Consider the following 72,089-nt stretch of genomic DNA (forward strand, 5'->3'; position numbering starts at 1 on the left):
AACAAGTCTTGACATGTTTTTGAATCATTTTACAAGAGTACACGAAAACCCTTCAATGGCTTTTTGAATCTAGTATTCTTGACTTATTCCAATGGAAATATGCTCATTCACTCATTGTGAACTTTTCTATTATAATCTTGGTTTCATGTTTCATTCTTTAGAAAGATTTGATCTTTTTGTTGCTAACATAAAAGTACGTTAGGTTGGACTTGGCCTGGTGGTACTACAACAATTTGGAGGAGTCAATGGAATTACATTTTATGCAAGTGCTATATTCATATCAACTAGTAAAAAAAAGAATTTTCTTTTTTCTTTTTATTATTTTTCCCTTTATTTAATGCTACCTATAGTTAACAAGTAATGGAAGTTGAATAGAGGAATACTTTGTCAATGACAGGGTTTTCAGGTAATATTGGGACCATAGCAATGGTCATTGATGATGCCGAAAATCTCACCAGTGAGTTGCGCGATATTTGTACGCTCAAAACGACACCTACACAACAAAAAAAGAAAAGACCTAACAGAGGGCACCGGTGTGGTGCCGGCCAAATACCCTCCGAAGGTCAAGTTAGAACTTCTTTCAACTCTAGAGTGCTAGAGAGGGGTTAATTATGCGTACCTCGGCCTATGAGGGTATTGGGGTTTTTATAGTAGTAAAGGGTGGACCTTTCTTCCTTGGAGTAGAAGTCTTTTCCTTATAAGAATCCTTATGCGCGTAGATTGCGGAATCCTTTCCTTATAGGACTCTGATACTGGGCGTGGAATACAAGCAATTTCCCTAAAACCCAATTAATTATGCGTACCTCGGCCTATGAGGGTATTGGGGTTTTTATAGTAGTAAAGGGTGGACCTTTCTTCCTTGGAGTAGAAGTCTTTTCCTTATAGGAATCCTTATGCGCGTAGATTGCGGAATCCTTTCCTTATAGGACTCTGATACTGGGCGTGGAATACAAGCAATTTCCCTAAAACCCATGCGTGATGACCAAGTCATGGTCTTCATAGAACCGTCAGCCTTTAAGCCGTCAGCCTGCACTTCCCTTCAGCTAAGTTAGTGTCAGCTTCACGCTTCGTTCAATAGCCTAGGGGCTTCAAATTACCGTCAGTTAGACTTGGGGACTTCAGCCCGTCGGTTTTGTCTTGATCTAGTCAACATGCATTTCATTACGTTTAGCTTACAACATGTCACAACTTGACCCGTCAGCCAGAACAGAAGCTGACGGGTTAAGCTCATGGTACCTGCTATAATTCTTCCATATCAGTCATTGTTCAGGTTCTTGACTCTCTTCGTGTAATTCAACATTTGCTTTTGCTTCATTCTTTTTAAGTGATGAAGATGATTTTTTACAGATTCCATTGACGGCATTGGGGTAATTTTGATAGATAAATCTGGACAACGACCACTTCTATTGGTAAGAAGGCTGAGACATCTCTACTGTGTGACGGAGTTGAATGAAAATAAGTTTGAATCCCACTATCTTCACAGGTTTTTGTAGTAGGAACATGCTTAGGTTGCTTGCTTATGGGATTGTCATTCTTCTTGTAGGTCTTTTCTTGAGAAAAATCTATTTCTCTTGAAATCTAGTTTCATCCGTTTATTGGATATTTCTTAAAAGAATAAAGTTTCAATTGCGCAGGATCTTCAATCATGGACAGAGACCACGCCAATTTTAGCACTTGCTGGTGTACTGGTATTGGAATTTTCACAAGGACAGATTTTTGTTCTTATAATATATAGGAAATTATACTTTACTACCCTAAACTATACATTATATTATACTTTGCACCCTAAACTATTTAAATGCACACTTTAAACCCTAAACTATGACCTTTATTATACTTTGCACCATAATGTTAATTTTAGGGTTAAATTAAACAGAAATTAAACAAAGTTTTTTTTTTCAACTCTTCATCTCTCTTGCATGTGTACAGGTTCAGATTTCTCAATTTCCCTAAATCAAAACCCTTAGTCTGTAACCCTAAATCCCCAAATTAAAAATATTTTCGGCTCCACCACGACACCACTGCTCCACCACCTCGACGAAAGCCCCAAATTGCAACTTCTTAAATCACTAGTCACTCTCTTACTCTCTCACTTTTCACAAAAGAAACCGTAAATTCCAAATTGAAACTCCAACTCAATCTTTGTGTCTTTTGAGCAAGAAAAAGTTTTTTATCAAGTCTCACTCAGTCGAAACCCCAACTCCGTTGAAACAAATTTGACTTGACACAAGTAATAAACCTACAACAGCAAAAGATTTTGAAGAAAACTAGTAGATGCCAAGTAAGAAAAGCCTTGTAAATGCCATTGTAGAAATTCAAATAGGAAACTTGAGCAGAATCTTAAATTATTTGTTTTGACAAAGTAAGAGCTATGAATCTCAAGAATTCTATTCTTGAAGTATGAATTTAGTCCTCAAAACTTTGCCCATACTAGCTTAGACATGAGAATGGTTGGGAAAAAGCCATTCAAAGGGTGCAGTCCAAAAAGAGGAAAAAACCTTGGGAAAGAGAGAGAGCTGTGTACCTACACGCACTAGGAAGAGATAAAAAAACTAGAAAAAAAAATTGTTTTTAATTGTTTATGAAAAGGGTGATTTGGTCTTTAAACATTGTGTCACCTAAGCAAAAGTGATGTACAAGTCATGTGCTATTAATTTCTGTCTAATTTAACAGTAAAACTAATGACAGGATGCAAAGTGTAACAATGGTTATAGTTTAGGGTACAAAGCATGCATTCGAATAGTTTAGGGTGCAAAGTGTAATCTAGTGTATAGTTTAGGATGGTAAGGTGTAATTTTCCATATAATATAACCAAAGGCAGAACAGTCCATGAAAAGTTTTCATTTTGCTTTTTTCTCCAACTTTTGTCATTTTATCCATGGTCTTCGAATACTAAGTGTGGTAGTCCTATTAAGTTTAAAGATAATTAAACTGAAGCCATTTACTACCATTACCTTTGGTTGTATTTAACCAGTTAGTAGCAATTTGGAAATACTTCTTGCTACTTTGGAAGCATGAGTATTTGCAGAAGGTCTTGCATAAAGTTGTGCATTTTTATGATTTGATTTTAGTTATCTATTACAGTTCTCAATCTATATTAATGGTGCAATTGGCTTGAGGGCCACAATTCCAACCTCATACCCCAGTTGATGTTAACTGTTGGTTTAAGCCAAATTCTTGGTGTTTAAAGATTGGTTAAGTTGAATTTATTTGTTTGGTTCTGCAATTAGGTGTACACAGGATCTTTCTCAATAGGCATGGGAGGAATTCCTTGGGTTATATAATTTCAGAGGTAGATTTACCTTATCAGACTTGAAACTTCATCTTTTATTGTTAAATAATTTCCATGAAGGTCTATGGTTGACTAAATGGAGTGATTTCTGTCTTAGATATGTCCCATAGACATGAAGGGCTCAGCAGGTAGCCTTGTGACATTGGTTAGCTGGTTAGATTCTTGGATTATATCATATGCTTTTAACTTTCTAATGGATTGGAGCTTAGCAAGTAATGCCAAACCGGTCTCGTCTCTTCATAGAGTTGTTATATTAGGTACAAACTGCAATATGATCACTTTAGTTTTAAATTTATGTCTACTGTTTATCAGGAACGTTCCTCATATTCTAAAGCATATGTGGCTTAACTGTTCTGTTCATAGCAAAGTTGGTATTTAAGACCAAGGGGCGAACACTAGAAGAAATTCAAGCATCATTGAATCCATTTTCAACAAAAAGATGAATCTCCTATCCCCGTATGATAGTTACAATCTGTGTTTGAATAAGCAAATTAACTTTCAAAACAATCTGTTTGAATAAGCAAATTAACTTTCAAAATGTTGACACCATAAAATTGTGGCACTGAGTGTTAGAGACTAATTGATAACTGTTTGTCACATGAAGCAAAGTTCTTAACCCCATCCAAGAATTATTTAGCATTTATTTTCTATAACTGTTATGGGATTGATAGCCATAGCTTGAATATTTATCTTTAACCCATTAATCCTCCTTTTGTTAAAATCTATTTTCTTAGTCCTTAGTGCTTTTTGTCTCCCTTTTTTTTTTCTTCTATTTTCCTCTTGTTGTCTTAACCTTGACTGAAACTCTCTTTCATCCTTTTCTTTATTTTCTTTATAGTTTTTCCTTTTTTTTGTTTAATCTAAATCATTCTCTTATTGTTGGCATTAGCTTCAAATTAAAACACGTTGTTTTAGATTTGGTGAGGATGTTCTGATTGAGTTTAAGGGTAATTTGGTGATTTAAACTAATTTTAGTTTTCATATTTTTTTTTTTACCCCGAAAATATCTTCTTACGCTCATTTACACTATTTAAAACAAAAAAAATGGGAATAAAATGTTCACATTTAAAAACTAGAGAATATGAAAAGGTGGAAATAAAAAAGTGGATGTAATAGTCTCATTGCTTTTATGCATCACTTTGAGTTATGAATTGTGTTCTTGTGTGTTTGAATCAACATAAAAGCAGTTTAATATTCATAGGAGACAAGTTACGGCTTTGGGTTATTAGTTTTGTGGTGGGTTTAGGTCATATGTATGGATTTGGATTTTGGACTTTGGACCATGTGTGCTGGTTTTTGTTGAACAACTTTAACGGCCTTTAAGTAATTGTTTGGATTTGAAATTTTGAAGGGATTAGGTGTGGGTTGGGCCAACTATGGCTTTGGGTCTTAGACTTTGAAGCAAAAGTGTTCATTCTTGATGATCATTCTTTTTTTTTTTTTTAATTTAATTTAATTTAATTTTTTATGTAAACATGTAGAGCAATGGATTGGGACACATGAAAGATAACTTTAGGATAATCGCTTTTTCAATAAGAAAATATATTTTCTTAAATTCACTTGACTTCTTAATGTAATTTACTATTTTCTTAAAAATCAATAAATAATCACACACAAAAATAATCTCTTCATTGAAGGGAAATTAATCCAATAAGATATAGAAAGAGAAATGTAACGAATGAGAGAAGGAAAAGCATATGATAGTTTATTTAACAAGTTAGAGTATGTTACTTTATCTTTTCTTTCTCTTTATTCCAATGCGTCTGAATTTTCACATAATAGTGTTAACAGTTGGTTCCTTTTCTTTATCCAATGCATCTGAATTTTCACATAATAGTGTTAACAGACAGTGGAAATGGGAATGGTGATGGCAGTGGCAAAAGCATTAACGGTGATGATGGCAGTAGTGGTGGTGACAACGGCAACATAAATAGTAGTTAGCAGTGAAACTAGAATGTCAAAATTAGGGGCTCAAAGTAATAACAACTATATAAATAAATTTAGAAGATTCATATAAAATTAAGAAAGTTTGTGAGATACTGATATACTTGTTGCGGAATTAAATCTGAAACTTTTCCTTTTTTTTTTTTAGGGAAATCTGAAACATAAATGTAAAGTTTGACAATTTAAAGTTTTTGGATTTCCAAGCATATATGTATTTTTTGTCCAAGAGTGTAGTCATGGTGGATGGGTTAATACTTAATAGTATGACAATTGTAATGTTGGTAGAATTTATAAATGATGCATTTCTTCATAGAGATTGAACTTCGAATTTGGTTTCTTCAAAATCTAAATCATAAAACAACTCAAATTTTTTGAATTACCTTTATTGTTAACATAAACAAAGGAAATCAATAATAGAAAAAACTGAATTACAATTTTGAGTACCTTCTACCTTAAAATTCATAATCCAAATATAACAAATGAGATAAAATAATATGTGTATATAATCTAAATAGAGATGTGTAAAGAAATCTCATTAATTAATGAATTAGAGAATAAAACATTAGTATGGACAAGTTTAGGAAAACAAAGGGGGGCAGGGAAAGAAAGATAAAAAGTTAGCATAAAGTCTAAACATGAGGAAAAAAAGATAAAATTAAAGAGAAAAAAAGGTATATAAATCTAATAAAGCAACATAAATGCCTTAGGTATATAAATTTAAGCAAGCAAGAATCAATGACTTGTCTACGTGTTTGCTCCTTATGTTTTTTCTTTGTTTCACTTTCTTTTGCATTGGAGAAGATATTTTTGGTACAATGGCATAACAATCATATGTATAGTAGAAGTTATAGATTACTTACACATGAACTTAGCTTAACAAAATTGAAATTGAGGCTAGCTTGGAAGCTTCCGTAGGTGTGTTTTAAAGGCAAATAAAAGAGAAAGAAAGGTGTATAAATCTAATCTAGTAAGCATAGATGCCTTAGGTATATAAATCTATGCAAGCAAGAATCAATAACATCTTCATTGATTATTTTCAATGAAGGGAGACATTTAAACTAATAAGATATAGAAAGAGAAAATGTAACAATGAAAGATTTTTATTTTTATTTTTATAGGAATTAAATGTGCAGGTTTTGCATCATAAATAGCACCATAATTGGTATTAAAAAAAACCCCTAAATTAAAGTTTCGAGAAAATTAATAAAGCCTATTTTTCATTGCCATAAATGATAAATTAAAGTTTTTTAAAAAATAATAATAATATAAAATTGGAAAGGATGTAAAAACATATTTAGTACTTTTTATTTTTTAGTACTTAACTATTTGGTTAATTGGTTACCAAACAGCACTAAACAATTCAAAAACTCCATGCCATGTTGCCATCTATTTAAGCCTCACAACCCTTCTTCACAAACCAGGAAATCCTTACAAACCTGCCTAAGCTAGTGGGCAAGATTTCCTATACTTTTCATTCATAAGGGGACCTAGCACCCCAAAAATCCACAGGATCAAGGTCGTTGGTCTTAAGCTGGTCAAACCGGATGAAGAATGTAGCAGCCTCACTGACTGGATCAGGAACTATGGCAGAACTGCTGCCAACCTCAAACCGAGAAAACGAAGGCATCTCAATAGGAGTCAGACCGATAGAGAAACATGAAATATAGCGTGAGTAATGGACAAAACGAAGGAATAGATCCGTAATGGAGATTGAGGAAGATATGGGAGAAAGAAAAAGAAAGTGGGGGTTGCAAGTGTGGTTGAAGTGGGAGCTGTAGGTGTGATAGAAGTGGGGGCTGTAGGCATTGTAGTGTCTGCTGCAGTCTTAGGCTCCTCGAGAATATCTGTGGCTAAAGGAATGAACATCTAGAAAAATCAAAGAATTGCATTGGGAAATTATAAAAAAAAAAAATGATGAGAGAGAAGAGAAGGTCCAACAAGGGCAAGAGACACATACCCATGGTCTCAGTCTCGTGCTCACCACCATTATCCCCATCAGAATCAAAGACCCTTTTCTTCGTGACGAGGTCATCCTCAAAGTCCTCAAGAACCTCCTCGAACTCCTCATCAGAAGATAAATCCTTATCAAGCCCATGAGTGGTAAAATTGGGAATAGACGAAGAAGTGACCACCAAGGAAGAGCCATCCTTCACGGCCTGGGATAAAGCTACAAAAGGATGACTGGCCGAAATGATAGGAGTAGTAGCAGGAAAAGTGCTCCCAGTCTAAGATACAGCCACAGGAGTAACTCCTTTTTAAGGAGCAAGGATCTTGGTAGGAATAGAAGCAGACTCACCAACCCTTTCAATCTGGGCACTCTCCTCAATAGGGCCAAGCTTAGGTGAAGGAATAGGGGTCTCGGCAAGAGCTCCCTGCCCAACAGCAAAAGCAGAGGCCATGGCCTCAGCCACAATGTCCGCCCCATCAAAGAAATCCTCCATAGGTGTGCCTATGGCAGCGGAGACCTCCTTAGTTGTAGGGTGATAAACAAAAAGGGGCTCGAGGTCAACCTAGAAAAAAAAAAAAGAATAGAGGAGCATAGGGTAAGTGGTGTTATATATATATAGGAGAAAAAGGGGACATGGTAACACATGGCAACGGGAATGCATGCAAAAGAGAGCATATACCTCCAACTCAGGCTTGTCAAGCAAGATGGGGTGGGTGGCAGAAGTATCCTCCTTATGCTTAGACTGCCAAGAAGTAATAAAAAGGGGGAGGGGGGGGGGAGAGGACAAAGAGAAGGGAGATAAATGAGTATGCATGTGGAGTTGGCCGTAGGAAGGCTTTATGAATAAGAAAAAAATGAAAAAGAAGCAAGGTTAGAGATAACATACTCTACTCTTAGTGGTGGCAGACGGAGGTGGTGGAGATGTCTTCCTCTTGCTACCTCGGGTCCTGCTAGAAGGGGGAGCATCTGTGGATGGTTGTGGAGCAACAGGCTTGGGCTTCCCTGTAGTAAGGCGCTTGCTGGAATGAATACGAGCAGAAGGGGGAGGAGAACCCTCAAAGATTATATTACCTATGGAAGGAAGGTTGCCCTCATAGGGAACGATGTCGGAACAAGCCTCAGAAGAGTCATCACTTTTCTTGGCAGACTTAGGCTTGATGAATCGGGACATTGAGCCCTTTTTCGCAAGTGCAGGAAGGTTAACAACCTTCACCTTCTTCTCCCAACCCGTGGGGTACTCCCTAACATACAACTATCATCCCTTTTCCTTTGCCTGCCACTCAAATATAGTAAACTGACTCTGCTTCCTAGCATACACCACCACAAATTTGGTGGGAAGAAGTAACCGAGGGTTGGTAGAGATGATAGCATGGAGACCATCAGGAGGAACGAGAGAAAACCCATGGTTGCCTAATAACTCTTGCCCAAATGAAGTCATCACAGCCTGCCAATACCCATGCATCGCGGTTATACAAATACCCTTCCTCTGTGAACTTGGAAAGGTGACTGTTGTAAAATGCTTGCTCCGAAACTTTAAGGCACTAGGTTGCAGGAATGGTTAGACATAAGTAGCAGACTCTAAAATGGCAAAGAAATCATCGGGAATGTCCTGATCCAGCCCAAACTACCTTCTCACTCTATTGGCAGAATAATGCACAAATCGGACCCCCTCATTAGCAAGGTAAGGCAACCATCCAGCATTACTAGCTGCCAAGTATGTAATCCCCCTCTTATCAAAAGCAGTCAACAGGGTGGTGGTCCCAATAGTGTCAGTAAAGGAGCCCATGACTGAGTCAGCACATGTATAACCGACGCTCAAATTCTTGTATGCTCTCCAACAAAAACCAACTCCTTTATCAAAAAACTCCACAGCAAGATGCCCAAATGGCTTTAACCCAACCCAGTGGTAAGCTGATGAAAAATCAGATAAAAAGCGATCACAAAAGTTAGTAATAACCTTTGGACACGAACGGTACTTCTCCTTAGCAAAACGGACAGACTTGCACTTTGCCAAGTGCCTAGCACAATGCTTCCATAATAGATACTGCAAGATGGTATTGTGAGCGGAAGTGGTGACTATATGGCAGAAACCCACTTGCTTCTCATCACTCTACAAAATATCTAATAGCACATATAGATGACCCAGAAACATAGGGGCCAATGGCAGACTCACCTCGGCAAATATCGTTATGGGTAATTGGAAATAAAGGAGTTTTACAGCATAATAAGGCTAAGAGTCAAAGATGAACTTACTAAGCCAGAACGTAACAAAGGTCGGGCGGCAAACTACATCGGAAGCCTTGGAGAAAGCCCCAATCCAATGCGACAAATTCGTGTTACCGCTCATCCCTTTCTTCAACTCGGCCTATATGGCCACCTTCTTAGGAAAGAGTTCTATAGTACTTAGGTCCACATCGTCGAGAATGGGCAGCAACAGTTGATTTGCCACATCCTCCAAGGTCATGGTGATCTTGTTGCAAGAAAGGAAGAAAGTATAGGTAACGGCACACCAATGACGGACCAAATGGCGAAGATTGAACAAGTCCCTATAGTTAGACAAGTAGTGTGACAAAACAACGGCCTTCAACACACCGGCTTGCTACAACACCACCATGAAACCCGTGTCGGACAACTGTTTATCTATCCACCCCGTCCAACCTAAAGAGTTACCTGACCTAAATTCAAAGAGAATGGGCATGGGGAGTGAAATGCCTTGGGATATGTCGAGATCGGGGATTGAGAAAGCCAAAGGGGCATAAGATACCTCCGTATTGCGGTGGCAAATAGAGAGCCACATGTGACTCGACGACGGAGGTAAGTAATCACCAGGCACCACCAGAAAATGGGCATGGGTATCGTACCACGAGTCAATGAGAAGAGCCTAGAGAAGAAAGTAGTAACAAAAAGGCCCAATAACAAGAAGAAGCCCAACAATATAGAAGGGAATAAGGAAGTAGAATTAGCAAAGTGAGAAAAAGTCATTAAGCCCAAATGGCAAGAATAATGGTTCACGAGCCTATAAAATAGTAAAAAGACCCCGAAGAAAGCAAACGGGCCCAAGGGAGCCCAAAGAAGGAAGTAATAAGCTCATGAGAATTATAAGAAATGGAAAGCAAACAAAAATGGGTCGAAGGAGCCCAAAGAAAGGAATTAGTAAATGAGATTGGTACAAAGTCCAACAAACCCCAAAAGCAAAGAAAATGGTAATTGGGCCAGGAAAGCCCAAAAGATGTAACAAAAGCCCAAGGGAATGTAAGATTGGAATGGGCCAAGGATGCCCAACAGAATAAAGTGGGCCAAGGATGCCTAAAGGAAATGAAATAGGCCAAGGAAGCCCAAGATGGTATGAAAATTAACCCAGCAGAAACACTGGGCAACGTGAATTGAATAAGAGAAAAAATATGTGGCAGGCCTAAAAGAGGCCCAACAAGCACAAGTCAAGTGGTAACATGGCAGAAGCAACGAAATGACATGGCAGGAATGCTAGTCGACCCACAAACCAGAAGTAAAGAGAGATAAGGGTCGAAATAAAGGAAGAAGGGCCTATACCCAAGCAAGACCTAGTCCAAAGGTGCAAAGAATGAAGACCCGGTGACTCATCCATGCCACAAAAGGTTAAGAATGAGTAGCAAAACATGCAGCAAAGACCAGACAAACCCCTAGACAATGGCAAAGGCATAAACAGCAGATAGGCCATGGACTCACATGAAAGTAAAGCACACACAAAGCTCAGACACCACCCACTTGTACCCAGCCAATATAGGGGTGGTAGGTCATGGGTCAGATGTAAAAGAGGGTATGGTTTGGCAGTGGGGAGAAGACTGAAGTCTATTCTAGGATTCCTGCTCAAGCTCTTTTGGGAAAAATGTCCTGCTGGGATGACATACCACCCAAAAAAGGGAAAGATGAGCTAGAATCAGTAGGTACATACCATAGGAGTTAGTAAGAAAGAATACCCAACCCTTATCAGATAGGAATGCCACGGAGAGCAAGAAAACAAAACAAAACTCTTTTGTCTATGAATGGAGTGTGGCATGGCCATTACAGGGTAGTGGNTTAAACTTGCTCACGTGCTTAACAACACTTCCCTTCCTGCCATCATATTATGCAAAGGCCCGCGGCTCATACCTTTCGGGGTATGGTTTTCTGAGTACCCTTAGTGGGTATGGGGGTCTTTATGCATAGAATCTTTCCTTAGGTGCTCTGGCCCTCTCTTGCTCCAGGAGGGCCACTACTTCGGCCATAGTGATGAAACGTTGTTCCGCATTCTTTGGGACACCTCCTGCTGGTGTCTCCTTTTTGTTTACCGCATGCTTCGGGTTATGCTAGCTTTTTTTCTCCTTTGTTTTGTCTGTTTTTAGCTGATTGATTTCTTCCATCATTTTTTTGAGTGCTATAGGGACTGCAACACCTCAATGAAGATGTTGGCATTGTCAGTAGGGATTATTGGCTGTGGTTAGGGTTTAGCCCCCATTCTATTGGCACCTTTCGTTTGGTTAGATTGCTGTTGGTGAGGCGTTGTTTGCCTGGACTCTGCTTGTGAAGGTACGACGCTCATGTTTCGTGTCGTCCTAGATTTTGGAGGCATTTGTTTACGAGGGCTTCTGTCCCTATCTGCTTCTCAACTCCCCAGTGAAGTCGCCAATTTAATGTAGTGGGCCTTTTTTTTACAATGTTGCGCTGGGCTACCTTCTGTGATACTGGGCCCAAGTGTTTTGAGTGAAGGAGTTGAGACTGGCCTAACTGCAACTCACTTTGGTCCAGCTTGTGCACAAACTATGCCCATCTTGCCAGGTTTTAATCATATACTCGTGGCAAGCAGAGCTGTTACGAGAAAATTATGGCAGACAGATATAATAAAGATAACACAAGAAATACTAGACAGAATAAATAAAAGGGAGTGGCAAGAAGCACCCTCGTACACAAGAGTAACAGAAATAAATGGGGAAATAATAATAATGGGCTTCCTGGATCAAGGAAGGAAAGACCAGTCTGCCACGCCAAGTAAGGCTACGGAGCTTGAAACCGAGAAGGGAAACCACTTCCTCAATGCGAATAATCTTCCCAAGAAAAGAAATTAACTGTTTTGAGGGAATGGGCCTAAATGGTTTATTCTCAATAAGGATCATGTTTCTTTGATAGAGACCATGGTTTTAAAGGGAGAGAGGAGATCAACCTATTGGTGCATGCCTGCCATTCTAAGTTCTCTCTTTTTCCTTTGTTTTTTTTTTTTTTTTTGTTTTTTGTTTTTTTTTTGTTTTTGTTTGTTTGTTTGTTTGTTTGTTTATTTATTTATTTATTTTTTATCTTCCTTTCTCAGTCCTGATTCCTACGTTATGATTTTCTCCTAGAGATTCCTATTACCGTGATTATGATCCCCTTGCTGTGCGCGGCAAGGGCCCCTTTTATAGTGTCTATCGTGACTGGTATTTACTATTTTAGCCTTTAACTACCTTTGTCTGGTGTGGGCTATTGTGTCCCATTTTTTCTCTCGGGCATCCTTAGCCCATTTCCTAACTCTGTGCTCCCATGGACTTTTACTAACTTCACTAGGCTTCCCTAGCCCAATTACCTTGTCCTCATCTTTGGGGTTCATGGGCTTCCCATCAGTCCCTTACTTTATTTGCTTGCATTACTTTGGGCCTACCGTGACCCATTTTCACTTTTCTACATCATATGCTGCCCATGAGTTTGCTATTTCTCTCTTTTTGGGCTCTTTTGAGCCCGCTTGCTTCCTCAAGACCCATTTGTTTATTTTATGGACTTGTGACCCATTATTCCTACCGCTTGGGCTTAATGTTTTTTTTTTTTTTTTTTTTTTCCAACTCCTTTTTTGCCCGTGTTATTGGGCTCCTTTCTCATTTGACTTCCAAAATGACCATCAACATTTAGCCCTCTGAACATATGAAGCGTTCCTGCAATTCATATGTGAATAAAAAAAAAAAACTTTCCTGCCCTTTCTACCTTTCTTCCTTCTTTTCTTTGTGGGCTTTTTGAACAGTGGACCCCTCCTCATACATACATATATATATATATATTTTGTTTTTCCTTTTCTCCCATAAACAGTGTTGTCTCTTCGAGTTTCCCAGATTAGTAGTTATTCTGAAACATAGCCGTTCTTTCATTAATTTCATCCCCTTTTTGATGGCTGACCCGTAGCCTCTTTTCATGTCAGCATTAATGACCCTGGTATTTAAAAGAGAGTCCTTTCGTACTCCAAACACAAACTCCTTCTTCTTTTCCAAAAAACTTTCTCCGTTCCCCTTTCTTCACTGTTTCCTCTTCCTTAAACACTTCCTCCAATCACTCCCACCCATTTACTTCGATCAAATCTCGGTAGCATGACGCCAGTGAAAAGTCAAGGCTCTTCTCGTTGTAAAGGAAAAAGGGCCATTTTCGATCCTCTTGCCGCACAGGAAATAGGCGAGGAGGCCGTGTATTTCAAGTTAGACCATTCTGATGAGTAAAAACATAGCGTGCTTTGGACAGTGAGTGCGCCCCTCTCATCGATCCATGGTACGCTGTCCACCCCTATTTCCTAAAGATTCCGGGCGACTATGCGCCGCCGCCACCACTGTCGGGCTGTGTGTGGCTCGCTCTTTGCCGATGAAACACAAAGGTTTCTTAGGCCTCATTGGCCTCCTTAATCCCCAATCTTGTCATTCGACAAGGCATCTCACTCCCCGTGCCTATTCATTTTGAATTTAGGTCTGGTATTGCCTTGGGTTGGAGGGAATGGGTAGATAATGAGTTATCCGACACGAGCTTCATAGGGTTGTTACAGCGGGTTGGTGTTTTGAAGGCCATCGTTTCATTTCGCTGCTTGTCCAACTTTCGAGACCTCTACAACCTTCGTCACTTGGTTCGCCGGTGGTGTACCACCACCCATACCTTCTTCTTCTCCTGCGTTGAACTCACCGTGACCCTTGAAGACATGGCCAACCAATTACTCTTGCCCATCCTCGATGATGTTGATCATACCACTTTAGAACTTTCTCCGGAGGAAGAGGCTGTGGAGGTAGAGTTGAAGAAGAGGATGAGCAGGAATGCCAAGTTGTCATATTGGGTTAGTTTTTCCTCTAAGTTCTCCGTGACTACCCGTTGCCCGACTTTTGTTTTATTTTGGCTTTGTAAATTTGTTTTTGGCTCTCACCCCCATTATGCCTTGAAGCCTTTATACTTCTATTTAGCTATCAAAATTTTTGCTGGGGTGAGTCTACCGTTGGCTTTTATGTTTTTAGGGCATTTGTATGTCCAATTGGATATCCTGTAGAGCGATGAAAGTCAGGCAGGCTCTTGTCACATAGTCACCTCCTCTATTCATAGTACTATCTTGCAGCAGTTGTTATTTGAGCGTTGTGCCTAGCACTTGGCGAAGTGTAGGCCTGTTCGTTTTGCTAAAGAGAAATATCAATCATGTCCAAGAGTAATTACTGACTTTTGCAATAAATTTGAGTATGATTTTCCGTTGGCTTTTCGTTGGTCTGATTTGAAGCCGATTGATTATTCTGTTGTTGAGTCTTTTGATGAGGGCATTGGATTTTCTTGGAGAGCTTACAGAAATTCGGGCTTGGGTTATACATGTGTAGATTTTGCTATGGGTTTGTTTGTTGATACTGTCGGGACTACCACCCCTTTAACCGGTTTTGATGAGACAGGGATCACTTATTTGGCAGCCACCAATGCTGGGTGGTTGCCTTACTTAGCCGACAAAGGCATCAAGTTTGTTCATTATCCTGCCAACCAAGTGAGGAGACAGTTTGGATTAGATCAGGACATTTCTGATGACCTATCTTTTCTTATGGAGTCCCCTACTTCCGTCTGACCCTTCCTACGACATACTACCTTTGAATTCTGGAGCCAGCGCTTCACTGTTGTTACTGTTTCAAGCTCTTTGAGGGAGGGTCTTTGTACTCTTGCCATGCATGGATATTAGCAGGTAGTGATGACTTTGTTTGAGCAAGAGTTAGTGGGTAGTTATGGTTTCTCCCTCATTCCTCTTGATGGGCTTAGTGCAATTATTTCGACTAATCCTCGGTTGCTCTTGCCTTCCAAGTCCGTGTTAGCATACGCCAGGAAGCAAAGTTAGTCTGCCATCCTTGAGTGGGATGAGGAGAAGAGAGGGTGGTATTAGCACGCAGGTGATTATTTAAAGTGACAAACGTTCCTGCGCCAGTCAAGAAGGGTCTTGCCAAGCTTAAGTCTGCAAGCAAGCCCAAACCCGCCACTAGGGGTGTCCATGTGACTCGGTCACCTGCCTAAACCGAAAATCCCGCCTGGACCGACCCGCTCATCGCCCAATCCGACGACTCTGGCGGTTGGCGGCGGGTCTCAACCCTCCAAACCCGATTCTAGCGGGTCGAGTAGCGAGTTTTCTCCTCTAAAACTGCAGCCACCCGACCCGCCCGACCACCACTTCAGATGAAAGCCTCCATTATTCAATCCGACGACAATTACCCATCTTTCGCTTAGATCTGGCGACGATATTTCTCAGATCCACTTAGATCCGCCGACGATATATCTCAGATTCACTTAGATCCGATGATTTTTGCTCAGATCCGGCAATATTTTTCAAAAAATCGCTTAGATCGATGACGTTTAAGCTCAGATTGGTGACGTGTAAGCTCAGATCGATAACTTTGGCTCAGATCCGGCGATGTTTAAGCTCAAATCGGTGACCTTTTGCTCTCCTCCAACTAGATCTGACGCGATTTCGTTCCCACGCTCGTCGCTGCCGTTCGTCAGTTTCAACCGAACCGACCGATCGTTTTTTAGAATCCGACCGACTTGACTTGTGGTGATCAGCGGTCGGTTGTGGGTCTGATTCTTTCTCACCCGACCTGAGCGGGTCAAGTCTGGGTTAGGCACAAACCCGACCCGGCCCGACCCTTGGACAACCTTACCCGCCACTCCACAGCCACCTAAAGATGCTCCCTTTTCCACTAGGACACGAGGCAGTAAGAGAAAGACAACCTCTCACCCTGCGTTTGCTGCTGAGCGGAGAGTACGTCAACGTTAATTTTGCTTTGTCCTTTACATATATATTTTTTTGACTTTCCCTGTTGCTAACTCTAACATGCTTGCTGAGTTCTTTCTTTGAATTTGTCTCTTGTTTTTCCCTTTTTTGCAGTCTAAGCATAAGGAGGATACATCTGTCACCCATCCCATACTACTTGACGAGCCTGAATTTAAGGTACATCAACCCCCTCCTTTTTTTTTTTTTTTCATGTGTTTTGTTTGCCGTATGCTTTTGTTTACCTCATCCACCCAAAAGTTCCTTTGATCTTCATATCCCTTTTTTTTAGGATGAGCCCAAGCCTCTCTCTGTATACCACCCCACAGTCGATGAGCTTTTTGCCTCTATGGGTGTACCTATGGGAGGCTTTTTTGATGGGCTGACGTAGCATCTACAACACTTGGCTCTTCTGCTGTTGTACAAGGAGTTCCTGTTGAGGCTCCTATCCCTCCCACTAGGCCGGTACCCATAGATGAGGGTACTCATACTAGGAAGGTTAGTGAGGCCACTCACATTCCTGCCGAGACACTTGTTCCCCAAGAGGGGGCCACTCCTTCTGCTGCTGTTCAGACTGAGATTGCTTCTCCTATCACACCCTTTGTCATTTCCACTAGTGACCCATTCACAGCTCTATCTCAGGCTGTGAAGGATGGTTCTTCTTTGGTAGATACCCCTTCCTCCATTCCTAGCTCTGCTACACGTAGGCCTGATGCAGACTTGTCCTCTGAGGGTTTTGAGGACATTCTTGAGGATCTTGAAGATGAGCCCATCCTGAAGAAGAGGATTTTTGACTCTGACGAAGAGGAGCATGCTACCCCAGAGACTGAATCCATGGGTATATGCCCCTTTGTTTTTTCATCTTGCTAAGTTCACTCTTCCTCATGCATATGTATTTGCATCACTCCTTTTGCTACAGTCTCCCTTCATTTGTATACCCATTTCCAAACAGAGACCTTTGAGGGGCCAGGAGTTGCAGCAAACGTAGGTGTGTCCTCAGTCGCTCCTCCTGCCACACCTATAGCACCCATTTCTGCTGTTCCCACAACACCCATTTTTGCCGTTTCCACAGCCCTTATTCTCACAGTTCCTAGTGAGTTTTCCTTTCCTTTATCTCCTTCTTCATTTCTTCCTTGTGAATTTGTCCCTTTTTTTTTTTAGATCATGGCTTCTCATTTCATGATCTGTGCTTTTTTGATAGGTCTACTTCCCACTGCCCTTTCTCAGTTTGAGGTGAGCAGCAGTTCTACCACCATTTCAAATCTTGTGAACAAGGCTGCAGCCTTCTTTTTACGCTTTGATCAATCTGAGGTCAATGAACTTGATCTTGCAAATTTTAGGGGTTCTGGGCCTCCCTATGTAGACTTCCACGGTTTCAGGGTTCCCGAGGATTGTGCTTCTCATTTGGTGGTAGTCTATAGTAGCCGTGGTGACTTTATGTAGGGGTTTCGTCTTGGCCGTTCTGCTAGAGAGCACTTCTTGAAGATGCTAGGGAGTGTGCTGAATGATATTGAGCATAACTTTGTTGATATTGTTTCTGCCGAGAGGATCTTGTAGTGGAGAGTTGCGATTTTGTTGTGGATTTTGTTTTGGATCACCTTTGTGAGGTTGCCCGAGCCTTTTTTATGAAGAAGGTTCAGCCTGTCATTGATGCCATTGATTCACGCCTTGAGGATCTGAGTAAAGAAGTGGCAGACTTGGAGGGTCGTCGCGAGCGCCTTTTTTCTAGCATTGGTTGGCCTTCTAGCCGTTTTGGAGATCAGCCTCTCATTTCCGGACTTCGTTGATAATGATGTAGTTTCCCCTTTTTTTTGTGTTGTTTTTCTTTCCTTGTTACTCTGTATAGCACACTTTATGTTTCCTATAGCACTCATTTGGCTAGTTTGCCATAGTTTGGGTTTGTAACTATGATGCTACACTTTGCTACTACCTTTGCTATTGCTATGACATAGAATGCTAATACTTCATAATTTTTCATTACACACTCATGAAAGCATGTTACAATCTCGTTTTGTAACAGAGTCACTTGAAGGAAAGAAGGAAAAGGGAAAGCAAACATAAAATTCTCTAACAAAAAGGGGATAACAACGTAACTTTTTTTTTTAGGCATAATAGCGTTTCAACCACTTCCCATTGATGGGATCCATTAGGTCTCTGCCATTCATCTGAGTCAAATGGTAGTACCTACTTGAATGCGCCTCTCTTATCACAAGGGGTCCTTCCCACTTTGGTGCAAACTTTGATGGTTTCGCCATACCTCACCTGGCGTAGTTTGCTACTTTTAACACAAGTTGTCCTTCCACGAACACTCTCTCTTTAGTCATCCTGCCACAGGCTTTAGTCATCCTTTGCTTGTATCTGCGGCTGCGTTCTTGGGCTTCTTTTCTCCTTTCATCAAGTCTTTTTAGGTCTTCGCATCTTTCTGCCACAAAGACTTCTTTTTCTTTCTCTTTCTCCCGCATCTGCATAACTTTCAAGGATGGAGTCATTATTTCTGCCGGACTCATTACGTCTGTTCCGTAGACCAAGGAAAAAGGTGAAAACCCTGTGGCTGACTTCGGTGAATTTTTATAAGCCTAAAGAGCGTCTGGCAGGTGCATTGCCCATCCTCATGTATATTCTTGGCTCATTTTACTGATAATCTTTATGAGGGTCTTGTTTGTTGCCTCTGCTTGCCCATTTTCTTGAGGGTAATAAGGTGACGAACGATGGTGCTTCACTTGGTAGAACTCTAGCATCTTCCTTACATCACTATTGACAAAGGGTGTGCCATTGTCACTGATGATCTTATGGGGTACCCTAAACCTCACAATTATGTTCTCCTTGATGAAGTTTGCCACTGCTCCTCCTATAGCTTTACGGAGTGGCACTACCTTTGCCCACTTAGTGAAGTATTCCATAGCCACTAGTATCCATATGTATCCACGCAATGGTGGGTTGACTGGTCCCACCAAATCAAGCCCCCAAGTGTGGAAAGGCAGTGGGGTGACCATGCTATGTAAATTTTGCGGATGAATGTGAATCAAGTTGGCTTGTATTTGGCAACTGTGACATTTTTTTACAAATTCTGTTGCATCTTTTTTCATGGGAGGCCAGTAGTAGCCCATCTGTAGTAGGCATCTGTAAAGCTTTTTCTTCCCCTGGTGCTCCCTACACTCTCCCGAGTGTACTTTTTTTATCATTTCTTTTGCTTCTTCAGGACCCAAGCATCTTAAGGGGTTCCCATCGTACCCTTTTTTGAAAAGGATTTTATTATGTAAAAAGTATTGCGTTGCCAACCTTTTGAGCTTGTATCTTTTGCTGTGCTTTTGTGGCATAATGCCTTCTGTTAGGTACTGTATGAATGGGCTTTTCCAGTCTTTGCTAACGAACACAACGTAACTTTTCTCTCTGTTTTCTACAAGCTGGCAGGTCCCACATTGGGTTTGGACTTGGTCTGCATCTTTACCCATGCTTGGCCAATAGAAGCCTGCCCTTTGAAGTTTGCGGTAAAGGCTAACCTCCCCGCAGGATCAACAAGTCTTGTTATGTACTTCTTTCAACTTTCTCTGGGCCTCTTCCTACCTTACGCATCTGGATAAGACCCCACCTGGCATCCTGCGGTACAATTCTCCTTTCATCAGGATGTAGTCTTTTAGTACCTTTAGTTCTGTGGCATCTTCTCTTTCCATCAAGGCTTCCCTATCGGAGCTCCACCAATCCCCTTTGCATTGTTCCTCCTGGAACCTTTCCTTCAACACCTCAATAATGGATTCTTCCCTCTTGCTGACTTTTACCTTGGTGCTATCCCCTTCAAACATTATTTGTGAGCCTAGTGTGGCTAGCACATTCGCAAACCGGTTTTCGTTCCTTGGAGCATGTTCTATTTCGAAGGTTGAAAACATTTCTTCCATCTTCTGGGCCATTACTCTGTACGGGGCTAGGCTGGGTTCCTTTAAGGAGAAGCTCCCTTTGGCCTGGCAGACGACTAGGTTCGAATCACCTAATACCCTTAAATGCTTGACTCCTACTTCGAGAGCCATGGCTAGCCCGGTTAGGTAGGCTTCGTATTCTACCATGTTGTTTGAACAGGGGAATTTCAGTTTAAACGATAGCGCTACTGCCTTATCTTCTTCATGGTACATAACTACTTCCACTCCCTCTGATTGGGTGGTAGAAGGCCAATCAAATTTCATTACCCATTGTTCTTTGACCTTTTCTACCATGGCTACTTCCCTTGGAACTTCATCATCCAGCGGGAACTCTTCCTTTCTTGGGAACTATGCCAATAGATCTGCTATAGCCTGGCTTTTCACTGCCCTGAGTGTCCCCATTCTTAAGTCGTATTGTGACAATTGTAGCAACCACTGGGATATTCTGCCAGAGAGGATTAGTTGTTGCAACAAAGCTTTGATAGCATGGGACTTGGTCATTAGCCATACTTTGTAGGCTAGGAAATAATGGCATAGCCTCTGCGAAGTAAACACAATAGCTAGACACGCCCTTTCTGCCCTTGGATAACGAGTTTTTGCATCTTTTAAGGCAAAGCTGATGTAGTACACTGGCTGCTCAACGCCACCTCCATCCTCTTAGGCGATTAATGCACCAATGCCATATGAGTTGATGAGTGACAATGGTTTTTTGTGGATTGGGGCTTGCACCGTAGGGAGGTTCATCATGATCTGCTGTAGCCTCTTAAAGGCTGTCTGCTGCACTTCTCCCCATTCAAAGTTTTATCCTTTCTTGAGCAATTTGGTGAAAGCAGAGGTGATTGATACCAACCCAGGGATGAATCTCTGGATATATAAGACTTTGCCTAAGAAGCTTTTTAACTCCTTCACCGTGACTGGAGGTCTCATAGTTGCTATGGCAGTGGCTTTGGCTGGGTCCACATCTATTCCTCTGCTGTGAACCAGGAAACCTAGGAATTTTCCAAAGGACACTCTAAATGCGCACTTGAGAGGGTTCATTCTTAGCTTGAAGGCTTTACACCTTTTGAATATCCTTTTCAACACGTAGAAGTACTCTTCTCTCCTCCTTGATTTAACCACTATGTCATCCACATAGTCCTCTAGCTCCTGATGCATCATATTGTGAAATATGGCCATCATTGCTCGTTGATAAGTTGCACTTGCATTTTTCAACCTAAAGGGCATCACGGTGTAGTAAAAGTTGCCCATGGGTGTTCTGAAAGTAGTTTTCTTTGCATCATTTGGTGCCATCCTGATCTGATTGTACCACTGAACCCATCCATGAATGAAAACATGGCGCTTCCTGCCACAGAATCTATTAGTAAATCCATGTTTGGCAGTGGGAATTTATCCTTCAGACAGGCTTTGTTGAGTTTTCTAAAATCTACACAGCATCTTATCTGGTCATTCTTCTTCTTTACTAGTACTATGTTGGATAGCCAGCGCGGGTGTTGAATAGGCTTGATAAATCTTGCGGCCAGCAATTTCTTTACTTCTTTGACTATTTGCCCTTCTATTTTCGTGTGGAATATCCTGGCAGGCTAGGCCCCTGGGTCCATTTTCAACGTATGTGAAACTAGCCCAGGGTCTAACCTTGGCATTTCACTGTAGTCCTATGCGAAGACGTCTTTGAACTCTTTCAACAGCAGTATCAGCTTTGATTTTTCTTTTTCTATCAAACTTGCACTGATCGAGATAGGCCTTGGTTCTTGTGAATCAGACCCCAGGTCAACTTCCCCCATCTCTTTTCCTGCCACAACCTGTGCATCTTTTTCTATCACAACTTCCTCATCCTCCTCCTTTTCTTTCTTCAAACTTTCTTGAGCTATGCAACACGCCAAACTCCTATGTTGCCATTCTTAGGTGGGGCCCGCTTTGTATCTCACTTGTGGGGGCTGTGCGCCTTTATAATTTGTGAACAATCTTGCCATTAAGGCCCCAGACCCTGACACAGTGTGGTGTATCATCTGATTCTGTGGTGGGCGCTTCCTTTCTTATCTTTTTTTGTGCCAGCAACTACCTTAGATCAGGTTTTGGATCATTTTGGATGTCTCCCCACTTAGGTACGAAAGTACCTCATGGTTTTGATACTGAACTTTCCCCGGATGGAGTCTACTGGTCATAGAACATAGTTCCCACTAAATGAGCCTCTGCCTACTCGAATGGCGAAGGGTTTGCTGTTATGCGTATCATTCTGCCATTCAATCTCCCCTTCACACACTAGTGGTAGGTGGATGGGACTAGCCAGTGTTTGTGGAACCACGACCTTCCTAGTAGCACGTGATATGAAACTTTTGTCTTTACTACATGGAATCATGCTAAGGACGCTATGGGGCCCACTTTCAACCATAACTGGATATGGCCTGTAGTGTATTTGCCTCTTCTGCCAAACCCTATTACTTCCATTGGGCATCCTTGAATCTTCCTTTCTGAAATTCTTGCGGCTTGTAGGGTGCTCAATGGAATGAGGTTTACGGAAGCACCTGTATCTACCAAGGCCTTCTTTATGGGGATTTGATTTATGGATGCTGCCAGGTAGAGGGGCCTCCTATGATCTGGGTATTCCACCTCCATATCCTCATTACTAAAGGTTATTTTAGTTGACTCTTGTAAGAGAGCTCTGTCATCTGGGATCTCTACAGATATGTATTCTACTCCTGCCTTAGAGGCGATGCTCACCAAAGCCTCCGTGGCTATCTTTCTTTCCTTTGCTGTGAGCCTCAGCTAGTCAAACAGATTTTTGAACTTGGAGCTTTACTATAAAGTGGTAATTGCCGCAGTAGGCAAGGCTGGATTCTCTTCTTTGTCCTCCCCTGGATCCGTGCAAATTACTACTGCTACTACACCCTTCCCTTTGTGGTTTGGGAGTGGGTTTCTTTGAACCTCTTGCTGGGATAGTTTTAGAGTCCCTTCTTTGATTCTACGGTGTACCAATCTATGAAGCGTTAATCTACGGAGCGCCCAACATTCCGCGGTAGGATGTTGTATGTAGTTGTTCAAACGGCAAAAGCATGGGTCCCTTCGCTCCTCTTTTATGGGCTCTCAAGAAACTTGATTAGGTTTGAAAACTCTGTCTGCTATCTACTTGTCCAACAACACGTCTAACTCTTTTGGAGTGCATGGTATTGGTGGGGGAGTATTGTATTCCTTCCCATTAGTCTTTCTTCTCTGCTCACCAGTAGATACCACCACAGCCTAGGGAGCGCTTTTTTTGTTCATGCTTGGTTTTATAGACTGGGTAGTCTTCCTAGCCTTTTGCAACAACTGTGAAAACTGGGAAATTTCTAAGTTTTCTAGAACTGTCCTGTACTCCCTTATCATGTTTGTCATACACATTTCCACCAATGTTCTTTCTTCATAATGATCATAGCAATCGAGTGCTATGTCCTTGAACCTTTTGATGTATTCCATCAAGTCTTCACCACTTCTTTGCTTGGTTGCTTGCAAAGTTGCAAGTGTTACTGTTTCTTCTCCGTGGAAATACTTAGTGTAGAATACGTCCACCATGTCATCCCAAGTTGGGATGGATCCTGGCTTTAGGCCGATGTACCAGGTGTATGCCCGATCACATAGCGATTTGGAAAACTCTCAAAGACACAAGTCTTCGTCTATGGCGTAAGGGCCAGGAGTATCAATGAACTTACTCATGTGCTCAACAGCACTTCCCTTCCTGCCATCGTACTGTGCAATGGCCCACGGCTCATACCTCTTTAGGTACGGTTTACTGAGCACCCTCAGTGGGTAAGGAGGCCTTTGTGAATAAAATCTCTCCCTAGGTGCTCTGACTCTCTCTTATTCCAAGAGAGCCGCTACTTCGGCCATGGTGATGAAACGTTGTTTTGCATTCTATGGGACACCTCCTGTTGGTGTCTCCTCTTTGTCTGCCGCATGTTCTGGGTCATGCTAGCTTCCTTTCTTCTTTGTTTTGTCTATTTTTAGCTGATGGATTTCTTCCATCATTTGTTGCTGTGAGTGTTGCAGGGATTGCAAGACTTCAATGAAGATGTTGGCATTATGAGTAAGGATTCTTGGCGGTGGTTAGGGTTCAGCCCCCATTCCATTGGGGCCTTCTGCCTGGTTAGGCTGCTGTTGATGAAGCGTCGTCGGCCTAGACTTTGCTTGTGAGGGTACGGAACTCATATTTCATGTTGTCCTAGACTTTGGAGGCATTTGTTTGCGAGGGCTTCCGTCCCTTTCTGCTTCTCAACTTCCCGGCGGAGTCGCCAATTTAATGTAGTGGTCCTTTTTGTTAGATTGGGTTGGACTGTCTCCTGTGGTACTAGGCCCAAGTGTTATGAGTAAAGGAGTTGAGATCGGTCCAACTGCAACTCAACTTGGTCTGGCTAGTGCGCAATTTTTGCCTTGTTTGCCAGGAGCATGTTTGCGGCAGGCAGAGCTATTCTATATGAATTGTGGCAGGCAGATATGATAATAAGCAAACAGAGTGCTTTGACTTTTCTAATCAAAGTGAATAGATAATCCCTAATTAAGAAAGATAATCTTAGTTTAACAACAATTACTTTTATAAAAGAAATAAATGATTAGTATATGGGTTAATCAAAAGAAAGAAAGAAATCAAATCAAATCTAATTCATAGGACCAAAGCCAAAGAGGGAAGAACGTCCCTTCTCAACGTGAATAATCTCCCAGGGAAATCTTGTCGTGGAAATTACTCACTTTGAGGGAAATGGACTTGAATGGTTGATGCCCAAAGGAACCCTTTTGCTTTTAGCAGAGAGCAGGACTTTGAGAGGGAGAAAGGAAATCAACCTATTGGTGCATGCTTGCTGATCTAACTCTCTCTGTTTTTTTTCCTTTTCATTTAATTTTCCTCTTATCTTTCTTTCCTCCACCTTGATTTCTATTTCCTAGTTTTCCTTATAGGTGCTTGTTACTGTGATTCTGTGTCCCCTCTGGGCATGGCAAGGATCTCCCTTTATAGTGCCTGCTGTGACCAGATTTTACTATTTAGCCCTTAACCACCTTTTTCTGGTCTGGGTGTACTTGCCGACCACCACTGAACCATTTGTGTGCCACTCCCCATTTCTAGACAAATGAAAACTATTTTATTTATTAGTCTGTCGTGGCACCCTTTCCTGCCACGGTGTGGGTGCTCTCTCTCTCTATCCCTCATGGCATGCACCTAGTGGTTCCAACTTAACCTTGCTTCTTTTGGGTGGTATGTCATCCTAGTAGAATGTATCCCCCAAAAGAGATTGAGCAGGAACCGTAGAATAGGTTTTCCCTTCTCCCCACCTCAAACCATGCCCTCTTACCTGTGACCCATGACCTTACCTTGTCCCAGATTGGCTGGGTACAGGCTGGTGGTTTCTGGGCCTTGCGCGTGCCTCCCTTTCATGTATGTCCAAAATCTGCCTGCTGCTTATGTGTTAACTGCGGTCTGGAGGCTGGCCTGCACAGTCTGCCGTCCTTCCTTGACCTTTTATGTGGGTTGCTCTATGATTTCCTGCTCCCTATAGGTACTGGGCTTTGTTTGATGTTGGGTTTTGCCTTCTTTCAGTCCACCCCTTTGATTGCTATCATTTTTTGCCATATCACTCTGTCATTCCTGGTGTGACATTTATTTGATCCAATCTTGTTGGACCTCTTTGGGCCTACCGTTTATTCTTTCCCTAATGACTCAGTATGGCCATTGGTTTTTTCATCACGTTACTTGTGGGCTCCTGTGTCCCATTTTTTCTCTCGGGCATCCTTGGCCTATTTCCTAACTTTGTGTTCCCATGGGCTTTTACTAACTTCATTGGGCTTCTCCGGCCCAATTACCTTGTCCTCATCTTTAGGGTTATGGGCTTGCCATCAATCCCTTACTTTCTTTGCTTACATTACTTTGGGTTTGTCGTGGCCCATTTTCACTTTTCTACATCATATACTGCCCATAGATTTGCTATTTCTCTTTTTTCGAGCTCCTTTGAGCTCGTTTGCTTTCTCAAGACCTATTTGTTTATTTTATGGACCTGTGACCAATTATTCCTGCCGCTTGGGCTTCATGGTTTTTTTCTATCTGTTTACCAATTCCTTTTCTGCCTGTGTTGTTGGGCTCCTTTCTTATTTGACTTCCAAAATGACCACCAACATTCTTTCAACACTATGTGTGATTATCCAAAATACTGAGATTTGGATAGTTAGATTAGATTTTACTTTTGATATATCAAAACAACTTACATTTCAGAATATGTGTTCCTTCAATACTATGTGTGGTTATCCAAAATACTAAGATTTGGACAGTTAGATTAGATTTTACTCTTGATATATCAAAACAATCTATATTTCATGATTAGGTTCAGAATTCTCTTAGGAGAGTGTTTTATGTGTGGTATTACTTGCTCTACCCTCCATTAAAAGTTAACATGACTTTTGAGTGGAGTTTGTGGTTTTTCTTTGTATTTAAACCTCATTCCCTCTCCTTTGTGAGTGTGTTTGTTTCTAAATTATTATAATTATAATTATTATTATATATTTTTTTGTCATTTGAATATGAAGGTCAGATGGTAAGTAGGGTTGGTTTTGCTAGGAGTTTCATGAACTCTTCTAGGGACACACCTTTTGGTATATATTTTGCCATAACAAGTTGAGTTTTCTTAAAATTCGGGTATAATGGGTTGATTTTCGCTATAGCTCAAGGTGTCAATGTAATTATGATCTATACATAAAAGAAAAATTATAAGCAAAAAAAATAATTAAAACAGATGAACAAAGCATAAGACTTCCATTTTTTTTTTCTTTTTTGATAGAAGGACTTCCATTCCACTTTTTAGCTGAAATCCATGTTCCAATTACAACAATAACCTGAGAGACGTAAAATTTTAAAATCCACCCTTTGGATGATTCCAAGTTACAGGTGTTAGACCCACATTTTGTCACAATTTGTTGTGCTAGTTCTATATTTCTCACTCCCAAGGATTTTTTTCACTACAAGGCCATCCAAATATCACGTAGGCACCACATTCTTTGCCTTTTTCTCAATCACCTTAGTGAATTGAATCAAAACAACAAAATTCCCATACCACATTCTCAACTTTACTAAATTGGATCAAACAAACAGAATTCTATTAAGGTTTAGGCCTGATCTCAATGCCTTGAACAATGAGGCCACCCTTCCAGCTACCACCATTGACCTCTAAAACACTCATTTCTAGCTCCCCATTATCTTTTCCTGATCTATTGAAGAACTCACCCAACGCAATTTCTAACCACCCATCTACTCTCTTCTTGGGATACTTAAGGCCATTCAGCTCCTCATTTTCTTTAGGTTGTGGCTGTGGGGCTTGAAGCCCCGGAATTCGGCGATTAAAAACCCCGATTCGCCTTGGTACAATCTGGTATCGTAGCTTCCGCCCTCCATATGCATCCAAATAGACAGTTTGCTTATGGATTTCACCTCCAACAAGTCCAATTTCGACCTCAATAGGCTGGGATTCAAATCCATAGGATCCTGTAGTTGTCTTGAACACAAGGTAAGCTGCATATAGTGTGGCTGGGGACAACATACGAGTGTTTATCCTGCCACGGATTTCCAGCCAACACACCTTGATAAGCTCCGCCACCTCTGGGAACCTGTTTTGATTTTGGCATTGCATGTTAAGTAATGAAATGATGAGCTAGCTAATCATATATAGCTCCAGTGCTAATGTTGAGAAATTGCCTTCTTGGTCTTAAAAATTAGACAAAACTAAAATAATGTACTACTTTAAAAGATCATATATACCTTAAAAATACAAATCATTTGTCTCACTTACGGCACTTTTGGTAATTTACTTTATGCTCCACTCATTATAGTTTGCAGTGTTTTAATTTATTTTTTCTTTTAAATTTTGGTTATTTTAGAAGAAAATTCAATCAAATATATGACAAGTTATGATTTGTTGAGTATAAAGTAAAAAAAAAAAATTTGGCCAGGGGATTTGTATTCACTCAAGTGTGCATTTGGGACTAGATTAAAAGTCAACTTTTAGGTTTTTTATTTTTTTAGTAGCTTATTTTTTGCAAGTCCCAAATTTATACTTTTGTTAAAACATCAATACAATTAACTGAATGTAAGTCCCACACTATAATTTTCTAAAAATTTCAAGCACCTTTGGCTTATTGCGGGTCCCACTTTATTTATTTATTTTTTTGATAAAAATTCTACTCTAGCCTAATTTATGTGTACTCCCTCCTGAATATTTGAACCCAGCCCTTGCCCTCCACACCTCACAAGCATTTATACTTGTGAAGTGACTATCACACCAAGGGTATGCGGTGGTTACTTTATTTATTCATATTTTTACTTGTTACCATAGCACTTTAAAGAAAAAAAATAAATCAATCGCTTTTATTTTATTTATCTTTTAATTTCAACAAAATGTTAAATAATCTATTTCCAAATGGACATTTAATTTTAAGTGTTTAAGCAAATTTAATAATTTCTTATAAAAAGTGGAATAGAATATTTGTTCATTCATGCCTTGAAGGAAAACCAATCCACGTAGTTGGATTTGGGTTGGCCTAAACCTCAAAAAGGCCCCTCAACACGTACGGTATAAGTTAAATTAATCATTCTCTATCAAAAAATTGCATAGAGAATTATATTCACTCGGTGCCTAACGGTTTAAGTTAAATTAATCATTTCCTAATGCTCTAAATTAAATGAATACATATATTTTGGACAACTATTATTACTAAGTTGTTAATGTATAGTACAAAAGTTGGTGGTCATAGTTTATTATCAACAAGAACAAGAAATATGAGAGAGAGAGAGAGAGAGAGACCTGGTGTGAGGTAAAGAAGTCCATCTCCAATAGGCAGGAGTATCAATCCAGACAATGATGAGGTCCTTTGGAGATAGCATGTAACATTTCTTCCCGCTCTTTTTCTCCAAGGAAAGGCTCTGAGGATGGGGATGGGCATCCAGTACTTCTTAGTTAAAACATTAGATAAGGATAGCATATAAAGGTCAAAGCCAGATCTTAAAATTAGTAGTTGGCACCTCCAAAAAATAAGAGCTGCCTCCTAAAAAAAGAGAGTTGAACAACTAATTGTTGGGTTCTAAAAATAGTTGTTAATAACAATAAAATATTCACCTTGTAACCAAATTAAAAAACATACTACTTTTTAATATGGTTGTCAAGTTAAAATAGTAAGTTTTTAACTTTTTGAGTTATTTTATTTGGTACTAAGCCTTTCTTTGTTGTTGTTAAGTTTCAAATTGTTTATTAAGACTCGATTTTGTCACAAAATGTTGAATGAAAAAACTATATTGAGGATATTTAATGTTAAGGGGTGATAGTACTTCAAAAAAGTAGTTTTCTCTTTGATAAATAAATAAACAAACAAACATATATTTTATTTTATTTTCCATTTTGAGACTAAGTCTTTTGTTGTTATGGCTAAAGAATAGAGATTTTTTAATAGTAGGGGTGATAATACAAAAAAAATGAGAGATTAAGTTATAATTGAATTTTGGAACTAAGTCTTTTGTTGTTATTGCTAAAAAGAAAAGAAAGAAAAGAAGAAGAAGAGAATATTTAATGCTAGGGGGTGATATGGTACTAAAAAAATGAGAGATTAATACAATTTTTGTACATATTTGTACATATTGATGCATAGTAGTACATTTGTGTATATTCATTAATGTGTGTATATATATATATATATGTGTGTGTATCAATCAACATGTAGTATTTTCAATCAAAAAAAAAAAAAAAAAAAACATATAGTAGTTTTTAAAATTTTTTTAATGCAGTTATGTGTTCTTAACCAAAAAAAAAAAGTCCTTATGTAAATGTGTGTATATATATATATATATATTATCAAACGTATATGTAGGTATATATCAATATGTAATTTGGCCCAAATCAAAATTTTTGGGTTCAATTAGTAAATTTTTTAGGGTTGAATAAGAGATTGAGATTCAATAATTGTTTATGCCAAAAATTAATTGATATCTTGATTTGATGATAAAGAGTTATCATTAGGAGCGTGAAACTCTCTAAAAAATAAAAAATAAAAAAATAAAATTCTGGCTCTACCGCAAGTCTTTTTTAAAAGAAAAAAGAAAAACATAATAAAGGAAATCTAACATTTATAGGAATGCTAAGCTCAGATCCAAATTTTACGGGGTAAAGAAACAAAAAAAGAAAAAGAAAAAAAAAAGAGTGAATAAGAAGAATAATAACGTAGAAGAAAATTACCAGTTTGCCGTCGTGGATAAGGAGGGGATGGTGGCAGAGATATAAGAAGAGTTCCTTCTTGGAAGAAATGGGGAGAGAAGAAGAGGACGACGAAGAAGAATTATTATTGAATAGATAGTCAGACTCAGGTGGAACAAAGCAATCCCAAACGGCATTGGATTCAGCCACCGACTTGAATGATGTTGAGACCAAGAACGACCTACAAGCATCAGCAGGAGTCGTTAATGACAGCACCTTTGCTATGCAGTCCACCGGTAACACCTTCAACATGTTCACTGCTTCAGCCTCGTCACTTTCTTCTCTTCTTGTTGAAACTGTTGGATCCATATCCATTCCTCTATTTAATCTCCTTCTCTCTCTATAATTTCTTTGTGTCCTTATAGTTTATATAGAGAAGGAATGCTTAGCGGTTAAGACTTGAAAGAGTTTATCGTGTATCGCTTTGCTGTCATAAAGTTCTTGAAACACGATGCGCCACCCAAAAAGATGCTGGCACCCTTTTTTATCTCCTTTTAAATTAAAAATAAATTTTCTATTTAATAAGAGGGTTGCGAGTAGAACCCTAATAGGGTAAGTTTTGGTGGATTGATGAAATCAACTTTTCTAAATATACACCTTTTTGCATACCGCATAAAATGTCACAATTATTGTCATAAATATCGTATGGGCTTATCATTTTTTTTCTACCACTCACATACCACCCACAATTTGCCACATCCACACGAATAGTTGTGACAGAAGTTGTGATATTTTATGTGGTCTTAAAATTTTTGCCTTTTTGTACATACTTAACCACTGTTTGCTAGGATGTCAATTGATAATTGGATTATATTACTTACATATGGGTTCACTAGTAATTAAAGTACTTCCAATCACTAATTGACACTCGGGCAATTAACTTGTATCAAAGTTTATTTTCCTAGAATTTTTCATATATAAAAAAAAATGAGGGTAAAAAATATAAGAAAATTTATGTTGATATAGTTGAGGTTGACTCATTATACTCAATTTTTAATAAATGACACTTGGGCCCTAAAAGATTTTAAAAATTGACACTTTATCAGGGGCAAATTTAAGTGTAAATTACAGTGATCATTTGGAGGGTAAAGAATGGGATAGAGTGTCAATTATTTAAATAATTAGGGTGGTGTAGTGTCATTTCTTGAAAATCAAGTACAACAAGTCCAATTTTGTTATAGCCTAGGAGTCAATGTAATTTACCTTTTGCAAATAATAGCCACTGATTAATTTTTTTTTAATTCAAAAGCACTAATATATATATATATATATATATGAGTAAGCTATGACATTATAAAGATTATTGTCGAAATTGAAATAAATTTGAAAAGTTGGGGGATAGAGGTAGAAGATGATGAATAGTATTTTGATGAGCATGAAATATATACAAAAAAGTACTTTCATATTTGCATTTTTAGTCTTAATTTTATGCTATTTTGTAGCTGATTATAAATTGTCTTTTTTTATTTTATTTTGATTATGTATATAAGTAATAAAGAATTTACATGCTAATCAAAATTGGTGGCAGTAAAGGGGAAAATTCTTAGCTACTCATGGAGTATAGTGAAATGGTACTCCCTCCTCTCACATTTATGGTAGACCTCACCATGAATTTAATTAGTGGACTTCATCATGAATGTGAGAAGAGGGAGTATCATTTTCTGTGCTTTGGGAGTAACTAAGAATTACTCCAGTAAAAGAAGAATTGCTTGATCTGAGTTTTGTTCCTTGGCACACTTTCCACGTCAACTTGGAGTCTCGGCCTAATTCTTCTCTCATTTTTTTTTTCTTTTTCACATTTGGTTGCATCTCACTTCTTTTCTTCTCCTTTGTTTAATTTCCATCTTTGTTTAAAATTTTTGCCTTTTTGCACATACTTGGCTACTATTTGCTAGGAAGTCAAATGATAATTAGATTATATTACTTACGTATGGGTTCACTAATTAAAGCACTTCCAATCACTAATTAACACTTAGGCAATTAACTTGTGTCAAAATTTATTCATATAAAAAAAATGAGGATAGAAAATATAGGAAAATGTAGTGAGAAATGACACTTGCGCTATTTGGAGGGTGAAAATTGTAGTGAGAAAGGGTGAGACGAGGATAGACATGTAGATAGAGGGATTCAAAGGGGGTGTAAGAAGATACTTATAGGAGCTAGTTAAGAAAGTAAACTACTAATAAAACATAGAACATGACTTGGAAACATAAAGTAGAACAGAAGATTGTATAAAACATGCTTACTGATATTATTAGATTGAACATGGATTTTACATTGGATAGAAGGGAAGGATTTTTGAGGTAGGCTAAGTTCTGCCTTCCCAAAGTTATAAAGTGGCTATTTACAGGCCACAGAATTCAAACTAACTTAGCTATAATTCATAATCAGTTTTGTCCTATCATGCATGAGATGGTAGGGGCCTTGCTTGTGGCTGACAAGTGGTTGAAGAGTTAGGGGCCTGGTTGAGGCAAAGCTTTTGCCGAATAAGGCTGCTGTAGAGAGCATTAAGTGCATCTGACATGCATGGATAGGGAGGCTGAGTGAAGTTGCTTCAGGATATTTTTGGGACTTTTTTTTATTTTTTTTATTTTTTTATTTTTTTATTTTTAAGTGTTGAACATACTTAGTCACATTTATGTCTTCCTTGGAACCAATCTTCGTCAAAGTTAGCATATGGGTCATGATTATCATCATATAGGCCAGGGGGGTCTATTTGAACTGGATTGGGCATTTCCCAAGGGTCGTCTTCATCTGGGCATTTCCCAAGGGTCGTCTGCATCTGGCCATTGTTGTTTGTAAGTTTCTGGATTATCTAGTCCTGTTTCAGATAAGGTTCCAATATTAGTGGATTCTATCCTTCTAAGAGCATTTTGACAACATGCCCCCGTGGTGTCCATGTGTAAATGGAGGGAGTCATCTGGGTTAGTGAGCTTAGCAATCATGGACCCTGTAGTAATTTTGTGACCAAATCTTGGATGTTCTATGGTAGGATACTTTTTCCAATCTCTATTATGAGCATCATTTTTTAGAATTTCAAACTAGAATTTTTGAAAATACCTATTTTCATGGGGGAAAACAAGTCTGTAAAATCCTGGTTCAAAATGAAGACACAAGTAATACTCGTTAAGTAAGTACCACATGTAAAGATAATGTATGATAGTCCAGTTGGTTATCCAAAAGGCAAAAGGGGTTTTCCATGGTTGGTTTGGGTCAGGATAGAGAGCAAGGAAATGATTGTGGTTTTGCTTAAGGTAATTATGGAGGACTTTGATGATTCTTTTGAATTTGGCTTCAAGGGTCAGGGTTTTTATTTGGTCATTTATTTCTGGAGGAAGGTTTTCTATCATATTAAGTATATCATTACAGGCTAAAGAGGACGAAGATGAGGACGGGTTTGTAATAGGATATACACACAAGGGTGAAGGAATAACTCAAGATATACACACAAGGGTGAAGGAATAACTATGGTGTTAATGGTTGGCGGTTTTCTAGAAAGGTAATTAGTGATCAAGTTGTCTTTTCCTTTGATATGTCTGACTTGGAAGGACCATTGTGAAAATCAATTTGACCATCTGAGCAATTGAGGGTGAGGGAGCATTTTTTGTTTAAACTGAAGCATTTTTGGAAAGGAGGACATGTCCACTTCTACCAGGAAGTTATGTCTGAGGAGATGAAACTGGAAATTTTCAATTCCATGTTTTACTGCAAGTATTTCATTGAAGGTGGAATGATAATGAAGTTCTGAAGGCTTGAATGCACCTCTCTTATATCCACATATGTTTCTTTTTCCATTATTTTCTTCAAAAAGGGCTACTACCCAATACTCATCACTTGCATCCGTCTGTAGAATTCGTTTGCCTGGTCCTGGAATTTGCTGTGGGGGAAGCTTTTCTGTTAATTTTTTCAATCACCAAACTGCTTTTGTATGAAAAGAGTTCCATTTTGGAGGGGCTTTCTTTAGGGGTTGAGCTAGACAGTTCTTGTATTTGGAGATCTTTAGGATGAAGTCGGACATGTAATTAATAATTCCAAGGAAATATTGTATCTGTTTGGCACTTGTGAGCTTATCTAGAAATTCTCCAAGAGAGGCAGCAACGTGTGGCTGCAAAGTGTATTTCTCATCTAAGATACTTACTACCAAAAATTCTATAGAAGACTGTCCAATGACCATTTTCTTTTCTGAGAGCATAATTCCTTGAGATTTCATTAAATTATTAAATTCAGTGAGCAATTTTTCATGAGAATTTGTATCTTTTGAGAACAAAAGAATATCATCGACATAGATTAATGCATTAGCCAAGAATGGTTGGAAAAGAGCTACCATTGCTTTTTGGAACTGAGATGGGGCATTTTTGAGACCAAAGGGCATAATTGTCCATTGGTAATGGTGATCAGGGATGCAAAACACTGTTTTGTACCTTTCTTCTGGATATATTCCTCATTGCCAAAATCATGCTTTAAGATCAAATTTTGAGAACACTTTTGCATTTGAAAAATGCTAGAAGAGAGCAATTTTGTTTGGCAAAGGGAGCTTATCATTTGCAAGAAAATGGTTGAGATCTTGGTAATTAATTATCAATATGAGTTTTCCTCGGATTTGCTCAGCATGCTTGTTGACATAAAATGCTTCACATGCCCACGAGAAGGATGTGGGTTCAATAAGGCCTTCTATGAGGAGGGTAGATAACTCTTGTTTGGCTAAAGCTAAATGCTCTGGGTTCATTCCTCTATGGCTTGTTTTTGTGGGATTTACATCTTCATTCTTTTTGAAAGGGAGGTGTAAGAAAAAGTCTGGATTCTTCCATAAGGGATTTATATTTTTAAGGAGGAATTTAGAATGGCTATTTGCACATCAATCATTGATGATCTTAGTTCTCAGAGAGTTGTAGGGGTCAAGTATAAATAAGTGAGGAACTTGAGTCCAAGTAAGGAGGTGTTGTTTGTGAAAAAGTCCTTTTGAAGACCATCTAAGGCTCGGTATTTGATGAAGGAGATCAAAACCCATATAGAGGTCTCTACCCGTGAAAGGGGATCCAAGGACTTAGTGTCTTATGGTGAGGGTTGGGAAAATTCTGATGAGGATAGGCTTACTTTTTTGGGTGATTAAAAATCTTTCTCCATTTGCTGCACAAAACATCTGGTTATGGGGCAACCAGAATTCTATAGGTAAAATCTTGGGATGGAGAATTGTCGTTGTAGCTCCAGTGTCAAAAAGGGCTATAATTGGAATGGGTCTAGAGTAGGTTTCCAAGAGGATATATACTTGGGCTATGGGAGTAGTGCCAGTTAAGGGGGCTATAATAGGCTAGGATGTATAGATGGTTTGGATATCTGGGTTTGAGGCATCTGAACCAAGCGAGTCTGAATCTTCTTCTGATGTGGAATATGCCATGAATACTAGGGCTTGGGGAGAATAGTCACCATCAAGTGCACAGAGTGATTCTACATCTGAGAAGGGAGTGTCCTTTGCATGGATTTGTGCCTATTCAAGAAGCTTTGCTGCCTTTTTTTTGGGGGGGGGGGGTAGTTTTTTGAAAAATGGCATGGTTTTCTGCACAAAAAAATAGACTTTTGAAGTCTTTCCTTTAAATTGCTTTCTTCTAAGAAACTTCAATTTTTTCTTCCTGAAAAATCTCTGTGAGAGACTGGAAAATTAGGTGCTCTCAAAGAATAGATTTAGGTACTTTTTTTTTTTTTTTGTATGGTACCTCTCTTTTTGGGTAAGTGGGGTGGAGTCACCACTTATTTTTTATACAAATAATAAGAAAAACTAAATATAAATACATGATTGAATTGTTCCTTTATCATTGATTGAATTTTTTTTAAAAAAAAAAATACATATTTGAAAAATTGAAAATTACATGGCTTTGGCTCCAAGTTACAAACTACCAAATAATTAAATGGTTTTTTGTCCTAGTTACAAGCTATCCAAATTAAAAATAAAGACAAGGGTTAGATCTACTTATCCAAAGACCTAAATTTGGAGGCTAGGTTATGGAATGGGAAGGTGTTAGACACCCATTCCGCCCATACTGAGTTTGGTCTTCTAGACTCTTGTGACCTATGTACCCCCTTTTATGCATGTTATGAATGATATGTTGCACACGTAAAACAAAAATTAAATCACATAAGTTTATTTATGAATGTATCCTCTTCTTTGTTTAAAAAATTTAGATATGTTTTTATTTAATAAAAACAAAGTCTTTTAATTTGAAAAAAAAATGTCAGATCTGTTTTTGAGAACTTAAAAAAAAAAAAAAAAAAGTTTCTTGATTTATAAAAGATCAGATCTATTTTGTGATAATAAAAAATGTGTAAAGAAAATATGAAAAAGATTTTTTTTTTTTTTACAATTTTATTTATGAAAAGGATTTCATTCAAGAAACAAATTTATGCTATATGGATAAAGCAAACACAACAAACATAACCATTCATGATCTTTTTCTTTACTTCAAAATCTGCTATGTTAAAAAAAAAAAAAAATATCAGATTTGTATCTAAGGAAGATACAAATCAGTCTTTAATTTAAGAAAAATTTAGATCTACATCTAATGAAGATGCAGACTAGTTTTTTATTTAAGAAAAATTCAGATCTACATCTAAGTAAGATGCATATATGTTTTATTATGAGAAAAATTCAGTTCTACATCTAAGGAAGATGCAGATCCATTTTATTTTGAGAAGAATTCAGATCTACATCTAATGAAGATGCAGATTCATTTTATTTTGAGAAAATTCAGATCTACATCTAATGAAGATGCAAATCTGTTTTATTTTGAGAAAAATTCAAATCTACATCTAAGGAAGATGTAGATCCATTTTTTAGTTTTAAGAAAAAGAGTTGATTACATGCAGATCTTTGAAATTAAGAAAGAGATCATAACAATTATAAAAGATTCAAGATCATGCTTTAAATAAAATAATAATTCATGATATGAATATATGAAACAACTAAACTAAAAAAATAAACATGCATCATCACAACAAAAGAAGCATAAGAAAAAGGGTTAAGAAACAACCTCTTGCATGGAGCACTCTTCTTCTTGAGAGGATATTTTAGGGTTTAAAGAAATTTATGCAATTATCTTTGAAACCTAAAAATCCTAGTTTAAGAGAGAATACCGGAAAGGGGGAGTGAGAAATTTGAGAGTGTGAAAGGGTGTCTCTCTTTGAGCGTAAAAGAATGTGATGAATTTTTGAGATCTAGTCCCTATTTATAGAGACTGGAATGCTTAAAAAATAAGCAACAACGGGTAGAATGCGAATCGGGATGCGTCCTTTTGTAAAAAAGTAAAAAAAGGGTGTGCCGAAAAAAATTGGGCCAAAGCCCAAAAGAGTGCAATTCAGCACTTTTAAAGTGTCAATCGGCACTCCAAAAGTGCCGAATGGTACTCTTGGGTGCCGATTGCACTTTCGTGTTCGGGTGCTTTTTAGACTCCTTTTTTAGGTTTTCTTGAACCAGGCCTTGCACTTAGATGTGTTTTAAATTTGTCTTTTCTGGATAATTCAAGTCTTTTCAAGAATGATTATCTTATAGATAAATACCCTAAAATAAATCTTGATAAATTTCAAATTATCCATAATTTTATTGTTATCTAATTATCCCTTTTATTCCTATGCAAGCAATCCTATTTTAGACACTAATTATCAACCAATCACAAAATTATTTAATTAATTTTAAATGTTTAACCAATTAGAATTAATTTAAACTAATCATGTGTGGTTGACTCTACCTAGACACAATGCATGCTGACCGTGCAAACTTGATCATGTGATATCTTTTGATCTGATGGCCCGATTTGAAAATCGAACACATCGTTGTAACTGTTAGAATCTCAAGATCATTTTTATGATATGCAATGAATGAATTAATGCATGTAATGCAATCTTGATTTTTGGGGTATATGGATGGTCATTCCAGTCATCTTCCTTGGTTAAATCATGGGTGCAAAATCAAGTGTCTACAGAATGAATCTGGCTACGTAGGTGCCTATGATCGATGATGATCTTGACTAAGGAAATGTCTGCGACCACAATCTTGATCTTGGCTACGTAAATGCCTGCGACCAATGAATTAGATCTTGACTGAAGGTAACTACGATCTTGATCTTGGCTACGTAGATGCCTGCGACCAATGAATTTGATCTTGACTGAAGAAATGTCTACGACCACGATCTTGATCTTGGCTATCATGACCAATGGATCTGATCTTGACGGAGGAAATGTCTGCGACCATAATCTTGATCTTGGCTACGTAAATGCCTGTGACCAATGAATCTGATCTTGACTGAAGGTAATGTTTGCGACCACGATCTTTATCTTGGCTACGTAGTTGCTTGCGACCAATGAATCTAATCTTGACTGGAGAAATTTCTGCGACCATGATCTTGATCTTGGCTACGTAAATGCTTGCGACCAATGGATCTGATCTTGACTAAGGAGATGTCTACGACCATGATCTTGATCTTGAATGCATAAGTGTTTGCAACCAATGAATCTGATCTTTACTGAAGAAATGTTTGCGACCATAATCTTGATCTTGGCTACGTAAATGCCTACGACCAATGAATCTGATCTTAACTAAAGGTAATGTCTGCGACCATGATCTTGATCTTGGCTACATAGGTGCCTACGACCAATGAATCTAATCTTGACTAAAGAAATGTCTGTAACCACGATCTTGATCTTGGATACATAAATGCCTACCACCCCAATGGATCTGATCTTGACTAAGGAGATGTCTGCGACCATGATCTTGATCTTGACTGTGTAAGTGTCTACGACCAATGAATCTGATCTTGATTGAAGGTAATGTCTGTGACCACGATCTTGATCTTGGCTACGTAGGTGCCTGGGAACAATGGATTTGATCTTGACTAAGGAAATCAAGGGCTTCTCATCCTTAAGACCAAGTTGTTGCTTGCAAAAACCAAAATTTGAAATTAGTCTCTAATTGATGAGTGTTTTGTTGTTCCCTTGCATTTTTGAAATGTGTGATTTTCATTTGTCTCTTCTTGATTTGAACTTTTTTCATTTTCATCATGGGAACTTTGATTGTTTCTTGATGGTTCTTTGTAAAAGATTTTTTCTTGCTTTGAAAATGATTTGATTTTTAAAGCTTGGAGTTGGAAACTGGAAATTTTGAACTTTTGGAGATTTAAGATTTTGGAGACTTAAGATTTGGAATTTGAAACCTTGAGATTTTGAAATTTTAAACTTGAGATTTTGAAATATGGTGACTTGAAATTTTAAGCATAAAATCTGAGGTTTGAATTTTTTTTTCCAACTTGAAATTTTAGGGATTTTGAATTTAAAAATTGGGCATTTAGAATATGAAAATTTAAACTTAGGAATGAAAATTTGGGATATGGAGTTTGAAACAAAACTCAAAAATTTGAACTTAAAGTTTTATCCTTAACCTATTCCAAAAAAATTTCATCCTTTCTTCTTCTTCCTTTTTTTTTTTTTTTTCAATTTTTTTTTCTCTTCTCATGATGTAATTTTTTTTTTTTTAGGGGTGGAAAAGAAAAGGAAAAGAAATTCTTTTTTTGGGAGTTGACTTAGCAACTCAGCTGATGCTTTAATGTGGGGCCGAATTTTGGTCCCCATTCATCATATCTCTCTTTTTTTTTTTTTTTGCTTCCTCCTTCATCAATATTCACCTTCTTTTTCCACTTGATTTTTTTCTTCATCTTACCATTTCTTCTAAAAAAAAAAAAAACACTTTTCTAAGCTTCTCAACCTTCCCTCATCCATCTCCCTCAATATTTCTTTTGATCCTTGTGTTCTTGAGCTCCTTTACCACATACCCATTTTTGGTGGAACCCATTTTTCTTTCCATCAAAATGTCTTCTTCATCCAATGGATCCTCTTTTCTTACTTTTCATGGTAAGAAATATGATCCAACATTTGATTGGCATGATGAAGAGGGGCTCCTTCAAGACTCTAAGACCCATGCTCCATATTCTCAAATGGAAATTAAGGTGAGTTTTTCTTTGGTTTCTTTGCTTGGAAAAATGTTGTTTCATGTTTCATTGAAAGTTTGATGGTGAGACATTGTCATTTTGTTGTGTGCTCTTGTTGGAATTTGAGGCATTGTATGATTGATGATGTTGTAATATTGGTTTTGGAGCATTTTTGAAGTGTTTATTTTTGATCATGGTGTAACTTGGACAATGTTGGTGGCTTATGGAATTTTGATAATGTTGGTAGCTTGTGATGTTGTTGGATGAATTTTGGATTGGATTTTGGGAGCATTGGCACTGTGAAAAATTTATGTTATGGGCTTGTATGAATATGTTCATACTGCATGTGGGAAACTTTGTTGGCATGTGTAAATTTTGTTTCATGAACATGGCAAAATTTTGTGGGTATATGCATGGATAAATTTATGGGTATGAAATTTTTTAGACATAAAATTTTGGCTATGAAAAATTTTGTTGGGTATGTGATGTTGGTTCATGAAAATTTTTTGTTGTTATGATTTTGGCTATGTGAGAATTTACTTGTTGTGCATGGACATGTAGGAAATTATTTGTTGGCTATCTTGGTCATTTAGAAATTTATAATGCATGGTTATGGAAAAAAGATTTGGTAATTGTGTATGGACATGTGAAAAAGTTTGATTGTGGTGAAATTTTTGGTGAGGCATTGGTTTTTTATTTTTTATTTATTTGTGTGTGTGTGTGTGTGTGTGTGTGTGTGGTGGGGCATTGACCTTTTTGGGCACATGATTTTTGGTTGTGAACAATTTTTGGTCATGTGGGTTTTGGTTGTGGGAATTGTTTTTTGGACATGGAATTTTTGGACATGTGATTTTTTTTTTTTCATGGAATTTTTGGACATGTGGGTTGCAGCTTGGGAATTTTTTTTTTTTTTTTTTTTGGGCATATGGTTTGTCATGGAATGATTAGCTAAACTATTGTGTCGTAGAGCCTAAAGAGTCGAGGTAATCTTCAAGTATTGCAGAACACGTGGGAAGCATTGTCTCCTAACATCCAAAACATCATAAATGAAGTGGGTTTTGGTACTTTCTTTGAAGCTTTGTTAAATCAAGAGACACATGAATACGAGGATCTTCAATTACTCTTTGCCTTAGTAGAGCCCTTGTGGGACACAACATGTACCTTCCATTTTCCAGGCATTGGTGAAGTAATGTTGACACCTTACGACTTTTTTGTTATCATTGGTCTAAGGTTGGGTGGTGAGAGAATCCGTGTCAATGACTCCCTTACTTCAACTGAAATCAAGAAACTTCTAGGTGTAGTGCCTTCCAGAATGAAGAGTAAAAGTATTCCATTGTCTTGCCTATGTGAGAATATTCCCCAATGTGATTCTATGGCAAAGGGTGCTTGCATGTGTTCATGCTTCTTTTTATTGGGACTTTCTTGTGTTTGGATTTAGGCAGTACAATGAATCTGCGTTACTTGTGGAGTTTGAGAAAATTGAGCAAATCCAGAATTATGACTAGGGCAGTATGGCTTATGCTACTCTATTACATTTCATGACTCAACTTTCTAGGTGGAGCTTTTCAAGCTTGGGCAGGGCTCCATTTGGGTGGCAGGTGAGGTTTGAAATTTTTGGTTATGTGTAGGTTTTGGAAAATTTTGTTTTTGGGCTAGATTGTAATGGAAGGTTATCTTAGCTATGTGTAGTAATGGTGTTGTGAATTCTTCTGGTTTGGATGTATGAATACTTTGGAGTTGGTCCTGAAATCCCAGAGGAGGTTGTTGGTATGTTTCCTAGATTTCTCTGTTGGTTACCCAAGCACCATTTGTCAACGCCCTCCAGGCATTCTTTGGAAATTTGGTGCTTGGTGATTGACAATTTGATTGCTGATGATGTGAGTCCTTTCTGCGCCCCCCCCTCCCCTTTTCAAATCTTTGGTACTTGGTTATGGCTTGGTCGTTTCGCACACTAGGTTTCTTTGTGATGTTCCAAATGTCATTAAATCCTTGGGCTAGATGTGAGGGGTATGCAGAGTGTGAGAGGGCATTAGAGCTGAATGGCCTTCAGGTATTGTTTGAATATGGGCATGGAAGGTATTGGTATCTTAGTGATCGGGTGTTGCCCCAAGTTTAACATGAGTATCCTCCTATAACAATTCCAATTCCTCCAGTCGGTTAGCTGACTTTTTGGCTTATGAAGAGATTGCTCGGGACCGTGATGGCTACATCGTTGCAGGAGTAGAAAGGGATTATTTTGAATTCATTCAAACTCATCTGCAAGGTTGCTTGCTTGGCATAACGGTACTTCTCTTCCCTTTTGAAGTCAAATTTTCATTTTGCATGTTCCTTTTCCATATTTCTGCTTAGCAACAAAATTTGCATGTTGGATTTTTAGCCTCCATCTTCTCCCCATGCTGGTAGCTCTTCTAGTTCTTTCATGGAGACTTATCCTCATTTTTCTGCATGGCAATATGATGTGATGAATCTTGATGGAACGTATAGTTCCATGCCTTTGAATAAGCCAGAGCACACATCGAACGTTCCTTGGCCCGATCCAGTATGTTCTTGCATGTTCAGTTCTTTGTCCTTATTTCTTCTTGGCTTATTGAATGGCTCATGATCTGGTAAATTTGTGCCTCAGGTTGATGTGGATCTTGTGGAGGAAAGTATGCAAATGATTGGAGGTTTGTAATCGTTAGGTCATACTCAGTCCTCCCAATATGTTCTCAATGAGGCGAGCTAGTTATGCAATGATGCTTTCTGAATGTCTTTGGCTTAGAGTTTTCTTGATGATGAAATCACCACTTGATTTTACTGACTTTTTTAGGCACATCAAATGGAAGTTGTTGATTCCACCAAATGGACTTTGGAGGAAAGGATTAGGAACCTTGAACTTGAGAACCGTCAGTATGATCCTTGATTTTTCAAAAGTCAAGAGGGAAATACTAAAGGCGGCTCCTCTAGAGGTGGGTCAAGGAGATCCTCACGTAGGTGGACCCAGAGTCCCAATGATGTTTGACTTGTATTTTTAATTTTTCCTACAAAACAAAAGGAAGTGTTCCTTAGAAAATCTTGTACTACATTCCATGTTTAGCTCTTTGTCCTTGGAATCGCTTTGGATCATGTACAAACTTTAAATGAGACAAGTTACGAATTCACCTGATAAGATCTTGTAGTACTAATTTAAACTTATCCTGATTAGCTCTATTGGAATCTGCACTTACTTGAATGAAGCGGAGCCAAATGCCCCTAGTTTAAAATAAATGCATGATTTTTTTGGAAATCTTGATGATTACTAGAAAAAGAAAAAAGAAAAAGATGATGATGGTGGTTTCCTTTTTTCTTTTTGAAAATGAATGAACCATGGGCGAATGCCCTTAGTTTGAGAGATACATTCAGGAGCTTGGAAAAATCTTGATTTAATCAATTTTTGAAAACAATGATGGAAGAGATGATTTTTGAAAATATGTGAGTTAGGCACGACGGAATGCCCTAATTTGACCCAAAAAAAAAAAAAAAAAATCTTTTTGAGTGTTAAATGATCCAAAAAAAAAAAATGCCCGAGAATGCAAAATTGCATTGAATTGCATAAGTGTATGATGAAGGGGCTGCGTGCCACTTGGCACATGAGGAGTGCCATTTGGCACTTTTAGAGTGCCGAATGGCACTTGGTCACATTGTGATGCTTACGTCATGGTGGGCTAGCTCCTCAAGTTTTCCCAATGCGTGTTTCGCGTTTTTGAGTTTTTAAAAAAATATTTTCTTCATTTGTGATCATGAAACACTCTCCTACTCAGCTATAAACTCTTTGAAATCTATTTCAAACCTAATTAAGAATTAGTGTTGCTCAATATAAATGAGTTCTCCTATGATAAATCTCTGCATCAAGGTTAGCAAAACACAATAATCACAAGCAAAAGTCATCCATGGCTAGCAATCATAATTTTTCTCATTCAATAATTCATGATATCAACAGATGGGTTCGTAGCTTTGATTTTAGTACCCAGAACAATTTTACAACCTACAAACTAGAGGGAATTAAAGCTTTGAGGAATGTCAAAATCAAGTGGGACTTCCTTCGTGCTGCTGTGAAATTTTGGGATCCTGAAGATCATGTGTTCCGATTTAAAATTGCTGAACTCTGTCCTACAATAGAATAATTTTTTGCAATCCTGGACTATGATCTAGGCAGGAAATCTTTAGCAGTTTCTTGTGATCCTAGGCATAGGGAATCTTTGTTTGATGCTCTTGGTCTTCCTACTTCCATCACTAGTAGTATGGTTGAATGACATATGATGAATCTTCGTGCAATTGTTTCGAGGCTGATTAATAGACGCACCTATGGAGTGACTGACAATATGTAGAAGAATTTTGGCTTGGCCCTATGCTTCGTGGGAGAATTTTTGCTTTACTCTAGAAGGCACGGTTTTGTGGATGCTCAAGCCATAAGTGTTGTGAGTCAAATTAAGGATGGTGATAATCCCATTCCTTTGATCTTGGCAGAAACTCTTCTAGGACTGGATGCTATATTTCATGGTGGAGAATCTCAAAACTTCCTAGGGAGTCCCTTAACTTTGCAAAGATGGCTAATGGAGTGACTGGAAATGATTACCAAGCCTACAACTGGTAATTATGGGCCTAGTAATTTTCTTAGCAGGACTGTAATTAAAATTGAGTGCCAAACTGAGAATGACTGGGTGGAGTTCTTGAACAAGAAATCCAGTACCTCAATCCAATGGAACTGTTATTAGTGGAAGTGCCCACCCCCTCTATTGCGGTCTCTAGGATTAGATCACATCTTCATTGTTAGGTTGCAGAGGGCAACCTTCCATAAGGAAGATAGACTCCTCAGGTAGTTCCAGTTTGAGCAAGGAATGCCTAGTGGAAAGAGAAGAAGAATTTCACTCCTGTGGACACAAATCCTACTTCTATAAAGAACATGCTCTTGGGATTGGAGATAGCTGACCGAGTGGACCAGTTTTTTGCCAAAGTCCACTTTCACCAGATGACTACATAATACTCTAACTAGTTGGTGAACAAGATTGTTAACAAGGAAGTTGAGATGGTTGCTATGAGAAAGCAGTTTCTTAGAGATAACCGAGATAGACACGATGAAGACAACTATGAATTCAAAAGAAGGGACAAGAATGATGAAGTACCTAATACAGAAGAAATTAGTGATCAACAAAAAGAGAAGACAGAAGAAAAAGTGGCCTTCTTATTCTTTGGCTTTGAACATGTTTATTTAAAAGTTGATGTAAAAACTCTTACGTTTATGAATTATTTAGGATTTGCCGGTTAGGGATTTTGTTTAAAGTGTAGGCTTTTGGGGTTTGGTTTTTTATGGTTTGGTTTAGGGTTTGGGTTCTTTAAGTTTGGTTTTTTGTTATTTTTTATTTATATTTTATTTATTTTTTTATGGTTTGGCTTAGGGTTTGGCTTTTTGGATTTTGTGTAATGACATGGTTTAATGGAATGGTTGAATTTTTGAAAATGTTAATGGACAAATGGTGGATTTGTGAAATTGTGACCGGACCAATACATGGTTACCTACGTACTCCCTTTGTAAAAGGATCAGGTCATCACATATTTCATTGATGCTTTATTTGCCTTAATTTTTGCTTAGGTTGCCCTTTTGGTTTTCAACCTACCCCAAAATTTGGCTCTAATTTTTGCTTAGACCACCCTTTTGGGTTTTTTAGCCTAGCTAGCTTCATTTTTTTTTTTTTTTTAATCTAGCCTAGGAAGGGAAATAGCATAATTTACAACCACTTCCAACGTGGTGCTTTCAGACTACCACCTCATGTGTGGTATTTCGTCAATTGATCCATGTTGGTTGGCTCAGTGAAAGGGTTTGCATCTAAATCCATCAACCTTACTGCTCCCTAAAGTATATCTGCTTGATAATATATGGGCCTGCCCAATTTTGCTTGAACTTCCCGTTTGCATCTTGAACCGGGGCTCAGATTTCTTTTAACACTAACTCCCCAAACTTCAAATCTCTAGTTCTTACTTTCTTGTCAAAAGCTTTCTTAATCCTCCTTTGGTAACCTTGAATGCGATACAAGGCTTTAAGTCTCTTTTAATGCAACATGCATAACTAGTCATACCTGCTTTGCAATGATAATCTAAGATTTTTATCTCTTTTCTAGATATTTCAGGTCTTTTCATGAATAATTATCTTGTAGATAAATACCCTAAAATAAATCTTGATAAAGTTCAGATTATCCATAATTTTATTGTTATCCAATTATCCCTTTTATTCCTATGCAAGCAATCCTATTTTAGACACTAATTATCAACCAATCATAAAATTATTTAATTAATTTAAACTATTTAACAAATTAAAATTAATTTAAACTAATCATGTGTGGTCGACTTTACCCAGACACAATGCATGTTGACTGTGCAAACTTTATCATGTGATATCTTTCGATCCGATGGCCTAATTTGAAAGCCAAACACACCATTATGACTGTTAGAATCTCAAGATCATTTTTTTTTTATATGCAATGAATGAATTAATGCATGTAATGCAATCATGATTTTGGGGGTACATGGATGGTCATTCTAGTCATTTTCCTTGATTAAATCATGAGTGCAAAATCGAGTGTCTACAATCTCTTTTTTGGTTTTGCATGGTATGTCTTTCTCAAAGGATACTTTTTGAAATGATTCCTTCTTTTCGTCAAACATTCATAGCTTTTCTTATAGCATTTTATTTGCAAATCTTTCCTCTTGCAATTGTCTTTGAGCTTATTATGAACCCATTCCATTTCTGAAAGGATTTTTCTTTGGTTGCAGTGCTTTTCTAAAGCAATGAGCATGTGCTGATATATTTCTCCCAAGGTGGCTTGTTGCAACGTTATTCTTTGGATGTTCATCATGTGAAGAATTTCATCTCCCAATGGCTCTGAGAGGCTGTTAAGGAAGGTACGCTTGATGTTTACATCATCCATATCATTTATAGAATAAAATCGTCTTGACATTCTATCAAAATACTTTTCCAAATCTTTCCTTTCAAATGAACAACATTTAATGGTGAGGTATTCTTCTAGTGCAACTTCTGTATAATGTGTCGATGCCCCAAGAAATTCATTATGAAGGATTGTGAAAAAGTCTTCTAGTGTTTGGGATTGGGCTATCTGTCTTTACCTTAATTCTCGTAAATTGATCCACCATTCTCTTATTCTTCCAGTGAGTCTTGCAATGAACTTAACAATGACTTAGGCAACAGTAAAATTAGAGTTTGGAGTTCAGCTGTGCATCAGGAATACATGTTAAAGAATTCTTCATGCCATTTTGAGGAAGGAACATTATCAATGGTAAACAGGTGCTTTGAATCTGTGTTTGATGAGTGAGTAAGGCGAGTTTAACTGTCAGGGACAAAAGGTTGGGGAGGAAAACTAGGCGTAGGCAGTGGCAGTGGAGGACATCATCTTCTTCTAGACTAAGATCAGACAAGTCTAAATCAATGTCAGCAATTACTGAGAGCTTAAAAGGAGATTTTGGATCTTCAAGAGTAAGGTTCTTAAGGAAGGATGAAATTGGACTGATCAAAATCTACAACCAACATGTTCATATTCGGAGGTTTTGAAGAAGCACCAATGATTGGATCTGGAGGTTGGTATAATGGTTCTTTGTCTTTCTTGCTGGGAGAGAGTTTGTTTTGTGGCTTGGCTTGGGATTCTGGCTTAGGTTGAAGTGGATATTTTATGGCAAGGAGAATTCTACTTGTCTTGAAGGGGTATTAATCAAGATGTGTTGTGGCTAAGGGTTGAAGATTTTGTCCAAAAGAGGTTGATAAAAATGGGAAGGGTAAAGGTATAGACAAATCTTTGTACAATGATTGTCTGGACTGGTAAGGGGTGCAGACAAACATTAGGGAGGGTTAGGTAGTTGACTTCTGTGATCTTTTATAGACTAAAGTTGTGTCAACAATTGCTTTCTTTCATTTTCTTTCTGCCCTATGAGAGGGAAAGAAACATACATATCTTTAACTGTGGATACAATAGTTGCAAGCTCTTATTCAATCATTTGGATTTTTTTTCTTCAAATCATTGATAAGAGAATCTGAGGATGAAAAGGTTTGTGTCACCACTTCAACTAACTTTTGTTGGTTAACAAGGATCTTTGAAAGAGCATGATTTTGTGCCACATCATTTTCTGCTTACCAATTTAGAGCTGCTTCTATTGACGAAACATGTTTCCGGGTTCCATCTAGGTTGGTCTCGACGGGGTTTATGATTTTTCAAACATGCTTTGTATTGGTTTAAGGATGTTCAAAACTTTCGAGAGGAGGAAAATCTTGTGAGTAGGAAGGTGAAGCACGGTCAAACATGTAATAGGATAAGGGTTTTTTTGTTTGGGTTTGACTAGAAGGGAGAGGTTGGTATCTAGGTAGTTGGGGAAGAACTTCTTGATAGTATGGGATTAATGGAGGTTTGAGTTTTTGGTCATGATCTTCCTTAGCGATAGTTTCTTTACCTAGAGAGGACTAGTTTTTTGCTTTTTAGTTCTAGGATAAAGAACATAATAGTCAAATTTTCTAGGGGGTTCTCCAACTGGATCACCTACTCCATATCTTTCTTTCAAGATCTGTTGGGTGGATTTTTTCTTCCTTCTTCTTGGTAGAATATCATCATCATAGATTGTTTCTTTTGTGCATTCATCATAATCACATATGTCCCACCATATGTGGCTAGAGAGCAATTTGCCATCATAGCAAGGTTTTCCATCTTCACAGAATGCTTTAATTTCAAGACCCTTTTCACCTAAATAGGATATAGGCTGGAGCATCACCATTTGGGTTAGGAAAACAGTTACATCTATCTTTTCTAGTGGAGCACTCAAGAATCTTGTTTCTACTTCTCCATTTTCTTTTCTAATAAAGAAACGATTGTTAGGCTGGATTGGCTTAACTGCTTGGTGAAGTGCCTCATATTTCGTGATCCATGATCCTGGAAAAAGGGAGGTCATCTAGTCTCTAGTAAGTTGTCTTGGGACAAACGACACATAGGAGTCAATCCTGGATCAACTTGAATAAGCAAGACATCATTGGTCTGGGCCATGTTGTGGACACAAGGAATCATATATATAGCGTCTTTTCGAGGGAGGACCTTTTGATTTTACTACCAGAGATATGGGTTCGAAGTTAAGGTACGATTTTAGAAAGGTGTTAAAACCCTAAGGTTGGCTTCCCATTGTTGTGTCTTATGTCTTAACCCTATTAAAGGCACACTCAATGTTGTATCTATACTCACACACACACACACACACACACACTAGCATACATCTAAGTACACAACATGACATCAATCGTCCCAAAAGACCTAATCATGCATCTATCAAACATGTCAAACCAACCTAACATTCATCTAATCATGCATATAATCACATATTACATCATCCAAGGCAATAATATAGGCATAGAAAGATCCAAACAAACATGTGATTGCATCTATACTTCAAGAAGTACTCAACCAAATAAATGTGTTTATCTCTATCATCAAGGCAAAATCATATTCAAAAGATGCATGGGAATGTGAATGCATGACTTACCTCACTTACCTTGCAACAACTTAGCACTTATGGCATTCATGCATGAACATGTGAATGCGTGTTCATAGCATCAAAACAAGAAAACATAAGACAAACCCTAATTTAAACATGTGAAAAGCAAATGAACAACAAGTATGTGAAACAGAATATTAAAACCACAAATATATGAAAAATGATCTAAGACAGAAGTATTGCATGTGGAATCAAAAATGAAATTAGAAAAAATTAGGATTTTTGGGCAAGATCATGCGCACACATGAACAAGCTTGCGTGCGCATAATCAAGCCTACGTACGTAGCCAAGATTATGCGCACTAGGGTTTTAGCCCTAAAACCCTAGCAACACAGAAACTAAAGTAGAGCTTCAAAATGATAAATCTAACATCCTAACATACTACTAATAAAAATCTAAATGACCTAAACTAAGAACAAATATATCAAAGATACACAAAACAAAAAGTATTCCTAACATGCATTAGATCTAACAACAAACAAAAGCAACATGTCACATCAAAATATATTCATCAAAACATCCAATCATAGCAACTTTCCAATCAAAACATGATGAGACAAAACAAAATAAAATCAAACAAAACAAACATATTTCTAATCATGAATAACATATAAATTAACTAAGAATAGCAAAAACACAATTATAAAAGAACCAAATCAAGGAAAAGCCATGAAGAGAGACTCACCTTTCTATGGAACACAAACTTGATTGATATTTAACCGGCCCCTTAGTGCCTACACAACAAGATTCAATGAGATATCAAGGTAAATAGAAGATTTCAAAAGTTTATAGGTAATCACAACTCAAAAACAAGATTAGTTTTGAAAAGGTTTTGAGAAATCCAATTGAAAACAAGTTTCTGCCTTAAAACTAAATAAAGAGAGGGTTTTTAATTTTTTTTTTTAAATTTTTTAATGAGTAAAAAACGTGCTCAGGTCTGTGTGTGAGTTTAGAGAGGATGAAAAATAGTTTTTAGAGAAGATGGAGGCAAAATTCAACTCTCTCTAGCTAGGATTTGAGTTTGGAGGCATAAAGATGTATTTATATGTTTAAACTAGGGTTTTCAGGCTTATTTTTAGGGTTTTGGATGTTCTAAAAGGTCTAAGGGTTGGGCCTCATCAAAGAGGGAGGCTTCGAGCCTTAAAAACTGAAGTTCTGAGGTTTTGGAATAGGCCCTGTGTATGCAGGTTTGTGCATGTGTACGCTTGAAGTTTCATGCGTATGCATAACTCTAATGGCCTGACTTCAAATGGTCATAACTCACCCAATTTAAGGCCAAATTATGCAAAATTTGTGTTCAAATTAAAGGATAGGATGTCTACTTTCCAATTCAATAAACCTCACTTAAAAATTATTTGGGGATCAAAAGTTATGGTCAAAATAATGAGCAAAGGTCATTTTTCAGCATTGTTTTCAAAGCGATTTGAGCACTTTTGAGTTGTGAGTACTTCCAAACTATCAAAATAACTTCAATTACCTTTTGTAGGCATGTCAAGCTCATCATTGGGACCGGGGACTAAAGTTTATTAACCGAGTACAAAATGAGGTGTCTATACATGTCTAGGACTACGATGTCAAATGCATGATTTTGAAGCCGATAAGCAAGTTGGTAATGGAGTGTAGTTGCATATGTGTCTTGTACTTGGGAAGCTCCTATGATTTAGACTTGGACCTTGAGAGCATCTTAAAGATGACAATCTTTGAGAGGTATGTTGAAGTTTGGAAAAAGTGTGACAAAGACAGTTCCCACATTTAGAGTGGTCAAAATAGTTCTTATGACCGTATTCTGGTATTCCAAAAATCTGGAGTCAAGGAGTGCAATCTTGGAAACTACAGGGAGTCCCTTTCTTCTGTGGAAAGTTAGTGCTAATCTTACAGCACCAAAATGAAGGTGTGTGTACCATTGTTTTTTCCATGGAATAAAAAATTCTCTAGAAAAAGCAAGGGCGATGAAATTTTCATTTTCACTTGCTGGGATATTGAATTGATCGAACTTGGAAGCCTAGACATATTCTTTTACGGAAGAGAGTTGAGAAGGGCCAATAAAATTTTTTATGGTTTTTTTTTTTTAATGAAGGTTGGGGTTTATTAAACACAGAGTATGGATTTACAATGGGGAAGTCAGTAATAGGAATTTTGCTTTCTTCGGGTACATGACAAATTTCATACAAGTCTAATCTATTCGTAGTAGATGTACGAAGGGAAATGTCAAAAGAGGGTTTAGGGGTATCAGTAACAGTAGAGGATGAACTGGCCATAGTGATTTCTTCAGAAAGAATTGTTTACCCAAAACCTGACAGGACTAGAACGCCAACTCTAGGCTTAGACATCCATAAGGTAACTGTGGTAAACCAGATTCTTTGGAGCTTTAGAAAAACAAACTCCTTAGTGTTCTACTTGATTATCAAATCTAGTATTCTAATGTGAATAATACAGAGGGTCCACTTATTGTGGCAACTGTAAATTATAGAGCATACTAATCAGGACAATAATCAAGGTATACTAATCAAAGGGGGTGAAACCTGTATGGCTTTGATACCAAATATGTAGTCAGAAAGAGTGAGACGAAGAGAGACACACAAATAGAGGGATTCAAAGGGGGTGTAAGAAGATACCTATAGGAGTTGGTTAAGAAAGTAAACTACTATTGAAACATAGAACATGACTTGGAAACATAAAGTAGAAATGGAAGATTATATAAAACATGCTTACTAATATTATTAGATTGAACAAGGTTTTAACATTAGACACAAGGGAAGGATTTCTAAGGTTGTGTTTTTGAATAAAAAAATTTAATCAATGGCTATTATTGTCGAAATTGAAATAAATTTGAAAAGTTGGGGGATAGTCTGGTAGAAGATGATAAATAGTATTCATCAAAGCCCATTCTTGGCCAACGAAGAGTGTTAAAGCTAGAGGCCCACCCATGTCAGTTAGGCCCCATTTGACTAGTTACAATCATTTCATGTATATGTATTAGAGCACTTGTAGCAGTGGAGCTAAATAGCTATATAGCTATTTTAGCTCCACCAAAACACCAAAAACAGCCATACAGCAGTGGCGCTAAACCTTTTTTTTTTTAGCTTCATTGCTACAGTGCACATCTATCTATGGATGTGCACTATAGCTGAGAGCTAAATTTTTTTTTTTTTTATTATTCTTCCAGCCGGATTAAAATATTATTTTTTCCTTTCATTTTTTTTTTCTTCTTAGAACTCTCACAATCTCTTAACTCTCCCTCCCAACTTTCAGACCTCTCACGCCCCCGCCTCCCTAACCGACGCCACCAACACACGCCGCCACAGACCCAGCTCCGACCACAGCAACCTTCACCACCACCACCACCATATCAGTCACAAATCCAACCATACCGACACTCATCAAACCCACCACCACCAATATCAATCACCACCTCCACCACCACGGTAACCCCTACCACCACCACATTAGTCACAAACCCAACCACACCCACACTCATCAAACATCAGCAAAATCCATGGCCAAAACATCACCAAAAACATTGGCCGAAATGGTTTCTTCTGCAATTTTTTCATTTGAACCAAAAAAAAAAAAAAAAAAAAAAACCGAAACAAACAAACAAACAAACCATGAACCAAAGGTTATTAGAGGCGTGGTGGTGAACCTAGTGGCGTTGCTTTAGTTGGGCTGAGCAGAACTAAAGCTTGGTTGGACAGATCGTCATTTTGTGGAAGAAATAAAGAGAGAACAGTTGAATAAATGGAGAAGGAGATGAGGAGAAAAAGTAACAAAAAGATAAAACAATAAGAAATGGTTGAAAGTTAAAAGGTGTGGCTGAGGGTGGAGGAGATAAGAGGAGTACGTGTGTGGAGGAGAAAAACAAAGAGGAAAAAAAAAAAGAAGGAGAAGTAACGTGTATTTGGATGAAGCTAAATAAGATAATGGGAAAAATAAAATAAAGAATAATAAGAAATTAAAATTAAGAAATGTTACCATAATATTTTTGCAATAAATTTTAAGTGGTAGGTTATTACTATATAATATTGGTGAGAAAAAAAATAATTTTTTTGATGGTGGCGGTGGTGGTAGTAATAGTGGTGGTGGCAGTGGCTGTGATTGTTGTTTATTGTATAGAATATATTATTCTATCATGTGGCGGAGGAGGCAGAAGAGTCAGTGGCGGCGGTGGCAGTGGAAGAGTCGGTGGCAGCGGTAGTGGCGGTGGTAGTGGTAGCGGTAGTGATTGCGATGGCAGTGGAAGAGTCGATGGCAGTGGCGATAGTGGCAGCAGTAGCGGTTGTAGGTGGTTATGATTGTTGTTTATTGTAGTAGATATATTATTTTATTGTGATATTCATATTATTTTATTGTCTTAAAAACTAAAATATATCCATTGCTACAGCATGTGAGTAGGTAAAGTAGATAAAGTAACTTTTTGTAGTGCTAAATAGCTAAATTTTTAGCTCTACTGCTGTGGATGCTCTTAGTACTTTTTTTAATGAATTTTTTTTCATAATTTTTGGGAAAATTAATTTTTAAATAAATTTGTAATTAAAAAAAAATGCCTTTGGAAATCCCAATCGCACAAGTGAGGGCACGTGACAGCTCCATTGGAATTTGATTTTTTTTTTTACTCTTTAGGAGGTGCGTAGGCCATAAGGAGGGGAGAGAAAAAAAAATCCAGAAAATTATGAAAAGCTATTTGAATGTATTAACATGCTCAGAAAAGATAAAAAATTTATTTTCCCAATTTATGGCATGGGTTGAATGTATTTCTATAATTTTTTTATTGTTTGGAAGAATATGCTAAAAAATATAGAAAATCTATCAAATGTGACAAAAATACAAAATTCTGTTATTTTATGATATTTTTTAATATAGAAAGTATAAATAAAATATAGAAAATTATTATAAATCTGGGAAATTGTGTATAATTGCACCAATAAATATATATATATATATATATATATATATAAAAAGAGAGAGAGAGAGGGAGAGAGGGAGAGAGAGTATTAATTTAATCATACTGCCACCAACACCATATTATTTCTATTACTATTACCATCGTCATTGTAAATATTAAAATAATCTAATTTCTTAAATTTTAAACATATTCATAAACAATGGAAATTTAAAATTGATGAGACTGCAATTCCCATTATTTGAAATTCCATTATTTTCTTGAATTACTCATCCAAACACAAAAAGAAAAAAGAAAAGAAGAAGAGCAAATAGATGGTCGTGCACCAGGAATTGAATGATCACTGATCATTCATCAACATCACAACATATACCCCATTTGAATGAGTAAGATTCTGGATAGATTTAAGGTAGTTAAACGTAATATCAATATATTCCTCAATATTTTTTACAAGGTTGTCAAAACGAACAAACTTCTGAAGAAGCAGATCCTTATGCATTAACAACAAGATTCGCTTAACTCATCATCAATATATCTTATAGCTCCATCAAAAGTATGGGACATAGTCACTGGACACTAATGGATCATCCTCCAAAGCTGCTAGTATGCCCTTTAAAGTAAGAGAAGAAACCATCTCCGATTGAGGTGTTAGACAAGGCTGTCCCAACTATTGGTCTTCAGTCCCTATCACAGATGAAGAAAGCAATTATTAAGTGTTTTTGCATCAATGGTCAAGCAGATTTTCAAACCATGAAGTTCATGAGAGATTTTAGCCATTTAGAAGCTCATGTTATCCAAAATACATGACAGTGGAGGTCTCAAATTGATTATAAATTTGAGTACCTACTGCTGTACTGCATGTATATGGACGATTCTCATGCCATTTAATGTTCTATTTTTACACTTGAAACTGACACTTGAAGATATACACGCTAGATTTTGATGATTGATGGGAACATATTTTTTACACTTCATCTAAATTGACAACCCAAAGGGTTTTATACTTCAAGAACAAGATAAGCATTGCACATCTTTAGGACCAGAGTAACACAGGTTTTAAGTCATAATACAATTTAGGGATAATTCCAGTTTTTCCACTTGGTTTGACCGGTTTTAACTAAGCCTACTCATGGTTTAAAAAGTGTCACTTAACCTATCTGAGGTATTCTTCGTTAGATATCCATAACCCACCTCATCATTTTCCATTAGAAAAACAGGGGTAAAAATGTCTTTTCAATAATATTTTATGTCTCTCTCCTTCATTTACTCTTTTGAACCTAGAGCTAGAAAAAAAAAATATATATATATATATATATACACACTAAAAATCTCAAGATCAAAATTTTGCAAATTCATCCATTAATATGAATAATCCCTAGCACAAGTTAGTTTTGACTTTTTGTGCTTCTGCGATTCCATTTTTTTTTAATTCAAATGCATGAAAAAAGGGCAAAGATAAAAAAAATAAATAAATAAATAAAAAAAAAAATAAAAAAAATAAAAAAAAAACTTCTGCAGATGATGCTGCTGAAACTGTAAAAGACTTTTGCAAATGTATGAACAAAGGGTGGAAAACAAATGTTTTGGGTGGGTATTGGGTAGTCATGGCATTGGTGTGGATTTGTGTGTCCTTAGTTGTGATTGTTTAGGGAGAAAAAAAAAATTAGGAATAAAATACACCAAAGAGATGTTTTGAAGCTTTCAATCTATCAGAACATAACCCCAAACTAAACCAACCCCACCTTACATTTTTTTATGTGTTGTTTGTCTACCAAGAAGCTTTCTTAATAACCAGCAAGAGCTCCTTTGCAAAGCACTACAACCCACAAAATCCAATCTCCACCACTAACCCCTATCCACACCACTAGCCAAGCACTACAACCCACAAACCCAAATAAAAAATCACATCTCATCAAATACACCACAAAAATCCAAATCCAAATACAAAGAAACAACCACCCTTTCCAAAACTAGCCATCAAAGAACCCAAGAATTCCAATTCATCACCGTGAATAGATTGAGACAAAATAAAAGAAGACACAACCACAAAACCATTTGGAGAACGACGGCAATGAATAGGGACCTAGTGAACTTGAACTCAGTCAGGCAATCGAAGTGAAGAGAGAAAGGGATAATGGGTTAGGGGATTTTTAGGGATTCTGAGGTAGAGAGAGAGAGGGAGAGAGCTTGTTCTTCTTTTTGGGGGTTCTATTTGGGTTCTAATTTTGGCTTATATAGTAAAGGAGATTTTTTAACGAAAATGGCAGAGGTGGGTAACAAGTGTCTAACGGAGGGCACTTTAGGTGGGTTAACTGATAAGTTTTAAAACACATGTGGGCTTTATTAAAACGGGCTAAATCACAGGTGGGTTAAGTGCAATTTTCCCTACAATTTATTAGATTCTTGTGTATGTCACCAATCGCCATGAAGAAAATTGACAGCCCAACGTCAAATGGCGCCATTAATACAATCAAGTGCACTAAACTTGACAATTAGTTTTCAATCATCAAATTCAAACATATAGATAAATTTTCCACTAAATGAAAAAAACTGTAAAGAATCCATATCAAATTTAGTGTTTTACTATATTTACTCTATTATAGGAACCAACTTTCTTAAGATTTACATAGAGATTATTGTTGTGAATTATATTCATAAAATATATCAAAATAAAGAGCGGTTTCTTGGCTAACAAGAAACTGATTGTGAAAAGATTTGAACAGGGAAAAGAAGACAAACCCACAAATAATTCAACTATACAAGATAGATAATGTACCAGCATGCATGAATAACAAAAGCTAAAGAAAGATGTGAAACGATGATGTGTTTGTGAATGAGAAATAGTTTTGCACGTATAAAGAAATGTAATACTACCAAGAATGAAACAAATGTGACAAGAAACGTACCTTTTTTCTGGGAGATATTACTTGTTTTTTTGAATGTTTCAGTTAAAGTAAATTGGGACAATCCAAGCTTTTTTTTTTTTTTCGTCTGTGATATTTTGAGACTTGTTTCTGAGAGAGAGAGCCTTTCTTGAAATTGCGCGCAAAGATAATTTTATGATTTTTTTTTTTTTTTGGTAACGGATATTGACAGGACTTTTCTAATAGGAACAAGGATTTATATACGGTGTATAATCCTTGCCAAGGGTCTGTTTGGCGTGTGGTTTTAGTTAACTCGATCATCGACTAGGATAGCACATTCTGTTCCAGAATAATGTGAGAAAAGTTTTGTTTGGATAATTATTTTTATTTTTATTTTTATTTTTGGAGAAGGTTTTGTTTCGATAAAGTAGTTTTTCATTTTCTTTTAATATGAATGTTTGGATATATTGAATTAGCTTTGGAGGTAAATGATTCTCAAAAAAAAAAAAAGCTTTGGAGGTAAATGACGTACAAGCAAAGTGCCTCTTCATGTGCGTTAAGCTTTTAGCCCTTTTTATAGTTATCTTATTTAGAATATGTCTTTAGTCATGACAACAAAAGAGAGTGAAGAGTGAAGAGTGAAGAGTAGAGAGACACTCTCTCTGTTTGTGTTCTTTCACATTCTTCATAACTTATTTAAGCTTCGTGACACAAAGCTAAAGCCTTTTAATTAAAGTGAAAAGGGACTGCGTTAGGGCAGTTTGGGCTTCCAAACCTGTCATAGGCGGTAGAATTTTGTTACTTCTCTGATAGGATTGCTGTTCCTAGGGTAACTTGGTTACTTCTAGGCCATGTGGTTTGTTATGTTTTTGTAGTATTCTTAGTTGCTTGTGTGTTGTAAGGAAGACAGGCTGGTTTGCGTGTTGTTGGGCAGTTTTGCTGTTTTGGTTTGAAGTTGGGAGTTTTTTTCGCAAAGCCATGGATTCTCTCACGAAACATTGGAGTAATCTTTCGCTGAATGATTGGGGGGGGGCGGGGGGAGGGGGAAGATGAGTCTAAATAAGGAACAGAGCTCGATGGAATTCTTTATTGCTGCCAAGTTTTAGACAAACTGAGCCCTGAATATTGATGTTGTTATTAGGACCTTTAGTCCGTTATGGAAAGTAGTGAATGGATTTAAAGTTAGAAACATGGGTGATCATATCCTCTTGTTTGTCTTTAATAATGAGAAGGAAGTTGAGAAGATTTTTTTGAGTGAACCTTGGAGCTTCGATAAGCACTTATTGGTTTTGCAGAGGTTTGAGAACAATTCACCAGTTCATGATTTGAGTTTTACACGGACTGCAATTTGGGTTCAAATCCATGATATCTTGTTCTACTATATGAATAGAAGGGCTGCGAAGAGATTTGTGCCATGGTTGGAGTTGTTGATCGCACAACCTTTACTAATGAGATGGAAGGAGGTAATTTTATGCGCGTAAGAGTATCAATTGATATATCTCTTCCACTTTGTCGTGGCAGGGTTTTATCTTTGGAGAATGGGAGTGACATATGGGTGAAATTTAAATGTGAAATTTAAATATGAAAGATTGCTGAATATTTGTTACTGGTTTGGGTGCTTAACTCATAGTGATAGGGATTGTAAGTATGGATCAATAGTGATGGCACCTTAAAGTCTAGTGATCAAGAGTATGGTCCATGGTTGAGGGCTCCCTTTACTCTAAATCCTAGGTGATCAACGTTGGTAGTCCCTAGGTTTTACGAGGCCATAAAGAAAAATTTGGCTGGGGTCTCATGAGCTAAGGATGTGCATTCTAATCCAGTTTACATACCTGTTCATCCTGCCCTTCAGGCACAAGTGTAGCCCTAGGACGTTTCGAGCAGTAGAGAGGCTATGAAGTCTCCTTCGGGTTTACTAGACAAAGATAAATCTTAGCCGGGGGAGGGTGGTGAGTCGACCCCTGAAAATGGTGTCTTAGCTCCAGTACAGATTCCTAGGTTAACTTCCTTGTCTCTGGTTGCACAGGGGGAGTTTCTTGAAAATCAAATCCTTGAGATTGATCATGGTCTTTCTTGCTTTGACACAAATGATGGTGATGTCTCTACAAGTGATGGGCTTGCTGTGGTTGTTCCTTTTGGACAGGACTTGAGGAGTGATTTGGCTCCTACTACTAATCTATGTGACACCCAAATTAATTGTCTTTCTGTACCTAATCCCCCTATAGTTTTTTCTAGTGATGTTTCTGATTCAGGTTCTCTTTCGGTGGGTGGTAAAGTGGTCCCTGCAAGACAAAAATGGATTGTGAGAGTGGCTTCTGACTCCGTCATCTCTATTGCTACTGGTGGGGCTTTGGTATAACAAACTCGTGAGGCGAATGCTCTTGATAGGTTACCAAGGAAACGTAGAGCAGTTTCTTGAAAAGACAAGGGTGGTGATTTGTTAATGGCGGAGGCTGGTGCCCAGCCCCGCCAAGAGCCATGAGTCTTCTCTGTTAGAACTGTCGAGGACTTGGGAACCCCCAGACAATTCAAGAACTCGATGATTTGATTCGAGCACAAGATCCTGTAGTTGTGTTTTTTTGAAGAATTTGAATTTTGGGAATAGGCATGTTGTCGCCAAGGAAAATCAAAGGGGTGGTTTGGTTCTCTTATGGAGGGTGGATATTCAACTTAGGGTGGTATCTTCTTCTCTCAATCATGTGGATGCCATTATCAATGAAGGTAGGGATAATACTTATGGCGCTCTTGAAACACCAAATCATTGTATTTCATGGAATCTTCTTTGAAGTTTGAATTCCCAATTTAATTTTCCTTGGTTATGTGTGGGGGATTTTAATGAGATTCTTAAGTCTCATGAGAAGGTGGGTGGGAGGCCTCGTCCAATAGCTCAGATGTAAGAATTTAGAGATGTGATTGATGAATGTGGGTTCCGGGATCTTGGTTTTGTTGGTAATAAATTCACTTGGCACAAGACTGTTATAGGTGGCGATACGGTTTGGGAAATACTTGATAGAGCTATTGCGAATGGTGATTGGGTGGCTTTATTTCCGGCATCAAAATTTTCTTATTTAGAGTTTGGGTGTTCTAATCATAAGCTGATTATTATTCATCCCTTGGGTATTCCTATTCGGCATCATAAACCTTGGTGTTTTGAACAAGTTTGGCTGCAAGATGAAGGCTGCCATAAGACTGTGGAGGAGGTTTGGAAGTTAGTACAGGTTTGTGAGTCTCCAATAGATACGGTAAAGATCGATTTGAGAGGTGTCAGGCGGGTTTGAAGCTTTGGAGTTGAACCTTATTCTGTAACATTACAAAACAGCTTGCTGCTGTCCAACAAAGTCTAAAGGAAGCTGAAGCTAAGGCCATAAATAGTAGGGGGGCTAGTCGGACCTGATCTTATCTCTTAAGGAGGAATTGTGGACTTTGTTGATGCAAGAGGAGAAACTATGGTAGCAAAGGGCTAAGACAGTGTGGCTGAAGGATGGTGATCAAAGCTCAAAATTTTTTCATAGTCGAGCTTCACATCGTTATAGGCAAAATGAGATTCTGAAAATTTAAAGCGTCAGTAGTTGGTGTGAAGGGGAGCATCAGATTGCCACTTTGTGGATTATTTTTCTTCCTTATTTCGGTTAGATGATCCCGCTGCCAATAATATGGAAGAAGTCCTTGCAGCTACTCAACGGGTTGTGACTCATGATATGGACCAATTGTTGTTGGTGAAGTTCACCAAAAGTGAGGTTGATTTGGCATTAAAATAGATGACACCTTTAAAGGCTCCGATTCCTGATGGAATGCCTCATATTTTTTACTAGCACTATTAGGATAAGATTGGGGTGGATGTGGCTCAAGCGGTTTTGACTTTGCTAAATTCAGGTGCTATTTGTCCATCTTTAAACCATACTTATATTACTTTAATTCCTAAAGTACAATGCCCTCAACAAGTTACGGAGTTTCGCCCTATTGCCTTATGTAATATCTTGTATAAGCTTGTGTCAAAGGTTTTGGCAAACAGGTTAAAGAAATTTTTACTGAACATTATTTCTGATTCTCAAAGTGCTTTCCAGTCTGATAAGGCGATCTCTGATAATATTCTTGTGGCTTTTGAATCTCTCCATCACATGAAGCATAAAAAGGTGGGCAAATCGGGTTTTATGGCTATGAAGCTAGATATGAGTAAAGCGTACGATTGTGTAGAATGGATTTTCTTGTGTTGGCTTATGGAGAAGATGGGTTTTGAGGATTGTTGGATCCAGTTGATTTATGGGGCATCGGCTCTATTTCTTATTCCATCCTTGTGAATGGGGAACCTCATGGTGACATTAAACCTACTAGGGGACTTAGACAAGGTGATCCTTTGTCTCCTTATCTATTTATTTTGGTGTCCGAAGGTCTTAATGGCTTAATCCAACAAGTTGTGGCAGCCAATGATATTAGAGGCTTTTCCCTTTGTTGCAATGGTCCTCAGATATCTCATTTATTTTTTGCGGATGATAATCTCCTTTTTTGTAGAGTTGAGCTAAGGGAGGTCCAAATTATTCAAAATCTTTTAAAGAAGTATGAGCTCACTTCGGTTCAGAAGATCAATACCAGTAAGACCACTCTGTTCTTTGGTAAATCTGTGTCTCTCTTGTCAAAGAATGCCATTAAAAATTTGCTTGGTATACCTGAGATTAAGGAATATGAATGTTATTTGGGGCTTCCTGCTGTGGTGGGGAAGAATAGAAGGGCCAGCCTTAATTATATTCAAGAGAGGGTTCGGGGTAAGCTTTAGGGGTGGAAGGAAAAATTACTTTCTCAAGCAGGTAGGGAAGTGTTATTGAAATCGGTTGTGCAAGCCATTCCAACTTTTGCTATGAGTTGTTTTAAACTTCCTGTGGGTCTTTGTAATGATATTGAATCTATGATTAGAAAATTTTGGTGGGGTCAATGGGGTGATCAAAGGAAGATACATTGGAAAAAATGGGATATTTTATGTCAACCAAAATCAAAAGGGGGCCTTGGTTTTAGAGAGTTGGGGAAGTTCCATGAGGCCATGTTAGCAAAATAGGTTTGGAGGTTGGTTCATGACACGAATTCTTTATTTTATTGAGTGTTTAAGGCTAAATATTTTCCCAAGGGGTCCATTTTTTATGCCAAGGCTAGATCGGGGTCTAATGCTTGGAAGAGTATTCTTAAAGCTTGAAAGGTGATTTTGTTGGGTGCTTGTTGGAGGATAGGTGATGGGAACTTAGTAAAGATTTTTAAGGACTCTTGGCTCCGTGGTAAAATTATTCAAGCAAAGTTCCATCCCTATTTCGGTGTTGTCAGAGGATGCCCCAGTGGACTAGTTGATTGATAGTGATTCGAGGTGGTGGAATACAAGTCTGGTGGATTCTATTTTCATACCTTTAGAAGCGTAGCTTATTAAGTCCATTCCAGTTTGCCATTTTGCTCAGGAGGATTTTCTATTCTGGCCTCATTCCCAAACTGGAATGTATTAGGTTTGTTCGGGTTGTAACTTGTTATGTGATTTAAATAGTAGTGATGTGGCTTCTTCTTCGAACAAAATTGGGTAGAAGAAATTCTAGAATAGCCTTTGCAATTAAATGTTCCAAATAAGGTGAAATTCTTCCTTTGGTGAGCTTGCACCAATTCCATCCCAACTATGCTTAATTTACACAAGCACAGGATTGTTTCATCTTCAGTTTGTAGCGTCTGTCGTGAAAGGGAAGAATCTATTCTTCATGCCTTATGGTCTTGTGAGGGTAATAGTTCAGTTTGGGGTTCTTGTTTTGTTTTTTTACCTTCTGAATTTTCTAGGGCCAGTTCGTTTAGTGACTTGCTTGATTTGGTGTTTTATTCCTCGTTGAATTTTGAAGTCTTTGCGATGACTTGCTGGGCTATCTGGAATCGTCGGAATAAAGTGCAGGTTGGTGAGGAGGTCTGGCTGTTGAGTAAGGTTGCTGGTGTAGCGCGTCGTCATTTGCAAGATTTTCAGTAGGTTCATCTTTGTCCTAGCACAAAGGTCCATTCAAGGAGACCTTAGTGGAAGCCTCCTGATTCAGGTTTTGTGATGGCAAATTTTGATGGTGCAATCTTTGAGGATTTAAAGGCAACAAGTATTTGTGTGGCTGTTCGGAATGAATATGGTGAGGTGTGTTAACAATATAGAGTGAGAGAGAAAGACTGAATAGTCTGTATATTGATGTGTATATAATAATGTACAATAGAAAACCTTATATAGGCTAGGTATGTGTGCAGTACAAGTAATATAAGTAAACTGAAAGTACAGTATGCTGGGCTAAGCCCAGTGGGTTAAACTAGTCTAACCTATACACTAACATCCTCCTGAAACTCAAGGTGGTAAGGAGGAAGCTAGCTGGAGTTTGGATATAAGATCTCGAAGATGACTAAGCGGGTGAGTCTTGGTGAAGATATCAGCAGGCTAGTCAGCAGAGGAGATGGAGAACAACTTGAGATTTCCTTTCTTGAGATGTTGGCTAGTGATGTGGTAGTTGTTCTCAATGTGCTTGGTGTGTTCATGGAAGACATCATTATGAGCAATGTAGATAGCACTACAATTGTCACAATAAAGAGGAGTGGCAGTGGGCTGTGGAACATCCATGTCAGCCAAGAGCCAGCGAAGCCAAATAAGCTCGCAGGTGGTGTTGGTAAGGGCACAATACTTACCCTCAGTACTAGAATGGGAAACCACATCCTGCTTCTTGCTACACCACGAGACAAGAAAAGTACCTAACAGGAAACAGAAACCTGTGATAGAGCATTAATCAGTCAGATCACTAGCCCAGTCCACATCTAAATAAGCATGAAGCTCGAGCAAAGATTGAGAGGAGTAATGGAGACCATGATAAAGTGCCTTTGACATATCGGAGAATCTGAAGAACGGTAGTATAGTGGACAGAACGAGGGGCATCCATGAACTTACTAACCATACCCATGGCATGTGAAATATCAAGATAAGTAACAATGAGATAGATCAGACTACCAACCAACTGACGATAACGAGTAGCATCGGATATAGGTTCACCATCCAAAGGTGTGAGCTTTGCATTGTATTCTAAAGGAGTGGAAACAGTCTGGTTGTCGGTGATACCGGCTTTGGAGAGAAGGTCAAAAGCATATTTAGCTTAGGAAAGATAGTATCCATCAGAGGATGAGGTAACCTCAAGCCCAAGAAAATAGCTGAGAGTGCCCAGATCTTTCATCTCAAAATGCTAACTAAGGAAGTGCTAAAGAGAGCGGATACCTGTAGAATCATCTCCAGTAATAATCATATCATCAACATAAAGAAGAATAAGAGTGATACCAGTAGAGGATCTTCGGACAAAGAGAGCAGTGTCATAAGGACTCGAAGTGAAACCCTATTGATCAACAACTGAGCTAAAATTTTCAAACCAAGCTTGAAGAGCTTGCTTGAGGCCATAGAGAGCACGGCGAAGGCGACAAACTTGACTGCCTGAGTGTGGATAGCCAAGGGGTGGTTGCATGTATACTTCTTGAAGGTCTCCATTAAGGAAAGCATTCTTCACATCCATTCAATAAAGAGGCCAACGGCGAATAGCAGCCACAGTAATGAGACATCTAACAGATGTAAGGCGAGCAACAGGAACAAATGTTTCCTCATAGTCAATGCCATACTATTGATTAAAGCCCTTGGAAACTAAGCGAGCCTTGTACCGTTCAATAGATCCATCAGCCTTGGTCTTGATCTTGTAAACCCACCTACAACCTACTACAGACTAACCAGGAGGCAAATCAACCATATCCCAAGTGTGATTCTTATGAAGGGCATTTAGTTCTTCGTTTATAACTTGCTGCCAAAGAGGGTCAGTATGTGCCTCACGATAGGTGTAAGGTTTATAGAGGATGGCAAGAGCAAAAAAGCAGTGATAATCAGTGAGATAAGGGGGATGAATGCTTACCTGAGTGGAACGACGAAGTTCAGGATCAACAGAAGGCTTAAGAGAGGGTGGTGCCATAGGATCCAAGACAGACGGGTTATATGCTGGGGATAGAACCAGAGATGAGTCGTCTAGAGAGGTAGTCGATGTCAAAGAATCCTCCACAAGTTTAGGATAGAGAGGGAGGAAAAGATCAGTAAAAATGGGAGACTCTGAGGAAGAGGACGCATGAAACTACTAAAGACTCGTGAAAGGACGATGTTCCCAAAACTCAACATGACGAGAGACATAAAGGCGACGAGAAATGGGATCATAGCAGTGAAACCCCTTTTAAGATATGCCATAACCAAGCAAAACAATAGAGACGAGCACGAGGCTGGAGCTTCGTTCGTTCATAAGGGGGAAGAGAGATAAAGTAAGAACAACCAAAAACCCAAAGAGAGGAGTAGTTAGGAGTTTAACTATAGAGAAGCTCGAATGGTGATTTCTTGTGTGTAGTTGGTGAAAGAATATGATTAATGGTGTACATAGTAGTGAGTGCAGCCTCACCCCAAAAGCGCTCAGGAAGAGAGGCAAAAATAAGAAGGGTGCAGACAGCATCAAGAATGTGACGATGTTTTTGTTCTGCACTACCATTTTGTTGAGAGGTGTAAGGACAAGACCACTAAGGAAGGGTACCATGACTGTCTAAAAAGGATAGAAAATATTTATCACTATATTCTTGAGCATTATCTGATCGAAAGACTTTGATGGTGTGATCAAACTGTGTTTTAATCATTTTATGAAATGTTTGGTAAATAGACACAAGTTCAGACCTATGGTGAAGCAGATAAATCCAAGTATATCAAGAAAAATCATCCACAAATATGACAAAATATCTAGATCCCCCCTCAGTGGGAACAAGTGCAAGACCCCAAATATCAAAATGTATAAGATCAAAAGGTGTAGAAGAAAAGGAGTCACTATTATTAAAGGGCAATTTTGTTTGTTTGCCAAAATGATAGGAAGTAGTATCAAATTTTTGAAACTAAACTGAACCTAAATGAACTTGAGAAGCTAACAACTGAAGATGAGATAAGGATGGATGACCAAGACGAGTATGCCATAGATCAGGTGAGGGGGTGGCAGTGGTAGCAGTTGTCGAAACAACTTGTGAAGGAATCTTCAAGTACATCCACACCATGATTAGTAAATAGAAGATCTACGCCTAATTCACAAAGTTAACCAACAAAAAGCAAATTGAGGAATAACTTTGGGATAAGAAAAGTGTCACTAAGGGATAAACAAGGAAAATAATTGTTCCTTTATGACTAACAGGCATAGGAGTTCCATCAGCAGTGTAAATAGTAATTGGATGTTCTAAGGGCGCCTTATCAGAAAATTGGGATTCATTAGGAGTCATATGGTTACAACATGTAGTATCAAAAAACCAAGGTTGTTTACCTGAAGTGACAGAAAGGGCAGTGGAAGTGCAGGATAAAACTTGTTGAACAACTGTCTCAATATCAGCCGTAGTAAGTAAGGAAGCCAAAGATGGACTTGTAGGAACTGATGGATCTGAAGGACATACAACAGCTGCTCGAGGAAGAGAAGCTTTATAATGCTCTTGCACAAATTTCTACAGTTTGTGACAAACTAAGATGTCATGACCTTTGACACGGCAAAACTCACAGCAAGTACCTTTGGAAGACTAAGAGGTGGGACGCCCAGAGTTTATTCGTGGAGGAGTAGTGAATGCAGCAATAGGAGGCTGTGGAGATGGTGTAGCCAATACATGATCAGATGATGACATGTGATGAGTAGGCCGACAGTTCTCCTCAGAAATGAGCTCCTTGAATGCAGCATCAAGAGGAGTAGGAGACCAACTAAGCAGAGAAGTCTTAGTAGGCTCAAAATTCTCACGTAAACCCATCATGAAATGCATAAATTTACTGCGATTCTGATATTTGACAAAGGGCTCAATGTCCTTAGAGCACACTAGTGGAGGATCTGTCCTGAGAATAAAAATCAAAAATAGACTGACCTGGCTCTTGGCGCATTTGATAAATTTTTGATTCAATGTGGAACTTCAGGCTTGAATCATTAGTACAATTGTAGCGATCGGTAAGAAATTTCCAAGCAGCCTCAGCAGTTTCAAGACGAGGAAGAAGATTATGAATGGAGGGAATAGATGTATTGATAAACCAAGACAAGATCTTACTCTGAATACTCTCCCATTCCTCTAGGCGTTCTTCATAATCATCCGCTGTAACAGCAGTCTTAGAGGTATCTTCAGCAGCTATGGCTTTGGACTTAGGGTTTGGTACTAGCTTAGGAATTGAACCAGTCACATATCTCCACAGTTTACGACCCTTGAGAAAGACAGTCATATTTTGAAACCATGCATGATAGCTAGTAGGACCATCCAACATAATGCTGATAGGAAGAATGATATCTCGTTTTTTTTTTGTTGAGCCATAATGAAGAAAATGACCAAAAAGTAGGATTTAGAGACCTCAAATGAAGAAACGGAGCCCAAAATTGGAAATGGAGCCCAAAAACTAAGCAAGACAGGCCTAGTTGAAAATTTTGTTTTTGGTCAAAGTCAACGGTCAATGACTGGGTCAACGGTTGGATGCTGACGTATGCTGATGTGGGATGATGACGTGGCTATGTGACGTCACTCTAGGGCTAACGTGGCAGGATGTGATACGGGTAGGCATGTGGGGCGCAGGGAAGCACATGACGGAGATGTTCTGGCGCGCGTGAAAGGATGACGGCACGTGCTCATGAGGCAGAAACTTCAGCCAACGCGTGTGAGCGCGTGAAAGGTGGTTTCTGGCCGTTCTTGGTTGGGTTTTGCTCGGGATTCTCAGATCTATCAATCTATGCCTTGACTTTGGCAGTTTGATCAATAAACTAACAAAATCCGAGTGTTCTAGGGGCTGTGGGCATAACGGTGGTGACTCACTTCTAATAGTGACTACTGGATGAAGGCAAAGGTAGCGGAAAAACGCCAGAGATGTCCACGAGAACTAGAAAGTCAGATGAAAGGCTTTGGTACCATGTTAACAATATAGAGTGAAAGAGAAAGACTGAATAGTCTATTTATGGATGGGTATATAATAATGTACAATAGAGAGCCTTATATAGGCTAAGTATGTGTGCAGTACAAGTAATATGAGTAAACTACAGGTACAGTATACTGGGCTAAGCCAAATGGGCTAAACTAGTCTAACCTATACACTAACAAGGTGGTTGCAGCTTTGGCTGAGTAAATTCCCATACCAGATTTTCTTTTCACTCTTGAAACTTTGGCGGCTAGGCATGCAATTCTTTTTGTTCAGGAACTTGGCCTTCATAATGTTGTCTTTGAGGGTGACTCGAAGTCTTCTATTCATGTTGTTAGTAATAGACTTTTATTATTCAAGACATTTTGTTGTTTGCTAGCTCCCTTCAGAGCTTTTCTTTCTCTCATGTGTGTAGGCAAGGTAATGCTTTAACTGATGCCTTGGCTAAGAGAGCTAAGTTTTCTTGTCCATTGTTGCTTTGGATGGAGTTTGTTCCTCCAAATCTGTATAACTGTTATTTGTCGGATTTTTCTTCTTTTAATTAAAGTAGCCTTCTTGGCCAGTTTCTTCAAAAAAAAACAAAGGAAAGAAAAAACAGCAGTGCATAATTTCATACTTCACAAGGCAACTGCATATCTAATTGCAAAAGACAATCGTATGCCCATTGATTCTAGTTTGGATTTTAGGCATTTGAATAATTTTTGAACTGTGGATATCTCCTTTAGAATTACCAAAAGGTATCAGCTCAGTTGCAAGCTCTTAACCCTGTCTCTTATTATTGAAATGAGTATTGTCCTATATTAGCTCAATTGGTTTCTTGTCATTGAATAAAAAAATTAGATTTGAATTTAGCCTTCATAAAAGAGATATTTAGTTGTCTTTGTTTGTTTCAATATTAATATTTTCTAAAAAATGAGTCATTTTAAAAAAAATATTTTTTGGAAAACTATCTGATTTTCCTATGTTTGGCAATGACTTCAAAATAAGATAGAATTAATTTCAATAGTTTCATATTTGCCTCTTAACTTCCTTTATCTATGATGACTAGGTAAATGATTATTTTGTCGACTACCAATACTACATTTTTGCTCTTAACATAAATTTTTGATTCTTAAAAAGATAAATTTCAATTTTGCTCTTAAATTTATATATCTTTAACAATATATTAAAAATAAATGATTAAAAATATATATAAATAAAAATAAAATATATTTAATAATTAATAATTAATTAATAAATACCTCCCTATTGTACATGTATCCTAATTTTTCAGGAATTGTCATTTCCCTATATTGTATCCGTACCAGTATCGATGCTTCTTAAGGTTTAGTTTTCTCTCTATTGAAGAAAATGATAACAAATCATTTTGTATGTAAGAACGTGTTTGAAAACAATTTTTTTTTTTTTTAGAATCAAAGTAGGGTCTTTTATTCAATGAATACCATCAGAGTCTGCTAAAACAAAAGAGTGAATCTGTGGTGGAACATCCTCCATCCACACCCTATAATCCGTAACATTTAAAGCAAAATGAGCTAAAGCATGAGCAACCATATTACCCTCTCTCTTAACATGAGAGTAGTGTAATTTACTAAAACATCTAGCCTTTGATCTTACTGCATCAAGAATTATACCATTTGTTGACGACTTGAGAGCATGCATGACGACTTGACAATCACCCTCTAAAGGTGACCTCTTGAAACCCCAGTTCGGATGCTAGTTGCAAGGCTGATGCTGCAACCATACCTTCAGCTTCAAAAGGAGAATATACACTAAGGAAATAGTTTTTTTTTTTTTTTCTTTTTTTATTGTTGACATTAATAAATTTTTTTTTTTTTTTTTTTTTTTTTTTTTAGGAAATGTTGGGTACATACTTGTGAATAGAGTCTCACATTGAATAATAATAACAAGGACATATAGTTAATATAATATTATTGGGTCCAAACTCATAAACTTAAATTTTTGGGGTTAAGTGATATCCCTAGCAGTGGCGGCTCCAAGAATTTTATTCAAGGTGTTCCTTAGGAAGCATAAATTACATAATCTTATTTCTTTTTAGCCTTTAGATAATTAAGTTTGATTCAATGTTATTAATTCCATTCCATTCCGGCTGTAATGGAGAAGAGCAAATAGATGATTGTGCACCAGGAGTTGAAAGATCAATGATCATTTTATCAACATCACAACATATACTCCAATTAAATGAACTTCTGTCAATTAAACCACAATCAAGTTTAGACTATATGAGTAAGCTTCTGAATCGATTAAAGGTATTTAAACGTAATATCAACATATCCCTTTCTATTTTTTACAAGGCTGTCAAAAAAAAAATTTCTGAATTAGCATAACAACAAGATCTTCTTAACTCATCATCAATTTTTTTATGTATCTGTCGTAAGTGAGAGAGATATGATCTTGAGTATCGTGGATCATCTTTCAAAGCTTCTAGCACGTCATTCACAGTAAGAGAAGAAACTATCTCCATTCGAGGCATTAGACACGACTTTCCCAACAACTGGTCTTCATTCCCTATCACAGATGAAGAAAGCAATGATTAAGTATTTTTGTATCAATGGTCAAGCAGGTTTTCAAACCATGAAGTTCATGAGAGATTTTAACAATTTTGAAGCGATCATGTTTATCCAAAATACATGACTATGGAGGTCTAGAATTGATTACAAATTTGAGTACCTACTGCTGGACTGCATGTATATGGACGATATACACGCCAGATTTTGATGATTGATGGGAACATATTTTTTGAACTTGGATTACAAAGAATTTATTAACCCTATTTGGCAATTATAGTAAGTGAAAAACAAAAGCTTCCCTAAACATTGCCAAAAATTTTCAAGTCTTCCTTTTTCTTCCAAGTCTTTACTGGCTTCAACTGTTTTTCCTGAGTACCAGATGATGTGCCCAATTCTCCATTATGCTTCTAAGCAAATAGAAAAAGTTTGAACATGCTTAAAAAACTGCTAAATACAAATAAGATATATCACCATCTACAAGACAAGTTTCTAAACAGAATGGTTTAATGATATTTTTTCTCACATCATTGAATGTGCAACGCTTTACCTCTTCAGTCTGTTTCCTCTCCTGCTGCCTTGCCTTTTCAAGATCAATCCTCTACAGAAGATGAAGTTAGAATCAAAAAAGAAACATCATGGAATACAACCAGAGTTAGAAGCAATATTATACTATCTACTTACCCTTTTTGACAATTTAAGTGCACTTTCTATCCATTCCTGCATTATTATCTTCAATGCCTTGAGTTTCAGATCAATAGAAACTCAGCACATATGACAACTTTGAGTATTGAAAATCTATAAGCTAGAGTCTCACCATTGACAGTATGTGCTCCACGTCTTCATCCATACTTTCAATTCCATGCGCGGAAACTGTAACAAATGTTAGGACATATGTGTTCTCATTTGCCAAGAACATATGTCACTTATTTATGTAAATTGGCTAATCTTTTGACAAAACGCACTCTACT

The 72,089-nt window shown here is 37.9% G+C and overlaps 2 protein-coding genes across 2 annotated transcripts; both read right to left on the minus strand.

The window, feature by feature from the left end:
- Positions 1-19,757: 19,757 nt before the first annotated feature.
- On the minus strand, positions 19,758-20,402 carry LOC111996312 (uncharacterized). The gene has a single exon (XM_024028275.1). It carries the CDS (start codon positions 20,400-20,402, stop codon positions 19,758-19,760), a length of 645 nt encoding a protein of 214 aa, XP_023884043.1.
- Positions 20,403-26,855: 6,453 nt separating this feature from the next.
- Positions 26,856-30,725, minus strand: LOC111996448 (putative F-box protein PP2-B12). Its single transcript, XM_024028428.2, has 3 exons — positions 30,338-30,725; positions 28,916-29,034; positions 26,856-27,722 (listed from the first exon to the last, which is right to left on the minus strand). The coding sequence occupies exons 1-3, from the start codon at positions 30,668-30,670 to the stop codon at positions 27,218-27,220; spliced, it is 957 nt and encodes a 318-aa protein (XP_023884196.1). The 5' UTR covers positions 30,671-30,725; the 3' UTR covers positions 26,856-27,217.
- Between the last annotated feature and the right edge of the window lie 41,364 nt (positions 30,726-72,089).

This window comes from Quercus suber, unplaced genomic scaffold, assembly GCF_002906115.3.
Source record: "Quercus suber isolate HL8 unplaced genomic scaffold, Cork oak 2.0 scaffold_491, whole genome shotgun sequence".
NCBI classification, from domain to species: domain Eukaryota; kingdom Viridiplantae; phylum Streptophyta; class Magnoliopsida; order Fagales; family Fagaceae; genus Quercus; species Quercus suber.

Excerpts from the sequence above, each read along its gene's own strand:
- LOC111996312 (XM_024028275.1), bottom strand. The coding sequence starts at position 20,402 with ATGGTAGAAAAGGTCAAAGAACAATGGGTAATGAAATTTGATTGGCCT.
- LOC111996448 (XM_024028428.2), bottom strand. The coding sequence starts at position 30,670 with ATGGATATGGATCCAACAGTTTCAACAAGAAGAGAAGAAAGTGACGAG. Across the intron at positions 29,035-30,337 it reads TTATCCACGACGGCAAACTG|AGCCTTTCCTTGGAGAAAAA; the intron begins GTAATTTTCTTC and ends CCCCATCCTCAG. Across the intron at positions 27,723-28,915 it reads ACTTCTTTACCTCACACCAG|GTTCCCAGAGGTGGCGGAGC; the intron begins GTCTCTCTCTCT and ends AAATCAAAACAG.